The 52,537-nt window shown below is 33.3% G+C and overlaps 1 long non-coding RNA gene across 1 annotated transcript; it reads left to right on the top strand.

Annotated features, from left to right (window-relative positions):
- The first annotated feature begins 20,390 nt into the window (after positions 1–20,390).
- On the top strand, positions 20,391–21,207 carry LOC128285211 (uncharacterized). Its single transcript, XR_008275658.1, has 2 exons — positions 20,391–20,531; positions 20,720–21,207. It is a non-coding gene; the product is annotated as an uncharacterized LOC128285211 (long non-coding RNA).
- The last annotated feature ends 31,330 nt before the right edge of the window (positions 21,208–52,537 follow it).

Here is a 52,537-nt window from a genome sequence, read left to right as displayed (position 1 = left end):
TTTGTTTAACCATGACCAAAATTGAAATGGTATGGTGTTTTGATGCATTCGGCCATGGTAGGAAGTAGATGTGAAATGGTAGTAAGGTGAAGTGCAAAATGTTAGTGTTTGATTTACTAGTGTGTATATGTGTATTAGCCGAGTTTTGAATTTGAAACAAAATGGTATGTAGTCAATACAAGTAACCATATTTGTAGGAAGTATTAAGCATATATTGGCCTCAACATAGACATGCATATTCGGCCACATGAGATAGATTGGTGTTGCATGTATTCGGTTAGGGGCAAGCATATCGATGCTTTTATCTTGATTTAGATAATCGGCTCAAGGAGAATTTGTTAGGTTCTTAGTTAAGTGATATTAGGTTAATAATATGTGTATCCGGTCATAAAGGTGTACATGAGGAAATGTTAGATTAATTGTGTTAAATTGCTAATGTGATTAAAAATGCGTATGACTATTTTGTATTTGAGCTAAAGGTGGCCATATGACCTATCAAATTCATTGTCATATTCGGCCATAAGCTAGCTTAATGAGACTTTAATAAGTTAAATTTGTTTGAATTAGCTCAAGAGCTTAGAGGATCAAAGTCAGATAGGGGAAAAGAGAAAGTAAACGAATAGCCGTGGATATCTAATCGTCGACCACTTTCGAGGTAAGTTTTAAGTGATTAAACATTGAGTAAATTCAATCATAATAGGACATAATGAGTTGATTTAATAAGATATAATGTGGTCATGATATGTCTTAAACTCAAATGGTAAGTTCATAAGTGTTTGGACTTGGAAATTTAAGAGCAAATGGTAATAATTTGCTTTGGACAGCAGCAGTAACGTGATTTTAGAAAATCACTATAAATTGTTGGTGTGGAATTATAGGCTGAATAAAATATGTAATCGAAGCTTAGTTAGTCTAGTTTCTTATAAAATTGACTGTGTAAGCAAAGAAATTTCCTATAAAGAGATATTTAAAGTTGTGTGGGACAGTGTCAGAATGACTCCGAAATCCCCTGTTCTGTTTTTAGAAAATCATTATAATTTGTAAAAAAATGGTTATAAGATAAAATTTATATGCTTAGACTCCTTAATGAGTCTAGTTTCAAATGAAATAAAATAGAACACATTTTGAATTCTGTACAATGAAAAATTTGATTCGTAGTGAAGAGTTGTCAGATTAGTCAAACTGTGAAACAGGGGAAATTTTAAGAAAAATCTGGTATTGATTGGCCAAACCTAAAATTCTGGAAACTTTATGGATGGAAGATATACGAGTCTATATTCAGGGAAAATTAACGGCAAGTGATTTGGAGTTTTGTAGCTCCAGTTATAAATAATTTAGTGACTATTGCTCAGGAAAACAGCTCGTAGTGAATATGTGATTTTGTTGTAAACATGGATAAAACTTGTTTTAGTTGCTCATAAGCTATTGATTAAACCCATACGTGAATTCTAAATCGTGATATTGTAAAACGATATATGAGTGTTAGACGGATCTTTGATATTAAAATTTGTGAAATTGTAAGTTTATGAGTATTCGATTATGAAATGATAGTATGGCGTGAAATTGAATTATTCACTGGAAAATGATTGATGTAGATTTGGCCAAGATAAAGTGTATACATGATAGTATATGTGGTATGTGAAGTATATTTGGATAATTGTGATGTGAATACATGAAAATTTATATTTTGATTTAGGATTTTATGTGATGAATGTGAATGTGTATATATGAGATAAGGCCGAATGGCCAATGTGATGAATGTGAACATGCATATATGTGATAAGGCCGAATGGCCAATGTGATGAATGTGAGCATGCATATGTGTGATAAGGCCGAATGGCCAATGTGGTGAATATGAACATGCATATATGTGGTAAAGCCGAATGGCTAATATGAAATATGTATGAGAAATGTATATGTGGTAAAGCCGAATGGCTAATGTGAAATATGTATGAGAAATGTATATGTGGTAAAGCCGAATGGCTAATGTGAAATATGTATGAGATATGCATATGTGGTAAAGCTGAATGGTCAATGTGAAATATATATATGAGATATGTATATGTGGTAAAGCCGAATGGCTAGTGTGAAATATGTAGGCGATGTGCGATATTGTGGCGAACGACCAATGTGAAAGGTGTGTATTATTAGATATTTGATGAGGCAAATGAATTACAAATATGACAATCGATGTGAATGTTGCAACATGTGATTAAATGTACATGAAACTTGAAATATATTCCGGTAAGACCCGATGACTACGTGTGGAGATTATGTCCGGTAAGACCCGATGACTACGTGTGGAGATTATGTCCGGTGAGACCCGATGACTACGTGTGGAGATTTTGTCCGGTAAGACCCGATAACGTGTGGAGATTTCGTCTGAGCTAAAGGTCTCGCCGATAATCCGAGTAGAGGTTAAAGCTATAAGACTTCGTAATAAGAATTGCTTATAAATATATTCAATGCGAAAGGTTAAACAGGTATGTACTCCAAGTTTATATGTGAGCTTGATTTGAACTAAATCATAAGGTAGTTATGTGATGCATACGAGAGCAATCTATGAGACTATTCCTATGATTATGTGACATCGGATCAGTGTGAGAGGTTATGTGAAATCATACAATATATCTATGTCACATGAGCTCACTTTTAAGATAAAGTTTATCTGCCTATTGTATATGATGAGATGTGCATATTCGGTAAAAGGGATGGTATGCCCGAAGGAAGAGTGAAATAAAAATATGAACAACTATGTTATAATTTGATTGTTATCTGTTGACGCTGCTTAAAACTTACTAAGCATTGTAATGCTTACTCCGTTTACTTTGTTTTCTCTGTTTTATAGATCTCATTGTGAAGCTACAGGCTCGGGGATCGTCAGCAACTAGTCACACTATCACTATCCACTACTTGTTACTGTTATGTTTAGAATTATTTTATGGCATGTATAGAATAGACTAGTGGCGGAAGAATATTTTTGGTTAATGTATATAAGCCATGCGAAAATGGCATCTTTTGAATGTTTACTTAGAAAAGTTTAAATTTTATCCCTGGCTGTGCTAGTACTTATTTAAATGAATGATCTTTATTTCAAGAAAAAGTTCAAAATTTTACTATTCTGACATGAGTTACAAGTCCGGTAATGCCCCTTACCTATTCCGGCAACGGTTACGGGATAGGGGTGTTACATATAGCCCTCCCGAAAAATATGTGGAAAATGGATTTAGCCCGGACGGGTAATCCGAATTAGGGTCTGAATTTAGCCTGGACCGGTAATTCAGATCCAAGCTCATTAGAGTAATTGTCGTTGCGAGGATTTAGCTCGGACCGGTAATCCCGACAATACTCTATGAGTTTATATTATGGAATTTAGCTCGGACCGGTAATCCCACCTGTAAGGATAAGGTTCAGGGAGTGTGCTCTCGATATGAAATGTGTAAGACCATGGTTGAAAGATACCATGGCAACCTGATATGAAATGTGTAAGACCATGGTTAAAAGATACCATGGCAACCTGATATGAAATGAATAAGACCATGGTTGAAAGATACCATGGCAACATGACAGGAAATGATTAAGACCATGGTTGAAAGATACCATGGCAACCTGATATGAAATGAATAAGACCATGGCTGAAAGATACCATGGCAACATGACAGAAAATGAGTAAGACCATAGTTGAAAGACACTATGGCATCATGTCAAAGATAAATAAGACCGTGGATGGGAGACGCGATGACATCTATTGAACAATTGATATTCAGGTAATATGCATTAGATGACGAATGGTTATATAAAATGGTTGTGTGAAATGTTTACAAGAACTGGTCATATGGAAATATATGTAGAAAATAGTTGTATGAAATAATTATAAAGATAGATAAACGAAATAAGAATAAGTACATGGAATATAATTTATGTTAAGTTTGATATAAACTTTACCGTAATAAATATACATAAAATATATGGAAATGATGGAGCATGAAATATTGATATAATGAAATGGGTTGATATATACTTATGAAGAAACGGTAAAAGAATGATATGTTTCATGACATGTACATATATGATTATCTTTGATAAGTTGATACAAGGAAATTATGTAAGTAAAAACAATTATTAAACTCAAGTGTGACATGTCGAGAAAATAAGTATATCGATGTTGAATTGATGTGAAATATGTGCAAGTATACTAACAATGATGTGGTTTGACGCTTAGACAAGTGTCAAGCTATTGATTAAATGATAACATGTTTAATTATAAGAAGCATTGAAATGGTAAGTACTTAGATGAAAATAAAATTTAAGATTTTACGAAAATTTTTTTTATGATCCCAATTTAATTTCGGTTGGTTTTTAATGTATGTTTAGGGTTTCGAAGGCCCAATAAAGAGACGTTTTGATTATTTTTAAAATATAAATAATAAATGACTCAGAATTATTTGAAAATGTTCAGTAAACTTCGGTAATGCCTCGTACCTATTCCGGCAATGGATACGGGTAGGGGGTGTTACAATCAGACCCTTCATCACCATCTTCTATGGTGGCCAACACCTCTGGATGGATCTCTGGACGAGTACACGACTTTGGGATGTTATATGAACATCCACCAGTGTTTGGATTTTTGGGAGTTAGCATTGACCATCCAAAACCTGACTGATATTCCCATGAGATGTTAAGATCAAAATCAATTCTAGAGTGTTAATTATGTAATACCTTGAAAATTTTTACAGTAAGATAATATCCTTGATATAGTAAAATAAGGAAAGAAAGTGACATAAAGGGAAATTTTGAGTTATGTCAATATTGAGAAGTATATTATGATATATTAATTCAAGAAAGGACTAAATTGTAAAAGTGAGAAAAGTTTTGTTGTACAAGAGTAAATACTCAAAATTTAAAGGGTTAAAGTGTAAATATGAAAAAGTTGAAGGACCAATAGTGTAAATATTTTAAGAGTGGAATGATCTAGAAACTAAGAAAAATGGATGAATTAGGACCAAATTGAATAGGTGAAGAACTGTGAGGGACTAAATTGCAATTTTACCAAATTAAATGATGACTCAAGGATGGAATTTTAAAAGATAATAAAGGGCAAAATGGTCAATTGGAAGAGAGAGAAATCTAGATATTTTATTATTTTATTATTATTTTATTAATAATTATTTAGTATAAAAGGAAGGAAATATGAAGAATTTTCATCATCTTTCCATGCATGCAACCAACGTTAGAAGAGTAGGAAAAGAAAGAAATTTTCTTTTCTTTACAATTTGGTCCTTCCACCAAAAATTTACCATTTTCACCTAGAAATCAAAAGAATTTCCATAGCTACTAAGAGAGAGAAATGTTAAGGATACCATGGAGAGTTAGAATATCAAGTTGGATTCAAGAAATAGAAGCTGGAGGAGAGAGAAAATCAAGTTAAAGATTAATATCAATAGAACAAGGTAAGTATATCAAGATTTCAATATGTTTTTAAGTTTGTTATTATTGATAAAGCATGGAAATAATGTTATAGTAGAGTTTTCTTACATAAGGTCCTATGTTCTTGATATGTTAGTGAAGAGAAAATAAGAGAAAGTGATGAGAAATGGTGTAGAAAAAGAAAATAACGGTGTTATAACATGGTAATTAATATCTTGTACTAAAATAGTTTTGGACAGTAGCAGTAGTATAACTTTGAAAAATCATAAAAAAATTGTATAAATCTAATTCTAGGATGAATAAAATATGAAATTAAAACTTATTAAGTCTAGTTTCTTATAGAAGAAATGATGTAAGCAATGGAATTGTAAATCATGAGATATGATGAATTTTGTGAGATAGGGTCAGAATGATTTCGGGTTCCCCTGTTCTGAATTTTTAAAATCATAAAAAATTGGATAAAAATAATTATGGGATTAAATTTATATTTTTAGAATCCTGAATGAGTCTATTTCAAAAGAAACAAACATGAACATCATTCAAATTCTGTACGAGGAGAAAATTAATTTTTAGTGAAGAAGGGTCAGAACTGTCAAACAGCATAACAGGGGTAACTTTAAAGAATAAACTGTATTTATTGGATAAACTAAAAATTCTGAAAATTTTATGGTAAGAATATATATGAGTCTAGTTTCAGGAAAAATTATCGGATCGTAATTTGGAGTTCTATAGCTTCAGATATAAATAATTTAGTGACTATGACGCAGATAGACAACTTGAATATTCATAAAAGTAAATAATAAAAATTATGTATAATGTTACTTACAAGTGTGTTATCTACATTAACTATGTGGAATGGAGAGGAGGAGAAGGAAAAATATAAATGATTATTCATCTAGAATGGCTAATTTGCATATTTTAGGCTCAGGGACTAAATTGAATAAAAGTAAAACTTTATGGGCAATTTTGTAAAAATGTCAGAAATGACCAAATTTCATGAAATGGATATTTTATTATTTAAATTACAAAATTGAATGAAATTATTAATTTAGTTCAAGATCGGAGGAAAACATGTTTTAGGGATTAAATTGAAAAGTGTTGAAATTATGAAAAATTATGATAGTTTACAGAATTCGTGGACTGTTATCAATATATATGAGAATAATAGCTGGAAATAAGGATTAAATTGTAAGAATTTTATTTTCGTGACCTTAAGGACGAAATCATCATTAATTAAAAGTTTCGGGGCAAAATGGTAATTTTGCCTAGAGCATTAATTAAATGCATTAGAATATGAAATGAATGAAAATGATGATCAAATTTATTTATAAAGATCCGGAAGACTCAAATATGAGACTTGATCGTGGAAAAGAAAAGATATCGGATTAATGAAATTATAAACACAAACAAGCAATGAGGTAAGTTTGTGTAACTTGAATTGTATTTTAAATACTTGAAATATATGGTTATGTGATGAAAATATGATTTGAATGTTCAATTCATGATATTTGATGAAATATTGATAATACTCGATATAAATTGGAAATAAATCCCGGTTGAATGAAAGGAAAATTCGATAGATCTCTGAAAAGGAATTGATGGTAAAAAGGATCTAGCCCGGACGGGTGATCCTATCCTGATATAGCCCTCCCGAAGAATATGTGTAAAATGGATTTAGCCTGACGGGTAATCCAATTAGGGTCTCAATTTAGCTCGACTGTAATTCAGATCCAAGCTCATTAGAGTAATTGTCGTTGCAGGGGATTTAGCCTGGACTAGTAATCCCGACAATACTCTATGAGTTTATATTACAGGGGATTTAGCCTGGACTGGTAATCCCACTGTAAGGATGAGGTTCGCGGGAGTGTGCTCTCTGATATGAAATGTGTAAGACCATGGTTGAAAGATACCATGGCAGCCTGATATGAAATGTGTAAGACCATAGTTGAAAGATACCATGACAGCCTGATATGAAATGTGTAAAACCATGGTTGAAAGATACCATGGCAACCTGATATGAAATGTGTAAGACCATGGTTGAAAGATACCATGGCAACGTGATATGAAATGAACAAGACCATGGTTGAAAGATACCATGGCAGCATGACAGAAAATGAGTAAGACCATAGTTGAAAGACACTATGACATCATGTCAAAGATAAATAAGACCATGGATGGGAGATGCTATGACATCTGTTGAACAATTGATATTCAGGTAATATGTATCAGATAACGAATAGTTATATGAAATAATTATGAAGATAGATAAACGAAATAAGTGTAAGTACATGGAATATAATTTATGTTAAGTTTGATATAAGCTATTACCGGAATAAATATACACAAAATATATGGAAATGATGGAGCATGAAATATTGATATAATGAAATGAATGATATATGCTTATGAAGAAACGGTAAGAGCATGATATGTTTCATGACATGTACATATATGATTATCTTTGATATGTTGATACAAGGAAATTATGTAAGTTGAGACTATTATTAAACTCAAGTGCGATATGTTGAGAAAATAGATATATCAATGTTGAATTTATATGAGATATGTGCAAGTATACTAACAATGTTGCTGTTTGATGCTTATACAAGTGTCAAACTGTTGATTGAATGGTAATATATTTATTTATATGATGCATTGAATTGGTAAGTATTTAAATTTTTTTTTAGTGATCTATAAATGGTAGTAATGCTCTGAAACCCTGTTTTGGCAGTGGATACGGGTTAGGGGTGTTACAGTTAACTTGCTGGAATTACAACTTGAATGGAATCTGGTTTAGCTATCTCCGTGAACAACTCAACCGGGTTGGGATTTTCTAACTCAGAAGGGCAATAAATTGCTACCATTGTTACTAGATCATCATCATCTTCAAGCTCCAATTCTGAGAACTTGATCAGATCTGTTGAAACCGAAAATTTGTAAAAGAGTCTCAACATTTGCTTTCCGCAACGGGTTGCTATTTTTGTACTTATTTTTTGTTTTAAATCAGCCAGCGAAACACGTTTGTTGAATCTTATTTCTATTTTTTTTCCAACTTTGAAATACACAGCCTTCTTCAGTTGTATTTACCATTTCTCCATCGAAATGAACATAAACAAACAAAATTTGGGAATCCATCTTAAAAAAATTTTGCTTCTTTCTTAACAAAGAAAAAAAACAAAATTTTTAATCTCGATTTTCAACTAATAAAGCAAACAAAAAAGCAAACAAAAACTCAAATAGAAGACAACACCTATATATATCTGATAAATTTGGAAGACAATTTTTTTTAAATGACACTGGTGTCGGCCATCAGTGTCCTAAAGTAAAAAAAAAATGCATTGGGAGCTGAAAATTGTACTTGGTGCCGGCCATATACTGGCCATCACAAATTTTTTTTTATTAAATGTACTTGGTGTCGACCATTACATGGTCCGCACCTAATTTTTTTTTAAATACACTGGTATCGGCCATCAGTGTTCCAAAAAAAATGCATTGGGAGTCGAATTGTACTTGGTGTCGGCCATTACATGGCCAGCACCCAAATTTTTTTTAAATACATTGGTGCCGGTAATCAGTGTTCCAAAAAAATTGTATTGGGAGCCAAAGTTGTAAATTTTTTTTTTAAAATACACTGATGTCGGCCATCAGTGTGCCAAAGTAAAAAAAAAAAAGTCTTGGGAAGCGAAAATTGTACCTGGTCAATCCATCTATTGGCCAGCACCAATTTTTTTTTAAATACTGGTATATTTGTATACCAGTATGATACAATTTTAAAAAAAAATACCCTGGTGTCGGCCATTGGATTCCCAAACTCAAAAAAATAAATTTTTTAAAGCCTAATACAATCATCATGCAATCATGGGGCCAAAACACTAGGTAGTGCCGGCCATTGAGTTCCCCAAACCCAAATCTACTGTTCATTTCATGTCATTTTGGTGAATGTTTTTTAACCAGGGTCATTTTTGTAAATATTACTTTTTTGGGTTAGATGGGTAAAATAGCCTAAAATCTTTGTTCGATTACTCATTTTTATTTTTCATATTTAAAAATTTAGATCTAATTTTAAATGATTAAATCAAATAAAAAATTATTGTGCCAAGCACATATGGTTTTAGGTCAAGATATGGTTATTGTCTCAACACTATGTTGATATTTAGGATAGTTTCTATACTTTAATTTTGACATAATTTGGTTCATGTATTTTTATAATATCATTAATTGGTTCAAATAGTTGACACTCTTAATTATTTCTATTAAATTGCAAAGATTAATTTTCTTAATACACATTTCAATTTATCATGTTGAAATAGATTTTCATTTTGTTAAGAAGGTACTTTAAAAAAAATCAAGTTAGCGTTTTAATAAAAATTAAAAATATTAACAATTTGGACTAATTAATGTTATTGTAAAAAAATTTACCAAAAATTATAATTTAAAAATAAATAACCAAATAATGTCAAATTAAAATATAAAAATAAATGTCAAATATGAGCATAAATAAAAGATTAAAATTATAATTTGACCATTAATTTATAAAGGCTAAAATTAGAAATAAAAGAGTTATATACCTGTCATGGAAAAACGCCCTCAGGCATTTCTTTACATAGATAAATAATTTTTCTTAAATACATTTTAAAAAAAAATCTATCTCTACATAATAAGTTAGAATGCGTATTTTAAAAGAATTTTTTTCATTTTAACATTTTAACTGTAATAATTGAGGATATTAATTATTTGACCGGACTAATGTATAAAAATAGAGAAATAAATTATATCAAATTAAAATAAAAATAAATTTCAAATATGATTATAATAAGGGACTAGAATTAAAATTTGATTGATATCAAATATATCCAAAGAAGAAAAATAGCACTACTTGTGTCAAGTAGTAAGGCCCTATATTATAAAAATAAACTATCACATTATATCAAATTTACTTAAATTATGATTCGCAAGTTTTTTATAATATTATATATTTTAATTATTTTTAATAATAATTATTTGTATTAACTACATAAAAATTTTATTAAATAAAAAATGTATATATTCACGTGTAATGGACATGTTGCACATGAACAAAAAATTTAATATATTCGAAAATATTCGTTCATAAAAACTAAATCAACTTATGTACTTTCTTAATTAATTGTAGGATTAAAAGTTAGATTATTGAATTTTGCAATATAATCATACTCAATTTACATATAATATAATGTCTCCTAACCCCATACCGTCGCTGTAATCAGGTTACGAGACATTACCAATCAATCTGATCTAATTCTGGTCATTAATTAAAATAAATATTCACACTCATCCTAGTTTTAAGATGTCGTTCCTTTAATGGGCCCTTGCGGTCCAATATGAACAGTAAATTCAATTCGAGACTAATTTAGAATCACTACGAATTTTTAGTAAATTTCAAAATTCATATTATATACCGTTGCCAACCATAATTTACTCATTTCATCAATACTTCTACAACCTAAATGACTCTCATAAAACATCCTAGGTATATGCCATTACCAATACTCAACATACTTTACCTCATTGAATTCGAGATCGGCTTGGGATGCTGATTCAACGGTCTAGCCTTAACTTAACCTGCGCACGAAAATAAACGTGACACTGAGTATACACTCGATGGTATTTCTATAATCTGAACACTTAAACAATTATAAAACATATTAATTTATATATATTGAACTATTCAAACTCAATGAGAATTCAAACATTCACTTTCCAACCAATGTTTTGGTCTACTTTAAATTTCAAATCATTTATTATTTTTCAATAGCAATTAATCAATTAGTAATGTTCATTAACACTCAGAATAATTATTTATTCAATAACGATCGATTATTCAAGAATGATCAATTATTCAATAATAACCATTATTCAAGATCGATCAATTGATCGGTTATCCAAGAATGATCAATTATTCAGTAAAATCAGATATTCAGTAACAATTAAGTTATTCAGTAGTAGTCATTCATTCAAGTGACAATCGTTATTTAGTAATGATCAATTATTCAGTAATATTCAGTTATTCAAGAATCTAAATCCGAAGAATGATCAATTATCCAGAATATCAATTATTCAAGAATAATCGTTATTTTATACCTTTATTTACCCCTATTAACATGACTCGAACTCAGACGGATACACGGATACACGGATCCAACCAACACACCAGTACGGCACATGGTGCCTCATCGGCCAAGCCGAACGATAAGAATAAGAATAAAGAGCGAAGACGGTACGAGTACCTCATCGAACAAATTCGAACAAGAATAAGATAAAGATTCAACACACAAAGTGTTGAATCGGTAATGGTAATAAGATAACAATATTCGACACACAAAGTGTCGAATCGGTATGATAATAAGATAACAATATTCGACACACAAAGTGCCGAATCGGTAATGATATAATAATAATATTCGACACACAAAGTGCGAATCGATAATGATAGCGATAGCAAGATAAAGAACTAGCACATAAGTGCCTAAAATACGGCACATAAAGTGCCCGATCGGTAAAGTCGATAAATCCGTACTCTTCCAATCCTATGGCATGCTAATTATATCCGACTAGCCCGACAAGTTAATAGGAAATTTAATTCTTATTCCAATTTTACTTAATATTCATATTTACCCTATTAACAAGACTGGACTTTGGCGGATATACTGATTCCAACCAAACACACCAAGATGGCATTCAAGGCTGAACACTTCCAAATCCTATGGCATGCCAACTATATCCGACTCATCCGACTAGTTAATAGGGTATTCAAATCATTTTTCTATTTCAAATTTGCTTTTAATTTAATCACAATTTCTCATATTTCAATATCCAACCAATACACATTTCAATTAATCATAATTCCATTCCATTCAATTCAATTCAATTCAATTCAATTCAATTCAAATTCACTTTTCCACTTTCTAATCAAGATACAATTCAATACCAATACATATTTCAGATATTCACATATAATCATACTTGGTTCAATTCCAACCACTTTTCAATCAATACACAATTCACATATTTACACATATTCATAATTTATTTTATTTTTATTCAATTCATATTTTTATTTATTTATTGTCCAATCAAATTTAAAATCACTAATTTCTTTTCAATCAATATACATTTCAAATAATCACATTCAATTCAATTTGGTTCAATTCCATATCATTCAATCAAAGCCATTCCAATATTAACTTCTCATGTATTTTATTTGTCTCACTTTTCCAATCAATTTACATTTTAATTTCAATTTCAATTTCAATTCAATAACAATTCACATATATTCATAAACCAATTAAATATAATCAATATTCAATCCAATTCATATAATCATCTCAAAACACCTACTACATATATATATTAAATAATAAATCCAACAATTTAAGTATTAAGTTCGGATTATAGAAATACAAACCGTAATTTCTGAGCTAACTCCCGTTGACTTTGTCTTGACCTTTCTTAGCTGAGATTTCCGGTACCACATTGACTACGAAATTAATACAATTTATAATCATTAATACAATACTAATTTATATCTTGAGTTGCAGAATTCTAAATTAAGATCCGCTAATTTCTCCTGAAACTAGACTCACAAATCTTCTTACCATAAAATTTTCAGAATTTTTCGTTTAGCCATTAAATACAGTTTATTCTTTAAATTCACCCCTATTCTGCTGTCTGACAGTTTCGACCCTTCTTTACTAAAAATTAATTATCTCACAGTACAGAACTTGGATAATATTCCTGTTGATTCCAAATGAAAATAGACACATTAGGGACTCTAAACATATAACTTTAAGCCTCTAATTATTTTTCTTCAATTTTTGGTGATTTTTCAAAGTCAGAACAGGGGAACCTGAATTCATTCTAACCTTGTCTAACAAAACTCATTATATCTCATAATTTATAATTCAATTGCTTACACCGTTTCTTCTATAAGAAATTAGACTCAATAATATTTAATTCCATATTTTATTCATCCTCTAATTAAATTTATACAATTTTTGGTGATTTTTCAAACTTAAACTACTGCTGCTGTCCCAAACAGTCATAATGCGAAATGTTGATTTTCTACTTTAATTTCAATTTAATCCTAACTAAATTCATTTACTTTTTATCTTAATTCATACTTTATTTCTACTCAATTTTTAACCAAAATTAGACATAATTATCTATTTTCATCATAAAACTATAATTTCAAAATTCTTTCAATTTAGTCCTTAAAGCATAAAACTTATGAATCACTTTACAATTCAATCCTTATTTCATTTCTAATTTGAATTTCTATCAATTTAGCCCTTAATTCATCTTTTTGTTCAACTTAATCAACACATAAAAATTCATTAACTTCCTAACTTTTGATATAATTCATGTAGTACTCTTCTCTTGAATTCCATAAACATCAAAATTGCAAGAAAAGGGATCAAATTGACTTACCTAATAAAGCTTAAGGCTTCAAAAACCCCAATTTTCTTTTTATTTTTCTTTCCTTCTTTTCTTTCCCTTGTTTCGTCTCCTTCTCTGTTTCTTTATCTTTCTTTTTCTTTTGTTTTACTTTATATATATATAATAATAATAATAATAATAATAATAATAATAATAATAATAATAATAATGACTTTATTAAATATCTACTTAATATCAAATATTTATTTTACACTTGGACACACATATATTATTACATTTGTATTTCATCCTCATCATACACTTGTCATTTTACATTTATTTATCATATAAATATATTATAATATAATTATTTATTTAATAAATATCTTTCATTAAATAATAAATATCCATTTAATATCAAATACATATATTACAAATGTATGTATTTTTTTATTAATACATTTGTACCAAATCATTACCATACACTTATCTTTATTTAATCTATTCATCATGTAATATCAATTTAATAATAATAAATACATTAATTATTTACTTAAATAATAAGTAAATATATACATGTATTACAAATGTATGTATAATACTTATTACACATGTATTTTATTTTTGCCATACACTTGTCACTCCTTTGGCTTATTTACTTATTTAGTTCTTTCAATTTCTTTATCCTATAATTAAACTTTCACATTTCATTCAAGTTAATCCTTTTATCTAATTATCCTTTATTTAAGCTAATTTGCTTCATTAAACTTTAATTAATCACTCTCTTAATTTCGTAAATATTTTTAATAAATATTTACAAATTTATTTTCAGAAACCGAAACCGAAAATATACTTTTTCGATAACTGTAAAAATTGAATCATTGCATATAAAATTTCAAAACCATTTAAATTTATATTCATGAAATATTGACAAGGTTGAATAATGATCACACAAAAATCCTCGTGGTGTAAATCATGATACTGATTTATAGTTAGGATAATGTACAGTCAAACTTATATATATATATATATATATATATATATATATATATCTCCTACGGATAAATCATATTATACCATGATAAGACAACCCAAACTAGATTATTAATATAAAGCTCAAATAAAATTTAATAAGAAGAGTAGAAATAGACCCTACCAAAACAACTCACACGACAATTTTGCAACATATCGTGGGACCAATTAGCTTATCTTTTAGATTAGTGAAGATGTGTATGCAAAAATTTATTCCTCATGGTATATATGAATCTAATCCCCATTGTCGAAACTATTTTTGAAAACGAGGATCGACTTTATATTTTGAAAAGAAAACGAAAATTGGGAGTCGCCACCGATTTTTATTAAGTGTTATCGGATCACCTTTGTTTTAATAAAATATTTGAGTCTACTAAAACGACATTTTTGGTCTACGAAATTTGAGAGAACGGGTTCGAGAGTCGGTTACGTGCGAGGAAGGGTTAGCACCCTCGTCACGCCCAAAATTGGTACCTAATAGATTAATTAACGTCTTAAAGTCAAAAGTTGAAAAGATTTTAAAATAAATTTTAAAATACGATCCATTTTTATGAATGTTTGGATAACTTGAAGTGGATATTAAAATTCTCTTGTTTCGAAGAAATAAAATATCACATCCAACACGTAGGACACAATATTTCGAACCTTCGATACCAAAATCATCTCATAATTTCCAAAACTTATGCATTGAAATTTTAAAAGGATATTCGGTCGTTCGGTCAAACGATAGATCGAAACCCAACACGTAGGGCACAATTTCTCAAAATTTCCAAACACGAAATATTACCTTTTTTTTTTTGAAGAAAAATGCAAACGGAATTTTAAAGGGATGTTTGATTATTTATATAAACAGAAAATCGAAACCCAGCACATTAGGACACGATTTTCCGAATTCTCAAACATCAATCATCGCTTTTGTTTTAAAGCTTAGAAAACGCGGATGAAATTTAAAAGGGAAATCTGATTATTTAGACAAATAAAAGATCGAAACCCAACACATTAGGGCACGATCCCTCGAATTTCTAAACATCAAACATTGCCTTTGTTTTAATGGTTTAGAAAACGCAGATCAAATTTTAAAGGGAAATTTGACTATTTAGACAAACGAAAGACCGAAACCCAACACATTAGGGTACAATCCCTCGAATTTCTAAACATCAAACATCACTTTCGTTTTATAAAGTCGACTCAAAATACATTAATTTGACTTGAAATAAAGTGGAATCATTAATTGGATTAATAAGTTGAAAACTACAATGCGACAATTGCGAATGAAAGGCGAATAAACATGAAAAAATATACATGGATAGCGAACTCTATTAATGAATGAAAATAGTATAAAAATAAAATAAAATAAAACAGATTAACATACGCACAATAGTAATGAGCTCACATCCAAACAATAATAATCAAAATAATGAAAACTAAAAAACATAGCTAATTAAAGAAACAAATCAGAATAAAACTGTAACAAGTTGTCAAACATAGATAAATAAAATTAAGGTAGCAACACAAAAGACTAATGGATAATATGAAATAATATGAAAACAAAAAAAACACATATAACAACATCATTTAAATATCAACACAAATAATCAAAGACCAATGAATTAAATAAATTAAAAATAATAATAATATGGAACAAATCAGAATAAATAAATGTAAAACGATTTTGAAATGATAATAATGAGTTTTAAAATAAATAATGTAAAAGAGTTTTAAAGTCCATAATATACCAAACAAAGATTTTTCTTTAAAAAATGTATATATATGTAAGTATAGGATAAATAATATGAAAGAAAGATATTAAAATGGGTAATAAATAAAATATTTTAAAATAAATAAATAGAGTTTATATATATATATATATATATATAACAATTTAAAATAGATAGTTTAAAATATATAATATATAATATATAAAAGGAAATTTGAAGTAAAACAGTGTATATATAAAAGGTTTACATATAAATATTATATATATAAAAACATTTAAAGTAGACAATATAATATATACATGTAAAACTTTAAAATAATCATATACAAGAAACTTACAACAGATAATAAAATTTTAAAAATATTTAAAACAAATAATGGATATAAAACTATTCAAAATAAGAGACATAAAACAGTTTAATATAAAGTTTAAAATAAATCATATAGTTTTAAATAAATAGAAAAGTTCAAATTTACACGAATAAGGGCTTGATTGAAAATAAAATAAAATTTTAAGGTCCAAATTCGAAAAAGATAAATGCAAGTATATAAAAAAAGGACTAAATCAAAAGTGAAATAAAATTAAAGAGACGAATTTAAAGAAAATAAAAAGAAAATAGGACTGGATTAAAACAAAACAGAAAAGCGGAAGGGCTCGAAGCATAAATAACCCAAAAGCCAAAGAAACGTGCGGATCCTTCATCGATCGGGTCGGGTCGCATGGGCATGGACTAAAACGGCGTCGTTTTGGCGCCTAAAGCTAAGGCCCAAAACGGGGCCGTTTTGCATCATTATATAAACCAATTTTTTTTTAAACAAATTCATTTTTCTCACTTCTTCAAAAAAAAAAAAAACAGATTCTCTCAAATGCTCTCCTCTCTCCCTTTGTCTGCGAGCTCCGGCGAGAACTCCGATGCCGGTACCTGCTGTCCACCGTCACGCCGGCCGCCATGTCGCCAAATCTTCCCCTTTTTTCTCGGCGGTCTAAAAAAGGGTAAGTCCTCTTCTTCTTTCTTATTTTTATTATATATATGAGGAAACCGATTCGAAAATAAGGAAAAATAAAAGAAAAAATAAGAACCTTAACTCCCTTTTTTATTTTTTGGCTTTTTGATTCTGAAAATGCGGGTGATAGAATATTTTTTGTATTCTCCAAAATCCCCCCTATTACAAATGATTTCTTTTCGGCTTTATAGCCGATTACAACATTAGAAAAATATTATTTTTCTTTGTCTCTGCTACTGTTTGCGTCTGTTGCTCCTTTTCTGCTTTGCGTGTTTCTTTTCCATTTTGCAGGTAGAGTCGGAGCTGGTGGTACGGGCTTTGGGACGGAGCTTATGTCTCGAGCGTTGTGCACGATGAGGCCAGCACATGAAGGAGCGACGCAAGATACTGGTATAGGAACCCTAGGGTTTCTTCTTTTTCTAATAAATTTGGACTAGGGGTTGGGCTTGTAAAATTGGATAGTGCCTTGGGCCAAGCATACTTTACATTTGGGCCGCTCTTGTAATTGGACTGTTTCTTTGTCTTGGACTTTATTTATTTTTTTATTATTGTAATGGACCCGAGTAAATTTGGGCATTTACACCCATTTTGTGAAAAAAAGAAGAGGGAAATGGGTTGCTATTTGTCATAATGAGAACGGAAGATGAGCCTTCATCACATTTTGTTCCTTTAATCCCCATTACTTTTACATACATATGAATCTAAAGCTGTGTTTCTTTCAATTTAAAGCAACCTTCCTAACCCATTATTGGTAAAAGTATACTGCAGGCTACCATGAATGTATTTTATCCATTTTATTTAATAAATAAATAAATTAGACTTTATATATTATATTGAAAAGTAAAATATTTTTTCTATTAAAATTTTTATTAATTTATATTGTTAAAATTGGTGTAAATGACATAATAATCAATAACATGTGACATACCATGTTCCTTAATGGTTGTGTACAAGAACTTATTTTAAACTGTAAAAATAAATGAAACTTTTAACAGAAAAACTAATTTATTTCTTAATCTAAAGTATAAAGATTAATTTATTAAAATTTTAAATTAAAAAATAAAATACAAATTGATTTTTAGTACATTATTCATAGCATTATAAAATGATATTTTATAAAGTAATTTAATTGAGCCGGAACTGAAAATGTGACTATTTCAATATCTTTAACATTGATTTTTGCTATTAATACTTGAGTGTCGGTTCTTGGGAATAAATAGAAAAGTAAAAATGTTTTTAACAAAATAATTTCAATGTTTAGACAATTTAAGAAGGTAAGATAGATATAGATTGTATGCGTGTAATAAATATTCATGTGGAATACTTCATGTTCTTCAACTCTTCTACAGTCCTTCGGGATACGGTCAGTCTTACAAATAGAATTATAGGTATCCAATGAATTGAGAGAGAGAGGGGGAGAAGTCAAACCCTTCACATGTTTTACATTAAAGAAGTACGCTTTCCTGCTTATTTCCAATGAAATTTTGGGATTTTCTTATTCACTATAAATATGGGGTTCGCTAAAAAAATAACCTAATATATTAAAAAATACTTTAATAAATAACACACTTTTACTATAATTAATAATTAGATATTAATTAATATTCTTTTATTTTATTGATTGGTTAGTAATTTACATCTTTCTACTATAATGATTAAGAATTAATTATTACCTTTCCACTCATTTTTTATCTCATTTAATTGTTAAACATATTTTTATTATTGTATTATTATTAAATATTATAAGTATTATTATTGTATGATTGTTAAATATTATTATTATTATTAAAGTTATAAGTATTATTATTCAACATATTTTTTTATTATAGGATTATTGTTAAACATATATATGAATACATAAATACAAAAATATGAGCAAAATGCTAAAATATAATAAATTAATATTATTCAACAATAATCCTCTATAGTTATAACAGGTGTTTTTTAAGAAGATATTTGGAAAATGTACTAATTTACAACAAAATTAAATTTTCCGCTTTTTAAGATGTTGACTCTAATTTTTGGACTAAATTAATTACACTAATTAATTTAAGATGTTGAAAATGAAGATATTTGGAAAATGTACTAATTAATTTTTTGGATCACATTAATTTCTTTGGACCACATTAATTTAAGATCTTGACTCTAATTATTGTATTAACAAAAAGACTCATTGGGAAAGACACTCATCCAATAAAATAAGAAATGCTGTAATCAATCACACGAAAAATGAGAATTAGGATGTTTTTTTAGTATGTTGGGGTTTTTTTTTAGCCAATCCCTATAAATATAAATTATTTTATTATATTGTGAGCAAAGCGCACAAATGTTTGTTTTCCTTTCATATTAAAAATTGAGAGGTAATTATAAGAAATCAAAATCGCATTAAAGGAGAGATGTAATTTCAAATTTTGTTAATAATATTATTAAGAAAAATAATCATAATTCTCAAATATGAATCTTAAAAATAATTATATATAGAAAAATCAAAGTAGACTTTAATTTAATTGGTAACAAAAATAGAAAACCTTAAAACTCAATTATGTACAAAACTAATGCTGACTTATCTTTGGTGGCATTAATTATATTCAACAACCTCCATTACTTTCAAGTGAGGTTTCAACATCATACTTAAAAGGATGATTTCCTCAATGAAAATAGACAACAGTATTTCCTTATTATAGATAATATATATTAAAATATCTTAATGAAGGTGTATTACCAAGATTATTACTAATTGGATTAAGGTGTGTCTGCCTGATATAATCACCAGCAATAAGAGTGCTTTTATTGAAGGGAGGAATTTGGTTTATGACGTGTTACTTGCTTAAGAAATTGTATTTGGTTATGAGTGAAAGCATTTATCTTTTAGGTGTGCCTTAAAGATTGATCTTAGGAAGGTTTTCGATTCTCTCGATTGGAACTTCATTTTGCAGGTATTGCAAGTGTTTGGCTTTCCTCACTTATTCTGTGGTTGGATTAAAAGTTATATCACTGGGCCCAAATTTTTAGTTTCTATTAATGGAGGGCTTGAAGGTTATTTTCCAGGTTCCAAGGTGTTAGATAAGGGGATAAGCTATTCATATTGGGGATGAATGCCTTATCTGTTTTTTGAATTGTGCAGGTAAACATGGTGTCTTCAAATTTCATCCTAAATGCAAACGAATTCAGTTAACTCAATTGTGTTTTGTTGATGACCTTTTGATCTTTACCAAAGGGACAGTGGAATCAATTGTTGCTATAAAAGAAATTCTTGATTATTTCTACTATGTTTTTGGTTTGCAAGTTAATAGATCCAAGAGTGAGATGTTCAATCAGGGATGAGTCAACTTGATCTTCAACGAATTATGGAGCTAATTAGTTACAAGCTCAGATCCTTACGGGTTACATATTTCGGGGTTCCCTTACTGGCTAGAAATTTGAAAGAAAATGACTGCAAAATTCTCATTGATAAGATTACTATTAGAATGCAAAGTTGGACTTCAAAATATCTTTCTTTTGCAGGGAGGTTGCTGTTGGATCTAGTGCCTTAAATGTAATATTTTCGTTAATATATACTTGTAATTTTTTCGAATAGATTGGTTAATAAAACAAATTCATTGATTACATTAATATACTTTGTATAGTTTTCCTCATATGGTTTTTACACTCAAAGCAAAATGGAAGCAAATATTACTCATTGGTTGTCTAAATGTTTAACAAATACCAAGCGGTATTACGTGGCCAGATTGTAGTATGAAAATATAGCTTGTATTAATATACGAATCTAAACATATCCTTAGTCTAATAAAAAATGAGCAAATTGATTAAAAGACTAATATGTCGTCTATCAAGTCTAATTGGGGAAATGTCTTGTCTTGGGCATTAAAGTGGATGACTCCTAGAAGATAGAGATATAGATGTGACTGACTGGACTGATAGGACATCAGACAAGACCTAAGCATAATAAATCCTGAATTCGTTTATTGATTTATTCACTTGTGGCATTCATAATTGTGGACTATATATGTATGACTCGTACACCTTGATATAAGTAAAAGCCTGAGTTCAAATAGATAAGGAATCAAAAGCTGGTGTGTTGGGTGTACGACTTCTGTAGTATGTAGTTTCATTTGTAACAGCTCGTTTTCAGTTAAATTGGAATTGTGGTTTTCGGACCACAAATCTGAAGTCAGAATAAAATTTATTTTAATATTATTTTTTGGTCTACTATATGATATAAATATCGTATGAAAATTTTGTTAAGAAATTTTACCGTTTGCATACCTAGCTTGATAAAAGGACTAAATTGCATAAAGTGCAAAAGTTGAATTCTAATAGCTAAAGGTATCAAATAGCTATGAAATTTAATTTGAGGTCATTATATGACAAATAGACCATTTAGAGGAGTTAGTAGATAAGGATGATTATTCATCATTTGAAATTGAAGAAAATATTAAGGTTAATTTTGAAAAGATGATAAAATAATAATGATAAATGAAATAAATAATTAAATTAATATCATTTTCATCATCTTTCCTAAAATGAAAATAGGTAAACCCAAGCCATGGAAGTTGAGTTCTAGCAAACTTATTTGGCTTAATTAGGTATGCATTCTTGTCTTGTTTTTAATGATTTTTATGTTTATGAGATCGTAATAACTTAATCTAGCTATCTCGGGGATTAATTTGCAAAAATATTAAAGTATTATAGTTTTCCCATGGATGAGTATAGTTGAATTTTGAAGTTTTATGGTAGAAAATGAAAGGTCGTTGTTAGATAAACAACTTTTGTAAAGAGAATTTTGATGAAATTATGATTTACGGACTAAATTGAAAAGATGATAAATTCACGGAAAAATTCTAAATTTTATGAAATTCATGGGTTGCTATTGATATATATGAAAATCGGCTAGGCTTGAAATAAGGATTAAATTGTATGAATTTCATTTTTCGAGCTTAGGGACAAAATCGTAATTAATTAAAAGTATAAGGGAAAAATAGAAATTTTTCCAAAAGATGTGTGTTGGATTGAATTGAATAAGAATTATATTAAATTGAGTTAAATTCATTCATATAAATCCAGATAGACCTTGTCGAAACAATTTTTTTGAAAACGGTCTACTTATTTAAAAAAACGAAAATGGAGTCACCACCAATCCTTTTTATGAGGTGTGATCGGATCACCTCGTAATTTGATCATTTTAATAAAATGTTTGATTTATTAAAACAACGATTTTTGGTCTACGAAGTTTAGAGAAATGGGTTCGGGAGTCGGTTACGCACGAGGAAGGGTTAGCACCCTCGTAACGCCCAAAATTGGTACCTAATTGATTAATTCGTGTCCTAATATCGAAAGTTGAAAGTTTGAAAATTTAAAATACGATCCTTTTTTATTTGATTTAAAAAATGCTTGAATAAATCGAAACGAATGTTAAAGACCTTCTCGTGTCAAAGTAGCAAAATGCCATATCCCGTAAGTTAGGGCACGATACCTTGAACCTTTGAGAATAAGCTTGTCTTTATTTTCTTATTTTTGAAATCTTACGTGTTTTAATTTAGAAGAATATTCGGTTATTTTGATTTAACGAGAAAAATCGAAACTCTGTAAGTTAGGGCACGACTTTCTCGAGTTTTTAAATACGGAATATTACCTTTATTTTTATTTAAAATTCATGTATTTTGAAATTTGAAGGGATACTTGACTATTTAGGTTTAAAAAGAAAATCGAAACCCCGTAAGTTAGGGTACGATTTCTCGAATCTCCAAAATGCGAAATATTACCTATTTTTAAAAGTTTTCTTTTTGACTTTGGATGAAAATTAATGCAATTTTAAAAAATGGTATGTGAATAAAATATTATTTTATAGCATTAATAATAAAATAAATAAAATAATTTAGGATAAAAAATGAAAGGAAATATGACTAATATCAAATTAAATATTTAGGAAGTAAAATTATAATAAATGAATAGACAAAACAAATAACATTAAATTTAAATAAGTAAAAAAAAAAATAAAACGAGTAGATAATATTAATTTTAAACATTTAAAAAGTAAAAGAATAATAAATGTATAAATAAAATAAATATACGTAACATTAATATTTAAATAATTAAAAAGGTAAATGAGCAAATAAATAAACAAACGATTTAAAGTAAACCAACAACAAATAATTAAAGGAGTATTAAAATTACAACAGTTTAATAATAATAATAATAATAATGACAATAATAATAATAAAATGATTAATTTGAAAGCTAAACAGATTTGAGGGTAAAAATATAAATAAAATAAAGCAAAAGGATCGAATTGTAATACGCTATTAAAGGGAGGGACCATCGGGAAAATTATTCCCCCATCCCAAAACGCACAGCTTCACGGAGGATTAAATTGAAAACAAAATAAAATTTCATGGTATAAATTAAAAACGAAAAAATAGATTTAAAAACCAAAAAAAAATACAGGAGGGCTAAACCCGCAAATATCTCATTAAAAAAACCCTCAATGAAACGGCGCCATTTCACACCTACTATTTAAATCAATTTTTTTACTTCAAAATTCATTTTAACCTTCTTCTTGAAAAAAACAACAAAACTCTCTCAAAACTCTCTCCCCCGTTTCGGAATCTGACTAAACTCCAATCGCAGGACCACAGTGGCGGCCACTGGTCACCGGCGACGGCGCCGCCATCCACGATGGTCGAAAAATTGAAAGAAGATTATTTTTTTGGTCCTTTCAATTCCCGAGACTAATAGGCGTTAATTTTCATCAAAATCGACGAACCTCGGCCACCTATGGTAGCGTGTATAAGAAAAAGGTAAGATTCAACTTCCTTCCTTTATTTTATACTCATTTCTTTTTTTAAAAAAATGAATAAAAAGAAGAACAAAGAATGAAAATAAAAGACCTCCTTTAATTTTTCTTCTGTTGAATACTGTGATTTTTTGTATTTCAATTTTTTCTGTCTCAAAATACATTTGTGTTTTGTGGCTCTTATAACTGAGAAAAATAATACAATGGTTTTTTGCTTGGTTTTTTTTCTTGCTACTGCCTATCTGCTGCTGTCTCTATCTGTCCCTTTTTTGTCTGTTTTGTAGGTACGGGCGAAAGCTGGAGTGGCATGCTAGCATGCGGTGGTGGTAGAGGAAGGTACGGAGTGCTGACGTGGGAGGAGCGGCGGTAGCCAACAGCTAGGGTTTTGTTTGTTTGTTTATTTTTGTTTTAGGGTTTAGTTTGGGTTAGGTTTTCTTTGGGCTGGAATTTTGGGCTGTATTAGGCATTGTAATAAAACTGGACTGTTAATTGTGGACTTTTATTTTTGTTTATTTGGTTTTATTTATTTTTGGTTTCTGCATGGGCCCGGGCAAATTGGGCTAATTACAAACCTAATATGGAGATCGAGGCAAAGAAAAAGTATCGGATTAGTAGCCTTCCTATCTACTAAAACTTATCGAGGTAAATTCGTATAACTAAATTGTACATTTATTTATTTTGAATTGAATATTATTATATGTGATTTGTATAATTTCCATGTATAATTATTAATCACATACCTTGTAACGCCTTAAAAATTGCATATTTTTGTTGTTGCTAAAATATGACAAATATCTGTCAATTTTAGTGGTTATGTATTCTTAGTGTGTTTGGGAGGTCCTAAGTTCAAACCATGAATTGGGAAAATTTTGGTGTTTTGAAGAGTAAAACCCTATCCATGGTTAATAGGCTTTTAAGTAATAGTTGGTAAGTTTATGACTGAATGGGCCTGCTGGTCTGGTGGTTAAGTGGTGTGTTGGTGTGCTAAAGGTCTTGTGTTTGAGTCAAAGTAGGAGCTTTATTTTTGTTACTTGCACCGTATGGGAGTTTGAAAGGGGGTAAAATACTGTAATGGTTGAGTGAAGTTTGAATTTGGTTGTTGAGGGATAGTGGGAGTGTGTTGGATAGTTTTTTAGAGAAAAATAAGGGATTAAGGGTGGTTATCGTATATTCTGTAAGTCTTTTCTTTTTCCCAAAAATCTACACGTTTTTCCCTTCCATTCTCCCTATCGAAATTCTCCTCTCTACTTCACTATCATTACCGTTTGTTTTATTTTTATTTTTATTCATTCTTTCTGCAAGCAAGTGTCCAAGGATCATAGTTTTCGCGCTTTTGAGCTTTGTTGGTAAATTATTTAAGTGCATTTCGTATTGGTAACGAATATTCTATTAATAGGGGGCTGATTTTTGGTATTTAGGTGGAAGATAAGAGGCAGTGGTCAGTCAATCAGGGCTTGAGTGTTGCAAAATTACCGCTACTTGCTTGAGGTAAGGACTTCGATAGATTAAAGGGAGTGTTCCTTCTGATGGTAGCTTTTAGAATCGTGAATTAAGTGATTAATTGAATAGTATTTTGGTTGAATATAGGTTCTAGAGTGTTCGGGGTTTATTTCAACATCAAACTGTAATAGGTGTGTACCCAAAAACGTAGAAAACAGGATTTGAAGAAAGCCAAAAAAGCATACTACCGTTGCCACACAAGTGTGTGGTCGTCCGTATGGTAGGCCGTGCGGGGGAAGACACAGCTGTGCAATTGACGAGTCCAACCGTGCGCACACGACACTATCGTGTGATGGGCAGATGAGGCCGTGTGCGACACACGAGCTCGACCTTTTGGGCCGTGTGGGCCACACGGTCGTGTGAGCCCACACGAGTAGTCCATACAAATGTGTGGGATTCTGGGTCAGGCCGTGTGATCCACACGGTCAAGGCCAATTTGGGCCGTGTGGGTCACATGGGTGTGTGGGCCCACACGGGCAGGCCACATGGGCGTGTGAGCCCATTTTTCTGAAATATTTTGTAAGGTTGCACGGGTCGTCCACGTTGACTGTAGACCTACTATAGGGTCGGTGAGCTTTACTTAGACGCTAATTATGTGATCTGATTGTATGGTGTTTGACTAAGCATGATATCTGTACTGAATTGAATGTATGTTCTGTTATTAGCATATTTGCATGTCATTTATGTTATGTTGCATTGCATCGGGGTGGGTTGATGATATTTGAAAGAAGTATCAAAAAGGCTCTTAAGCTTGTTATCTGGCAGCTCAGCTACAATCTTCTGATTATGTGCCGCATTTTGGTACAGCATGGTGTGTAGGGATGGGTAAGTTGATTAAATCCCCACATGGTGTGTAGGTGTAATAGCCCGGTTTTAGCTAAATTGTAACAGTGGTTTTGGAACCACAAATCTGAGGTCATAAAATTATTTTATTATTATTTTTGGTGTTTACAGTATGTGAATATGGATGTGTGAAAATTTTGTGAGCTAATTTTATCGTTTAATAGCTCAATTTGAGAAAAAGGACCAAATCGCGTAAAATGAAAAAGTTGCATTCTATATGGTAAATGTGTCTATTTGCCATGGCTTATTACATGGGAGGTTCTAATGTTGTAATTAGACCATGAATAGTGGGAATGGACATAAATGGGCATCCAATAAGTTGTTTTTAAATGATTTAATTAAGGGTAAATTTGTAAAATGGTTATAAATGATAATAAAAGAAAACAAAACAATTTCATTTTAATTTTCATCTTCCTCAACCGATTATAAGAAAGAAAATAGGGTTTTGAAAGCTTTGGATAGTTCGACCATTGATGTTTAAGCATATAAGTCTATTTTTTATGATATTTATGTTTTTGTGATCGTTGCTTTGAGTACTAGCTAGCCCATACCTTAATTTTTGAGTTTTTTAATAATTTTGAAAGTTTCCATTGATGAATTCATGTGTTTTATGATGTTTTATGATGAATTATGAAAGCTTGGTGCTTGATATACATGTTTTGTAAAGTGATTTTGAATAAAAATGCATATTAGGGATTAAATTGAGAAAAGTGTAAATTTAAGGGTTAAATTATAAAATAAATGAAAAATATGGGCTGCAGGGGGCACTATAGTAACTCGGTACACATGGGTTTGTAATGAATTGGTGTAATTTTATATATTTGTGAGATAGGGATTAAATTGTCAAAATGTGAAAGTGTAGGGGCTAAAGTGAAAAAATGCCCAAATGTATATTTTTGGATGAAATTGAATGAATAGGAGATTAAATGCGTTAATTTTGAATTTATATAGATCGAGAAAGAAAGAACTCGGATTTAGGTAGGGGAAAATTGAAGGTTATCTAATAATTGATCTGATTCGTCAATTCTGAGTACGAGGTAAGTTCGTATGTGATAAATGAAGTTACAATTATGTTTTTATTGCTTTAATAATGCATAAATTTTATATATGTGATTACGATTGCGTATGACGATAAATCGACTATGTTTGGCACTTAGTGTGCGTTTCAAAATAGCTTCGGCTATAAATAGCACTTAATGTGCAAATTGGAATACCTTCGGCTATATGAGTAGGGGTGTGCAAAATTCGGGTAAAATCGAAAAAATTCGGTTAACCGATCGAATTCTGTTAATCGGTCAGTTAACCGAATTAATTCGATCGAAATTGATTAATAATTTTTAAGTTTTGGTTAACGGTTAATTCGGTTCAAATCTGGTAGGTTAACCTAATTTTTTTACTAAATGAAAAAATTAATAAATAAAATTATAATATATAAATAGCCCACTATTGATTAAACCCAATCCAACTTAAACTCAAATACCCAATCTAATATATATTAACCCAATCATAAAAATTACAAATAATTTAATAAATAAAAATAAAAATCTAAATCTAAAACTAAAAATAAAATTAAAAACATATAATTTTATACAAATAATTTGGTTAATTCGGTTAATTTGGGTAATTCGGGTATTTCGGGTAATTTGGTTAATTCGATTAATTCGGTTAATTCGGTTAATTTTATACTTATTTTAACCAAAAATTAAAAAATATATAATTTTCGGTTAATTCGGTTAACCAACTGAATTAACCGAAAAATTTTCGGTTCGGTTGCTTTTTTAAAAAAATTCTGGTTCGGTTAACGATTAAAAATTTTGAAAGGTTGGTTAATTCGGTTAATGTTATTTCGGGTCGGTTAACCGGTCAGTTAACCGATTGAACACCCCTATATATGAGGCACTAAGTGTGCGATATCGAGATAGCTACGGTTTAATGTGATGGCACTAAGTGTGCGAGATCATTATAGCTTCAGCTAATCATTGATGTACTAAATGTACGAATTCTTAGAACATTGAAAGACTTCTGAATGAATTAAAGTATTTAACAAAGAGGTGAGAATGAAATAAATAAATACGAAAAAGTTCAGGTATGTAGGATACCTATGTGGTAGTTGATACTATGTGTATGAGGCTTGATGAATTTGCATATACATGTTAAATGGTGGTGGACTGGATTTGAATGATGATATAAGAACTAATAAGTGTTTATTAATTGATGTTTTGTATTATATGTGTTGTAGGCCAATTTTAACCCATTTACATCAAAACCCAATTTAGCCTTACCTAACCCACCAAAATTAAACCCAAAACCCAAAATCTTAACTACCCAAAGTCCAATTTACATCAAAACCCCAATGGCCCAAACCCTAAGCCCAAATCAAAATAAAAAACCCTAGCCCACAACCTAAACTTTTCTCAACTAAATCTTAGCCTTTGCCACCACCAACTCCACTAGCCACACTTGCTCCACTACCTACTCCACTAGCCACACTTGCTCCACCACCACTTGTACCTACAAATGAAGACATAAACAATAAAAAATATTTTGTAAATGGCTATATAAGCCTTCTCATATTTTGTATTTAGGAAAAAATGGGGAGTTTTTTTTTTGGGAGAAAGATTGTAAAAGATTTTTGGAGAGGTTTTTTTGAGAGTAATCAAGGAGAACAGTTTGTGGAGAGGAGAGAATTTTTGGAGAGGAGAGAATTTTTGGAGAGGCTAAGTTTTGAAGAGATTAATCAAAGATCAAAGCAAAAAAGGCTTCTTTGTCTATCCTCGTTTTAAGTTCTTTGTTTGTTTATTGTTTTCCTTTCAGTTTTATTTTGTTTTTTATACAAATGTAAAAATAAAAGTAAGAAGCTTACCCATATTTTCATTACCGAAAAAGTTTTTTTGAGGTCCGACCATTGATGTACGGTGGCACCGATGATAGCCATGGTTGTCCCAATGATCGAAGCAAGGCCGGACCGATGGCCGGATTTAGAAGGGAGGAGGAGAGTGTTATTTTAATATTATTATTATTATTATATATTATTATTATTACTTACACACTTTCATCATCCTCATATATATATTATTTTCTATTTTACCATTAATATTATTATTAACGTATTATTTTTTTATTAATGTATTATTATTATTTGCACTATTAATTATGTTATTTTATTATCATTTCTTTTGATTGTCTATGTTAGTTTTAAAATTGGTCATCTTGTAGTTTCCAGTAAATTATTTTTTTAGTATTTGTGTTTTGTAATTTATTAGCGCGACATTTTATTGTTTAAAATAAAAAAGCTTTTCATTTAATTGTTTCTTTTTATTTGAAAGTTTTTTTTTTTAAATAAAGCAATCCTCATATTTGGGAGCTTCGAGAAAATTGTGCCCTAACTTACTGGGTTTCGATTTTCCTCGTTGAATCTAAGTAATCGAGTACCCTTCCTTAAATAAAAAAAAAAGTTTCAAATAAAAGTTTATTCTCGGGAATTCAAGATGTTGTGTCCTAACTTATTGGATATGACACTTTGTTTTCTCGATGTAAGGATTTCTAAAAAAAATAAAGGCAATATTCTGTATTTAAAATTTTGAGAAATTGTACCCTAACTTACTGGGTTCCTATTTTTCATTTGACTCAAATAACCGAACAATTTTTTACTTAAATGCATGGCTTTTGAAAATTAAAAGACAAACTTATTTTCGAGGATTTGAAATGTTGTATCCTAACTTACTAGGTGTGACATTTTATTTTTTTGAGATAAGAGGATCTTAGAATTCCATTTAATTTATTCAAGTGTTCTTTTTAAAAAATAAAAATAAAAGGAATTGTATTTTAAAACATTTTTCAAATTTTCAACATTAGGACATTAATTGATCAATACGGTACCAATTTTGGGCGTTGCGAGGGTGCTAATCCTTCCTCGTGCGTAACTGACTCCCGAATCCGTTTTCTAGTTTTTTTCGTGGGCCAAAAATGTTGTTTTAATAAACTGAAATGCTTTATTAAAATAAACGATCACAAGGTGACCCGATCACACCTAAACAAAAAGGATTGATGGCGACTCCATTTTCGTTTTAAAGTCGATCTCCGTTTTTCGAAATTAAAAATGGTTTCAACAATATGAACTGTTGAGTATAATTGGTACGAACTTACTAAGCCATGAAGCTTACTGTGTGATATTTTTCTATGTTTTACAGAGTATCAAAGATATCTCGGACATCGAGGATCATCGGGAACTATCATCACGCTATCGAAACAACTCGTTGGTACTTTTGAAGCTTTGTATATATAGTATATGGCATGTATTGGCTAGTGAGTTGATAATATGTTTTAAAATGATATTGCCATGAGATTTGGCTTGCTTTTGTTGAAAACGTTGGTATGTATTTGGCCATTTAATTTAGCTTAAATTATGTGTTTGGTATAGTTACTTGTTGGCTATTTTGGATAGTTGTAAGTTGTTGTATTGATGCTTAAAGTATGGAACTTTGAGGTTTGATTTTGAAATGATAGTATGGTGTGGTTTGTGATATGAAATAAATGTGAATTTGGTATGTTTTGTATGTGGAATTAAGTAGTTGAATTGGTTGATGATAGATGGCATGACATGAGTATGAATTGGCATATTTTTTTATTTCTTAAAGATGTACTGAAATGGTGCTATTTTGGTTGCTTTTTGTACTTGAGAGTATGGTGGTAAATTGGCTTTACAATAGCCTATTTTTGTCCACACGGGTAGAGACACAAGGGTGTGTCTTAGCCGTGTGCGACACATGGTCATGTTACACGGCCGTGTGTCTCCTAGGATAGCCCTACGAATTTAAGTCAGTCTTGAGCACGGCCTAGACATACGGGCGTGTGATTGGCCGTGTGACTGAAGTCAGTAACCTCTCCAGTTTTCTCACAGTCAAGGCATACGGACTTGTTTCCGACCGTGTGGTGTAAGTCAGTATGTATGCTCTGTTTTCACACAGTCTAGGACACGGGCGTGTCCAGTAGCCATGTGAGGCACACGGCCTACTTACACGGGCGTGTGACCTATGAATGTAAAATTTTTCTAAGTGTTTAAAATTTTTTATATGTGATCGGTTTAGTCCCGAACCACTCTTAAGCATGTTTTAAGTTTTCGTAGAACCTTATAAGGGACAATGTGAATGTTTGTGAATGGATTTTGATAATGAATGTATAAATGTATGTGAATGGGATGTGTTATTCAGTAATGCCTCGTTACCGTATTCTGGCTTCGGATATGGGTTAGGGGTGTTACAGTAGGGCTGGACGGAGATGGTGTGTAGAGGCTGGTGGGTAGGATTCTGATTTACTGTATCTACATTCTGTACCTGATATGGGCCAAAGCCTTAATATAATTCCGAGATTGTATCTAAATAGGCTAAGGCCCAAATTGATTCTATAATAGGCTTAGGCCCGAACTATAAATGACTATATTCTGATGTATATTTGTATACATAACTTTTTGTGGGGATTACACATTGAGTTTACGAAAACTCACCTATTTCTATTTAATCTGTTCAGGTAATCCGTAGACTTGACGAATTGGTGTAGCAGAGGACTCGGCGGTGGCCACACGTAAATTTTAGACCACTTCCCATTAACTTTTAGGTTTTATTACTTATTTGGGGTTTTGATGTAATTTATGGATTGTTGGTTTAATTTGAGGTTTTATATTGTTTTATGGACGATTAAACTGGATAAACGGTTTTCTTAAAAAGTAAAGTTTTCCTAAACATAAACAGATTTCTTAAAATAAATGGATATTAAAGCTTCCGCTAAAAATGATACGTTTTAAGGCAACTTAACTAGTTAGCGTTCTTCCAAGTTAAACAGAAGCTGATAAACTGAAGGGATTTTAACTTGACAATTCATTATCAAATCCCACTCCATGTGACATCGCCAGATTCGGCCATAATGTCTAGGCCGGGCTTGGGGTGTTACATTTAGTGGTATTAGAGATAGGTTGCAAAACTCGACTGTGGATTTGAGTTTTAAAACTTGGTTTTAAAGAAATGTTCTTTTAAAATGGTTTGAAATATTTTTGACTGAGTATGTGGTACATCAAGTCTCTGGCACCGATGCTGTAAGTGTTCTGAAAACTCTGATAAGTTTTGAAAATACAATTAATATATTCTGAAACTACTGTAGGTAGTATACTGTACTAAACACATTGTAGATAGTGTATACTGTAAACAATAGCAAAACTGAAAACTGTAGTAAGACTGTGATTCGTGATAACAAACTTTAAACTTCTGATACTATTTTTCATAAAATATCTGCTAATAAATATCAAAACTGTAATTGATTCATAAAACTATTAATGTAGATAAACTTCAAATCTACGAGGAGTGCACGAGGTATCCGTGGATGAGGTGCTAGAGGCCATGAAAGAGGCCGTAGAGGGGCTCGAGCTGAGTCCTTTTCATCTGGCAACATGCCTAATTTAGATACGAGTGAGACGCCGGTGACACCTGCTACGGAGACTGGGTCTCATGATCGCACGGTCAGGGACGACGCATTTTCCCAGGATATGTTAAGGATTTTGGAGAGGGTCGCTGTGCCCAATGTTGGATCTAGGGCCGAGGGTCGGTTACGGAACAACTCTAGTCCAACAGGGTTGAGCAATTCAGGGGTGTCACTGGAGTCGCCCTTAATGTGTTCGAGTACTGGATAGAGGCCACGGAAAGAATTATGGATGATCTAGACTTTACCCCTGAACAGAAATTGAAAGGGGCCATTTCCTTACTTCGCGGTGAAGCATACCAATGGTGGCTGACCGTTAAGGAGGGCACTCAACCTGAATGATTGACATGGGATTTTTATAAGTCTGTTTTCCAAGGTAAGTATGTGGGGGCAAGCTACATCGACGCTAAGAGACGTGAGTTTCTGAATCTCATGTAAGGGGATCGCTCAGTGGCCGAGTATGAGGCCAAGTTTCTGAGATTAAGCCACTATGTGCGAGGCATGGTAGCGACTGAATATGAGTGTTGTGTCCACTTCGAGGATGGACTCAGGGTCAGCTTAAGAGTTCTGATAGCTCAGTAGAGGGAGCATGATTTTCTCGCATTCGTAGAGAAGGTAATGATCATCGAAGAGGTAAAACACACTGAGCGCCAAAATAGAGATAGAGAGAGGGGTAAGAACAAGAGGGATTCAGAGCCCTCGAGTTCTATGTTGAGGCCTAGAAAAAAGGCCAGATCTAATGGGCCAATTAGAGTTGGGCCCCCTGTTGCACCTACTTGGATTTTGCCTTGTGGGTGTTATGGTAGACGCCATTCGGGCGAATGTTGGATGACAACTGGGGCATGTTTGAGATGTGGGTCTACTGAGCACCGCGTTCGAGAGTGTCCGCTGAGGGCCAATCAAATGCAAGCTTTGGGTTCTAGTACTGCACAACCACCAAGGGTAGTTCAGCAGCCACCTAGGGGCTGTGGTGGTAACGGTATGGGCCATGGATAGAGAGCACTGAGCAGAGGTGCTGGACATACTAAGGCGAGGCAGCCCGCTCTTGTTTATCCTGCTTATCGACGAGAGGACAAAGATGCTCCAGTTGAGAGTACTATGTCTGAAACTTTGGGGACTCCAATTGAGAGTACTGATAGTAAGGTAACTTTATTGAGTCCTTTAAGGCAATCAGTCTGGGTTAGTAGACTGTATAGAGACATCCCATTAGAGCTTCAAGGGATAGTATTTCTGGCTGATCTGATGGAGCTTCTGTTTGGGGAGTTCGACTTGATTCTGAGGATAGACTAGTTGGTCAAACATCGAGTAAGTCTGGACTGTGCGACTAAGAGGGCCCTTTTGTGGAAGACAACAAGGTAATTGTGATTGGGGAACGTCAGAATTTTTTGACTAATGTGATTTCTGCCTTAGTGGTAGAAAAGTTGGTTCGGGAAGGGTGTGAGGCATTCTTGGTCTACATAAGTGTTTCGAATTCTAGAAGCTCTTCGGTTAAGGACACCAGAATTGTGAGGGATTTTCTGGATGTCTTTCCTGAGGAACTACCGGGTTTGCCTCCGAGTCGAAAAGTGAAATTTAGGATCAAACTTCTTCCGGGTACAGCGTCAGTGTCTATCGCCCCCTACTGAATGGCATCGAATGAGCTTACGGAGCTTAAAGCTTAGATTTAGGAGTTGATGGATTGTGGGTTCATTCGTCCGAGTGTGTTTTCATGTGAAGCACCTGTGTTGTTTGTGAAAAAGAAAGATGAAACAATGAGGATGTGTATCGACTACCGATAGCGGAACCAATTTACAATTCAAAATAAGTACCCACTTCTGAGAATTGATGATTTATTTGACCAGTTCAGGGGGCTTCTGTGTTGTCCAAGATTGATCTACGTTCGGGTTATCATCAATTGAGGGTTAAGGAGACTAATGTGTATAAGATGGCATTTAAGACTTATCGTGGTCGCTACAAGTTTCTAGTGATGCCTTTTGGTTTGACAAATGCACTAACGACATTTGTGGACTTGATGAACTGAGTGTTTCAGCCCTACCTAGATCGGTTTTTGGTGGTGTTCATCGATGATATCTTGGTCTATTCTAAGATTGAAAACGAGCATGATAAGCATCTTAGAGTGGTAATACAGATACTTCGTGAGAAATAACTATATGCGAAGTTCAGTAAGTATGAGTTCTGACTCTGGAAAGTAACATTTTTGGGACATGTAGTTTTTGTTGAGGGGATACAAGTTGATCCTCGTAAGATTGATGCAGTGCTGGATTGGAAACGGCTGAAAAATATGTTTGAGATCCTTAGCTTTCTAGGGTTGGTGGGCTACTATTAGCATTTTGTAGAAGGGTTCTCCTTGACCACAGCTCCGTTAACTAAGCTTTTGCGTAAGGGAGTTCCTTTCGTGTGGCCTGATGCTCAGTAAGAGAGCTTTAAGAATCTCAAGATTGTACTGACTAGGGCTCCTATTTTGATACAGCCGGAGTCTGGGAAGAAGTTCACCATTTATAGTGATGCGTCACACGTTGGTTTAGAATGTGTGTTGATGTAGGATGGAAAGGTGGTTACATATGTGTCTCGTTAGCTTAAGAATCATGAGGCGAATTACCTGACGCATGACTTGGAGTTGGCTACCATGGTATTTGCACTAAAAATTTAGAGGCATTATTTGTATGGTGTGAAGTGTGTCATCTACACTGATCACAAGAGCCTTAAATATCTCCTCACCCAGAAGGAGCTGAATCTTAAGCAGCATAGATAGATCAAACTACTTAAGGATTACGACTGCACTATTGAGTAGAATCCTGGCAAGGCCAATGTAGTGGCCGATGCATTGAGCCGTAGAGCTATGACTAATTTGAGGGTGATGTTTGCTTGCCTAAGCTTATTTGATGATGGTAGTTTATTAGTCGAGGTTCAGGTTAAGCCAACATGAATTGAGCAGATTAAGAGTAAAAAATTGGAGGATGAGTCTTTCGGTCTTCGATTTTGACAGATTGAGAGTAGTAGCACTACAGATTTTGGGTTGAACTCTGAGGGTGTGTTGTGTTTCCTAGGTTGGATATGTGTGCCGAACGATCTTGATCTGAGACAGTCTATACTGAGAGAGGCACATAATAGCCCTTATGCTATGCATCCTGGTAAGAGTAAGATATATCGAGTTGTATTAGTGGCTAGGATTGAGACGAGAGGTTACCGATTTTATGGCTAGATGTCTAACATGTCAGCAGGTTAAGGCTGAGCATCAGTTACCTTTGGGTTTGCTGTAGCTGGTTTAGATTTTTTTGTGGAAATGAGAGCGAGTAACAATGGATTTTGTTAGTGGGTTGCCTCTATCACCCACTAAGAAGGATTCTGTCTAAGTCATCGTAGATCGATTGACCAAGTCTGCTCACTTAATCCCGATTGGGACAGACTTTTCTCTTTAGAAATTAGCTAAGCTCTACATATCAGAAATAGTGAGATTGCATGGGTAAGCATCTTGATCATTTCTGATAGGGATCCTCGCTTCATGTCTCGATTCTGAAAAAAGCTACATGAAGCTCTGGGTTCAAGGTTAGATTTAAGTACTGCTTTCTATCCTTGGACAGATGGCCAATCTGAGAGGGTGATTCATATATTGGAAAATATGTTGAGGAGCTGTGTGATTGGTTCCTGAGGCAGTTGGCAGGAGTACTTGTTGTTGGCAGAGTTCACATCTAATAACAGTTTTCATTCTAGCATCCAGAGGGCACCTTACGAGGCACTATATGGTCGTAAGTGTCGCACTTCTTTATGGTAGATGGAGTTAGGCGAGTGACGTATTCTGGGTCCTGAGTTAGTTTCTGAGATAGAGGATAAGGTTAGACTAATTTGGGATCGTCTAAAAGCGGCTTTTGACAGGTAGAAGTCCTACGCAAATCTGAAGAGAAAGAATATCGAGTATTATCAGGGGGACTTAGTTTTTCTCAAGGTCTAGCCATAGAAGAAGGTTTTGAGATTCGGTCGCAAAGGCAAGCTGAACCTTTAGTTTATTGGGCCTTACTGAATTCTAAAATGAGTGGGACTGGTAGCTTATCAGTTGGAGCTACCTTCAGAGTTAGACCGTATAAATAATGTGTTCTATGTTTCGATGTTCAGGCGCTACCGCTTTGATCCCACGCATATTGTTCCGGTTGAGGGGATTGTGGTTAGACCAGACTTGACCTTCGAGGAGGAGCCGGTTCAGATTCTAGAATAGGACGCTAAGGCTCTGAGAAGGAAATCCATTCCTTTAGTGAAGGAGCTGTGTCAGAATCATAATACTGAAGAGGCTACGTGGGAGCCTGAGGATGCGATGCGCCAGCAGTATCCTCATCTGTTCTGATCAAGTAAATTTTTGAGGCCAAAATTTTCTTTTAGGAGGGTAGAGTTGTAACGCCCCAAAAAATTGCATATTTTTGTTGTTGTTAAAATATGGAAAATATCTGTCTATTTCAGTGGTTATGTGTTCTGGGTGTGTTTGGGAGGTCTCAAGTTCAAGCTATGAATTGGGAATTTTTTGGTGTTTTGAAGAGTAAAGCGTTATCCATGGTTAATAGGCTTTTAAGTAATGGTTGGCAAGCTTATGACAGAATAGGCCTGTTGGTCTGGTGGTCAAGTGGTGTGTTGGTGTGCTAAAGGTCTTGTGTTCGAGTCTGGGTAGGAGCTTTATTTTTGTTACTTGTGTCGTGTAGGAGTTTGAAGGGGGTAAAATACTGTAGTAGTTGAGTGAAGTTTGAATTTGGTTGTTGAGGGATAGTGGGAGTGTGTTGGACGGTTTTTAGAATGAAAATAAGGGATTAATGGTGGTTATCGTATATTCTGTCAGTCTTTTCTTTTTCCCAAAAATTTGTACATTTTTCCCTTTTATTCTCCCTGCCGAAATTCTCCTCTCTACTTTACTATTATTACCGTTTCTTTTATTTTTATTTTTATTCATTCTTTCTGCAAGCAAGTGTCCAAGGATCATAGTTTTCGTGCTTTTGAGCTTTGTTGGTAAGTTGTTTAAGTGCGTTTCGTATTGGTAATAAACATTCTGTTAATAGGGGCTGATTTTTGGTATTTAGGTAGAATATAAGAGGCGGTGGTTAGCTAATCAGGGCTTGAGTATTGCGAAATTACCGCTACTTGCTCAAGGTAAGGACTTCGATAGATTAAAGGGAGTGTTCCTTCTGATGGTAGCTTTTAGAATCACGAATTAAGTGATTAATTGAATGGTATTTGGTCGAATATAGGTTCTAGAGTGTTCGGGGTTTATTTCAGTATCAAACTGTAACAGGTGTGTACCCGAAAACGCAGAAAATAGGATTCAATGAAAGCCAAAAAAGTATACTGTCACTGCCACACGGGCGTGTGGTCGTCCGTGTGGTAGGTCGTGCGGGGGAAGACACAGTCGTGCGATTGACGAGTCCGACCGTGCGCGTACGACACGACTGTGTGATGGGCAGATGAGGCCGTGTGCGACACATGGGCTCGACCAATTAAGCCGTGTGGGCGCCAAGGCCAATTTGGGCCATGTGGCTCATACTGGTGTGTGGGCCCACACGGGCAGGCCACATAGATGTGTGAGGCCATTTTTCTGAAATATTCTGTAAGGTTGCACAGGTCGTCTAAGTTGGCTTTTGACCTACTATAAGGTCGGTGAGCTTTACTTAGACCGCTAATTATGTGATCTGATTGTGTGGTGTCTGACTGAGCAAGATAACTGTACTGAACTGAATGTATGTTCCATTATTAGCATATTTGCATGTCATTTATGGTATGTTGCATTGCATCGGGGTGGGTTGATAATATTTGGAGGAAATATCTGAAAGGTTCTTAAGGTTGTTATCTGGCAGCTCAGCTACAATATTCTGATTATGTGTCAAATTTCGATACAGCATTGTATGTAGGGATGGGTGGGTTGATTAAATCCCCACATGGTGTGTAGGGCTAGACGGAGACGATGTGTAGAGGCTGGTGGGTAGGATTCTGATTTACTGTATTTGCATTCTGTACCTGATATGGGCCAACACCCTAATATAATTCTGAGATTGTATTTGAATGAGTTAAGGCCCAAATGGATCCTGTAATGGGTTTAGGCCCGAATTGTAAATGACTGTATTCTTATGTATATTTGTATCCATGACTTTTTGTGGGGATTACACACTGAGTTTGCGAAAACTCACCCATTTCTGTTTAATTTGTTCAGGTAATCCCCAAAATTGACGAATCAGTGCAGTAGAGGGCTCGACGGTGGCCACACGTAAATTTTAAACCACTTTCATTAACTTTTTGTTTTATTACTTATTTTGGGTTTTGATGTAATTTATAGACTGTTGGTTTAATTTGAAGTTTTATACTGTTTTATGGATGATTAAACTGCAAAACCTAACCAAATATGGTTTTTCTAAAAACTAAGGTTTTTCTAAACATGAACGGTTTTCTTAAAATAAATGGATATTAAAGCTTTCGCTAAAAATGATATGTTTTAAGGGAACTTAACTAGTAAGCGTTTTTCCAAGTTAAATAGAAGCTGATAAACTGAAGCAATTTTAACTTAACAATTCGTTTTCGAATCCCACTCCATGTGACATCACCAGATTCGGCCATAACGTCTAGGCCGGGTTTGGGATGTTACATATCTGACAAGTTATAAGTCTTGTTTGAACATTAAAAATTCAAAGGATACAAATGGCATGCCATTAGGGTTCCTGATTTGGTTGTGATCCTGCATGTGTTGCGGACCCACCATGATTCTCACGAGTTTCTCATTATTTAGCTCTTATGAGCATCTCGATATTTAGCTTTCACGAGCTTCCCGATTAATGGCTCTCTTAAGCTTCCCGATGTTTGGCTCGTATGAGCTTCCCGTTATATGGCTCAGAAGAAGGTCCCGTTAACATGCTCGTATGAGCACATATATGTATATGAATTAACGGATTACAGATTTGTACACTTCATGTGTACTACCCGTGTATCCAACGATATTTTAAATGGTTTTTGATATAAAACAATATGAGTTCGAAATGAACAATTACGAGTATATACTTGAGTTACATGGAAAATAATATTACATGATATGTTGAAATATGATATGGATGATACATGTATATGAATCTTACCTAGTGATTATGTACAACCATGTTTATTGGTTATGGAAAGTGTTACATGGCTAACACGTTGAGGGTATGTGTTTAGGCTTTTGGCCAAAATACTTACCTTAAATGTGAGTCAATGGTAAGTTAATTTCTTTTTTATACGAATTTACTAAGCTTAAATGCTTATTTTGTGTTATTTTCCATGTTCTATAGTACTTCATAAGCTCATTTTTGTTGGAAGCTTGTCGAAACAACTTCACACTATCTAGAAGCCTTTTCGGTATAATTAGTAAATTAATTTTGGTTATAATGACATGTATAGGTTAATTTTGCCAATGATGGCATATAAATGTTTTGCTGGAACTATCCATTTAAATGGCTTGTGATGGATAAATTTTGATGTGTATATAAATGGCCCTATCATGTTTGATGTGTGTCTGAAGTGGTTGAATGATGGAAATCTTATAGGTATATTGATGATTGGGTTGAATAGGTATATTAGGTAAATTATGCATACATGTATTTGATTATGTAGGTGAAATTAGTTATTAGATTGATATAAGTTATGTTGTCATTTAAAGAGCCTAAGGGCATATTGTTGGTATGTGATAGTATTACATGTTTAAGTATTGATTTTAGCTTGATTTGATTGCCTTGTTATGGCTTGTTGATGTCTAAAATGTTGATTCAAGTTGATAACAAATTAGGTGAGAAATATGGCTAGAAAAATTGTAACGCCCCGATTTTTGGGCTTGGAAGTATTGGGCCTTGAGTTTGGGATCGGGTAGAAGACGGTCCGAATAATTTGGATATTATTATTAGAAAAATATTACTGTATACATGTTTAAAATTTTTTATGAAAATTATTATTACTATAATTATTATTATTAGATAGGAAAAATATATATTTATTTATTTATTTTTGCCTCATAGAGGAATCTAGGCATAAGGCTTATAAAATAAATTGGGCAAGACTGGGCATGAAGAAGCGTGCTGCCCAGAGGTTAGCATGCTAGGTAGGGGGAAGGAGAGCTTGGGTTCGACTCCCAAAGCATGTGCAAAAGTGTTTTATTTTTCTTTATATCAGGGAACGACGCAGGGAAGCCTTATATATAGTTGGGGTTAAAAGGAAACACAAAGGGATGCTCGGTCCAGTGGCAAAGGCGCTGGGAGTGTGGTATAGTGCCTAGGTTCGAAGGTTGGCGCACGCAAAAGCTTGTTTTTATTTTAGAAGCCAGGTTGCACTAAAGTAGGGTTTAAGAATAGTTATGACCGAGTTATGCCACAAGGAACACCTGTGGCGCAGTGGCAGCAACGTGCTGTGTAACACCCCTTACCCGTATCCGAGGCCGGGCTAAGGTACGAGGCGTTACCAGACAAACATACAAACATTAAACTAAAATACGAGCCATAAAATTTTATTCATATTTCAAAGCGTTCATTCTCTTACACATAGTCCCTTATTTGAGTCTACGGAGCCCAAAACATACTTTAGAAAGGGTTTGGGACTAAACCGAGAACTTACGAAAATCTTGGAAATTTCATGCTTTAAGGCTCCACACGCCGTGTCCCAAAGTCAGTGTTCCATACACTACTGAGACACATGGTCGTGTCTCTGCACTGTGTGGAATATACCTAGGCTATTTTCCAAGCTTTGATCAACCTTGATCTCTTACACACTTATACAAAATCAAAAGCATATAACATGGTATTCATTTAATGATTATACATCCTCAATTAAACCACAAACATAGCATTTGTATGTCATCATACATGTGTCTCTCATACTCATTTTACCTTGTTTATTATAGTACCACTTATACATTTATACCAAGATTATCATCTTACCAAATATCTTCAGCTTAATCATCAAGCATCCATTTTTAAAGCTAGATCATATCTTTATAAAATACCACGATTCAGATCATGAGAATAACATGTTTGCTGAAACATTTCAATTCAATTCCATACCAAACAAGCATTACATTGAGACTAGTCATATATATATATATATATATATATATATACATGTCATGATACATAACATTCTCTTTTGTTTTCTTATAAACACATATCATTTATTTCATTATATCAATATTTCATATACCATAGTTTCCATGTATTCCAGATATATTTATTTTCCTCCTCCTCCTCTCCATTCCACATCCTTAATGTATATAGCATTCTTGTAAGTACGATTTCACAATTTACTAATAAATGATCACATCAAACTGTCCACACGAGTCATAGTCACTTAATTATTTATAATTTGAGTTACAGAGCTCCAAATTAAGATCCGTAAATTTTCCCTAAAACTAGACTCACATATTGTTCCATAATAAAATTTTTATAATTTTTGGTTTAGCCAATTAGTACAGTTTATTCATTAAAATTTCCCCTGTTTCACTTTCTGACAGTTCTGACCTCTCTTCACTAAAAAATAATTATCTCATAGTACAGAACTCGGATAATGATCTTGTTCATTTATCTTGAAAATAGACTCATTATGGATTTTAAAAATATAATTTTTAGCCTCTAATTATTTTTCTCCAAATTTTTGTGATTTTACAAAGTCAAAACAGGGGATCACGTAATCATTCTGAATCAGTCTCACGAAAACATAAATATCTCAAAATATAGAACTCCTTTGCTTTCTATGTTTCTTTTATATGAAAATAGACTCATTAAGCTTTAATTTTATATCTAATTCAGTCTCTGATTCAATTTATACTATTTTTGGTGATTTTTCAAAATCACGTCACTGCTACTGTCCAAAACAGTTTTATTGCTAATTCACTCTTTCACACTTTCTTTGTATTAACCTCATTTTAACATACATATCACAAATCATTTTCACCACATTTCATACATCACAAGTATAGGCCCATGAACACAAGGTCACCATAAAATCATCCTCATGTATAACTTACTTGTTTATAACCTTACCACATCCTGGTCACTTAATGAACACATCATTCACATAACAAAGTTCCTGCACATATTCATCACAAAACTCACAAAGCAATACATAGAGAGTCTCCCGTTGAACACTTCGGATCAATCCTCGATACTTGGTGGTTTCAGCACATAGCTCCACCCATCATATAGTTCGGCTCTCTTGTACACATGGTGAACACTTAGTACCACCCATGTGACCTAGCAAGTTTATCTCGTAGCTCTCTTGTCTACATGGTGTCCTTCACTTGGAACCACGCATGCGACCTAGCTACATATATCCCGTAGCTCTCTTGTCTACATGGTGTACACATAGTATCACCCATGCGACCTAGCTACATCATAATGTCTTGTAGCTCTCTTGTACACATGATGTGCACTCAGCACTATACATGTGACCTAGCTACATACCATCTGTATCATCCAATCTTTCCGAAGGTTCAACCGGGGAACCACGCATGCGACCTAGCTACATATATCCCGTAGCTCTCTTGTCTACATGGTGTACACATAGTATCACCCATGCGACCTAGCTACATCATAATGTCTTGTAGCTCTCTTGTACACATGATGTGCACTCAAGACTATACATGTGACCTAGCTACATACCATCTGTATCATCCAATCTTTCCAGAAGGTTCAACCGGATTTCTCTCTTTTCCAACAATTTCACCAATCAAGTAATTATCCACAAACATATTTCCAATATTTTATAAAATATCATAATACAAGTAATAGTGATGTATTACTTACATATAAACTTACATCTCATTTAATATCAACGCAATAACATTAAATTACACATTGTCTTATTAAAAATCATATGAACTTACAATTTCCCATAATATCCATAATCATAGAAATCACATTTATGTATGATAATTCAATGCACTTCATGTACCATAGACATATTTTTAAATCAATTCATAAACTTGGCACCATAATCATTTAATTTAACATAATTCAATTAATTCACTAAATTTAACTTTCAAATATAAATTACTGACATTATTGTTGTATTATTATCATACCAACTTACATACTTTCAACACCTCGGAGATCATAGTAAATATATCAATTTTTACATTGAAACATGCATAAATTAATGCTTATTATACATATGAACTTACCTTGATATTAAAACGGCCATTTTACCAACTTTCCCAATTTTCGATTTTTCTCTCATTCTAGGTTCAAATCTCGTTTTCCGGGATCTAAAACATCATATTTTACTTATTTAATTAATGTACTATTCAAAACAGTCATTAACTCAAACTTTGGAAAAATTAAAATTTTGCCCCTAAACTTTTGCATATTTACACTTTTGCCCCTAGGCTCGGGAATTAAACTTCATCCCTTATTCTTATATTTTATGACATGATGATCACTTTTCCCTTCTATGGAAACATCAAATTCTCACTATAACATATACTTATGACTATTAGGTATTTTTACCGATTAAGCCCTTTTGCTCGTTTTCACTTAAAACCGAGTAGCACAAGTTGTCTAACATAATTTAAAACCTCATATTGTATCATAAAACACCAGAATACACAAATTTTACCTATGAGTATTTTTCCAAATATGAACCCTAGGTTGAATTATTGCTAGCATAAGCTAAATCAAGTTACCGGGACTCAAAAAACGTAAAGAACTTGAAAAATGGGGTTAGAACGGACTTACAATTGAGCTTGGGAAGCTTGAAAACCCTAGCCATGGAGTCTCCCTTGGTATACACGTCCATGGTGAAGAAGATGAGCAAAATTGGCTTTTAATTTTGTATTTTAATTCATTTACCCTAAATGACCAAAATACCCTTACTACTAAACTTTCCAAAATTCCATCCATGTCCAATTTTTGTCCATAATTTAGAAATTGGTCAAATTTCTATTTAAGACCTCCTAATTAATATTTCAAATCAATTTCATACTAGAAACTTCTAGAATGCAAGTTTTGCAACTTATTCAATTTAGTCCCTAACTTCGAATTAAGCACTTTATGCATAGAATTTCTTCACAAAATTTTCACACAATCATGAAATCATATCATAGACCTCAAAATAATCATAAAATAATTATTTATATCTCAGATTTTGTGGTCCCGAAACCTCTGTTCCAACTAGACCCAATTTTGGGCTATTACATGCTAGGCATACGGAGAGGGCACAGGTTCGAGTCCTGGCGCGAGCGAATTTCATTTTATTTTTAAAGCGGGCCAGAACTGAAGTAGGTAAGGTTTATAATTAGAAGAAACCATATATTAGTAAAGGAGAAAGCGTGGTGCAGTGGCCAGCAGCTCGGGCAAAGGCGCAAGGGGGCAAGGCGGATGGAGATCGGGGGTTCGAGTCTCATCTCGCGCACGCAAGGTTGGGATTTTTGCTGCATGCGTGGGGAAGGAGTTGGGGTCTGATCAGGATTCTTGGCAGCATGCTGAGGAGGTGCAAATGGTGGGCTGATCGGTCAAGAGTTTGAATGGAATTCAAACATTAAATGTGGCCAAAAATCAAGGACCAATTCGGGGAATTAGAATTTAGGAAGAATTCCTATGTCGAAATACAGTCACTCGGCCATAGCTAATAAGTGCTGTATATTTTGGCCTTTAGGATTCAGTTTTTTTTCTTCTTCTATTTTTTTCTTTTCTTTTCTCCTCTCTTCTTCTTCTTTTCCTCTATAGTCGAATCTTTCTATATTTTACTTATCACCACTTTCTTATCATTTGCTCCTAAGCCTTATGCACAAAAGCCAAAATCCCGAAAGCCTATATTTCTTTTGTGCCGATTCTTCTAGCCAAACCCTCTGATTCTTCTCCATCTTATGGCCGATTCATTCTTCTTCTAAACCCTATAGTTCTTTCGACAAAGCCAGTACAAAACTCTCATATCTCATCTTCTTCACTGTTTCAAAAAGCTGAAAACCCCATAGTTTTAGAAGCATAGCCGAATCTTTAGACCAAAAAAGGGCCGACTTCTGCTAGGGTTTGAGGGTTAGATCTACATCAGAATCGAATAACAACTAAAGTGAAATCGTTGGCTGAAGGAACCGGTGGTAAGTTTTTGAAACTATTTCTTTATTTCGGGAATTAAGAAAAGCCGAAACCCTTATGGGTGGCTAACGTTTTGGACTAAGGGTTTTGTGCCTCTTTCTGTTTGGTTGTGTAAGTGTTAGCGTGAGCAAGGGGACGTACAAAAAAGGGCTTGAAGACTAATTCGGTTGGCTCTTTAAATCTAACCCATATTTCGGCAAAAGGTGAAAAACCCTGGGATCTAAGGCTATATTGGCCGAATATGGTAAGGGGTTAAATACGTAATTTTTTTTTGATATTTAGATTGACGTGGTAGTAATCCAATTGTAGGCAGTTTGTGTGTGTGGATCTTGCCAACGTACCGTTCTAAATTAGGTGTGTAAATGACACTCACTCATAGACTAGATCGGCAAAAGCCGAAAAGTCGAAAAGTCGAAAAGTCGACATTTGTGAACTTGCGAGCGCTTGTGAGGTGGTTTGGTTGTTAATTTTGGTAATCGCAAGCAGTATGATTGCAGAGTGCGCATTTTCGTGCACTTCGGTATATTTGGGCTTAATGGGCAGAAAACGGGTTAGTGGGCCAACGGGCCCAATTCAGTAAAAACGCTCGATAAGTGCTTCTGTTAATGTGTTAATGGTTAGAATACGTATGTAAACTCTAGAATAGTAAATTTTATTAAAATACCCCTAAGTATAAGAATTATTGTTTTACCCCTAAGTGCAAAATGACCGTTATACCTCTAGGGTTAATTTTGACTGAAATGCATGATATTCTGATTATGTTTGATATATGCCATGACATGTATATCTGTTGCATGGGGTCTGGGTTATGTTATGGAGGAAGAACCCGTTCTGGTGGCTGTGCCACATATTCTGATATAAGCAGCTTTGGTGCGGATTATAGTTAGTGCTGCAACCGGTGCTAACACTGTAAGTGTAGGGATGGCGTGGGTGATTTATTCCCCACAGGAAGTGTAGGGATGGACAGAGGCAAGTGCAGGGTTGGATGGGTTTATCATGCATTAATCGTATAAGACTGTATTGAAATGGGCTTAATTGTGTTAATATGGGCTAGGCCCAATATACTCTGGTACTATAAGGGGCTACGGCCCAGATTAATATTGAAATGGGCTAAGGCCCAGTTAACACTGATTTCTGAATAGGGCTTAGGCCCAGAAAAGCTTGAACTGTTTTGGGCTCTGGTTGGGATACTTTACACACTGAGTTTTCCAAACTCACCCCCTTTCTCTTCCATCCTTGCAGGTGAGCCCTAGTTGGTAGACTTGGAGTTGGGCGGGATTCAGAGTGGCCACGAAGATTAAATTTATGGTTTTTAAATAAGTTTCAATTATCTTCCTTTTAAATTTCGCATTTATTTTTTATTATTTCTATTTTGGTTAAAGTACTAATAATGCCGCTCTATTATTTTTATTTTGGGTTTTTAAATTACTTAAATCGTTTTCAACTTGATATTCACATCACTTAAATTGATTCCTTAAAATTGGTTCGCTCTAGGGCGCGTTTTATAAAAGTTACTTATTTTCAAAATATCACGATAAACGAGCAAAGCTTCCACAACGTAAATGTTTTCAAAGGAAATAAATATTTTAAATAGACTTAAACTTAATTTGTTCGTGGACAAGTAATAAGCTTAAAGTGTGGCAATGGATGTGTGCATGTCTAGGATTGGATCATGGAAGAGTTAGGTACTTAAGCAGTGTAATTGACTCACCTCCTCTTTTCTTGAATCCTACTTGGTGCGTAGTATCCATTCACTTTAAGCCATAACAAAGAAGGTTTGATTTTTCGATACTTATCTATTTTTAAAATCACATGTTTCTGCCACTACAAAGGTTTACAAGTTTTCAAAGTTTCCCATAAGATTTTACAAGGTTGTTAACAATGTTTTGATTATTACAATAAATCACGTTTTGGAAAAAAAATAAGGCTAAGGTTTTATACAAGTTTAAACGGTAAAAGTTTCTAAACATCAAGAAGGGTTTTCAATGAAAACATGGTTTTCGAAAAACACTTCAATGTGACACGCCGGATTCGGTCATAACGTCTGGGCCGAGTTTGGGGTGTTACATTTATTGGTATCAGAGCCTAGGTTGCAACAACTCGGCTGTGGATCGGGTCCAAAAAGGCTTTCGAAAATTTTTAAACCCAATAAGGGTATTTTTAGAAAAAAATCCAAAATTTTTTGAGATTTTTTTTCAAACTTGTCTTCTTCAAAATACACTTGTTTTGAGAATTTGATTTTAAAGAGGTTAGATTCTTTTAAGTTTTCTGAAATCTAATGTGGCACACTGAATCCCCGGCATCAAGTCTGTAAGTACTTTTGCCTTAAATACTGTACTAAAACCTTACTGTAGATAGGATTGAGACTTTACTATGATACTGTAGCTAGGTTGATACTGAAACCATAGAGACTGAGATAGTAGGTACTAAAAACCCAAAAAGATTGAGACGGTAGCTAGGCTATGATTCTGTAAAGAACAAAAACTCTAAAATACTATCTCTGTATAAGACAAATGAATAAATAGTAAAATTTTTGATATCTTTGTAGTTATTTGATATGTGTACTGGTAATGTAGAGTATTGATATGGATTCTGAGGGTAAGCAAAGTCTGCCAACTTCGGGTAGCGGTAACTCAGAGCTTGGTACTGAGGCACTGGCCGAGTTAGTAAGGAAAGTGGTAGAGGAAGTATTGGATACCAAAATTAAGGAAATTAGGGAAACGCTTCAAGTAGGGTGCTTAGAGTGTAAGAAAAGGAAGGATCTTAGTTCTCAGAAGACTAAGCCTCGTTCTATGAAACATGTGAAGACACGACCAAACTTTCCAACCTGCAAGAACTGCAACGGGCGTCATCCGGGTGAATGCCATAGGAAGACAGGAGCATGCTTTAGATGTGGGTCCAAGGAGTATCGAGCTCGGGATTGCCAAGTTTATTTTATTTAAATATGTGTTACGAGTTGTATGCATGCTTGATAAACGTTTCTTTACTTTGGTAATGAGATATTCTGGAAGAATTATTTTTAATTAGAGTGCGCAGCAGAAGCATAGTGGTTTGACTTGAGTAATACGATTAGTTGATAGTTTGAAATTTCAAGGACGAAATTTCTTTAAAGGAAGTAGAGTTGTAACGCCCCAATTTTTAGGCTTGGAAGTATTGGGCTTGAGTCTGGGATCGGGTAGAAGACAGCCCAAATAATTTGGATATTATTATTATTAGAAAAATATTACTGTATGTATGTTTGAAAATTTTTATGAAAATTATTATTACTATAATTATTATTATTAGATAGGAAATATATATATATATTTGCCTCATAGAGGGAATCTGGGCATAAGGCTTATAAAATAAATTGGGCATGACTGGGCATGAAGAAGCGTACCTGGCCCAGTGGTTAGCATGCAAGGTAGGGGGAAGGAGAGCTGGGGTTCGACTCCCAGCATGTGCAAAAGTGTTTTATTTTTCTTTATATCAGGGAACGATGCAGGGAAGACTTATATATAGTTGGGGTTAAAAGGTAACATAAAGGGAAGCTCGGTCCAGTGGCAGAGGCACTGGAGTGTGGTATAGTGCCTAAGTTCGAGGGTTGGCGCACGTAAAGGCTTGTTTTTATAGAAGCCAGGTCGCACTAAAGTAGGGTTTAAGAATAATTGCGACCGAGTTATGCCACAAGGAGTGCCTATGGTGCAGTGGCAGCAGCGTGATGGGCATGCGGAGAGGGTGCAGGTTTGAGTCCTGGCGCGGGTGAATTCCGTTTTATTTTTAAAGCGGGCCAGAACTGAAGCAGGTAAGGTTTATAATTAATTGTAACCATATTTTAGTAAATGAGAAAGCATGGTGCAGTGGCCAATAGCTCGGGCGAAGGCGCAAGGGGGCAAGGCGGATGGAGGTCTGGGGTTCGAGCCTCATCTCGCGCACGCAAGGTTGGGATTTTTGCTGCATGCGTGGAGAAAGAGTTGGGGTCTGATCAGGACTCTTGGCAGCATGCTGAGGCGGTGCAAACGATGGGCTGATTGGTCAAGAGTTTGAATGGAATTCAAACATTGAATATGACCAAAAATCAAGGAGCAATTCGGGGAATTAGAATTTAGGAAGAATTCCTATGCCGAAATACACTCACTCGGCCATAGCTAATAAGTGCTGTATATTTTGGCCTTTAGGATTCAATTTTTTTTCTTCGTCTATTTTCTTTTCTTTTCTTTTCTCCTCTCTTCATTGCTTCCTTTCTTCTTCTTCTTTTCCTCTATAGTCGAATCTTTCTACTATTTTACTCATCACCACTTTCTTATCATTTGCTCCTAAGCCTTATGCACAAAAGCCGAAATCCTGAAAGCCTATATTTTTTCTGTGCCGATTTCTTCTAGCCAAACCCTCTGATTCTTCTCCATCTTGTGGCCGATTCTTTCTTCTTCTAAACCCTAAAGTTCTATCGACAAAGCCAGTACAAAACTCTCATATCTCATCTTCTTCACTATTTCAAAAAGCTGAAAACCCCATAGTTTTAGAGGCATAGCCGAATCTTTAGACCAAAAAACGGTCATTCTGCTAGTGTTTGAGGGTTAGATCTACATTAGAATTGAATAAAAACTAAAGTGAAATCGTTGGCTGAAGGAACCGTTGGTAAGTTTTTGAAACTATTTCTTTATTTCGGGAATTAAGAAAAGTCGAAACCCTTATGGGTGGCTAGCGTTTTGGACTAAGGGTTTTGTGCCTCTTTCTGTTTGGTTGTGTAAGTGTTAGCGTGAGCAAGGGGACATACAATAAAGGGCTTGAAGACTAATTTGGTTGGCTCTTCAGATCTAACCCATATTTCGGCAAAAGGTAAAGAACTCTGGGATCTAAGGCTATGTTGGCTGAATATGGTAAGGGGTTAAATACATAGTTTGTTTTTGATATTTAGATTGACCTGGTAGTAATCCAATTGTAGGCAGTTCGTGTGTGTGGATCTTTCCAACGTACCGTTCTAAATCAGGTGTGTAAACGACACCCACTCATAGCCTAGATCGGCAAAAACCGAAAAGCAAAAAAGCTGAAAAGCCAGCATTTGTGAACTTGCGAGCGTGCGAGCGCTGGTGAGGTGGTTTGGTTATTTTTTGGTAATCGCAAGTAGTATGATTGTAGAGTGCGCAATTTCGTGCACTTCGGTATATTTTGGCTTAATGGGCCGAAAACGGGTTAGTGGGCCAACGGGCCTAATTCGGTAAAAATGCTCGGTAAGTGCTTCTATTAATGTGTTAATGGTTAGAATATGTATGTAAACTCTGGAATAGTAAATTTTATTAAAATACCCCTAAGTATGAGAATTATCGTTTTACCCCTAGGTGTAAAATGACCGTTATACCCTTAGGGTTAATTTTGACTGAAATGCATGATATTATGATTATGTTTGTTGTATGCCATGACATGTATATCTGTTGCATGGGATCTGGGTTATGTTATGGAGGAAGAACCCGTTCTGGTGGCTGTGCCACATATTACGATATAAGCGACTTTGGTGCGGATTATAGTTAGTGCAAGAATCCGTGCTAACATCGTAAGTGTAGGGATGGCGTGGGTGATTTATTCCCCACAGGAAGTGTAGGGATGGACGGAGGCAAGTGTAGGGTTGGATGGGTTTATCATGCATTAATCATATAAGACTGTATTGAAATGGGCTTAACTGTGTTAATATGGGCTAGGCTCAATATACTCTGGTACTATAAGGGACTACGGCCAGATTAATATTGATATGGGCTAAGGCCCAGTTAACACTGATTTCTGAATAGGGCTTAGGCCCAGAAAAGCTTGAACTGTTTTGGGCTCTGGTTGGGATACTTTACACACTGAGTTTTCCAAACTCACCCCCTTTCTCTTCCATTAGTTGGTAGACTTGGAGCTGAGCGGGATTCAGAGTGGTTACGAAGATTAAATTTATGGTTTTTAAATAAGTTTCAATTATCTTCCTTTTAAATTTCGCATTTATTTTTTATTATTTCTATTTTGGTTAAAGTACTAATAAGGCCGCTCTATTATTTTTATTTTGGGTTTTTAAATTATTTAAATCATTTTCAACTTGAGATTCACATCACTTAAATTGATTCCTTAAAATTGGTTAGCTCTAGGGCGCGTTTTATAAAAGTTACTTATTTTCAAAATGTCACGATAACCGAGCAAAGCTTCCGCAACGTAAATGTTTTCAAAGGAAATAAATATTTTAAATAGACTTAAACTTAATTTGTTCGTGGACAAGTAATAAGCTTAAAGTGTGGCAATGGATGTGTGCATGTCTAGGATT

Source organism: Gossypium arboreum, chromosome 12 (genome assembly GCF_025698485.1).
Source record: "Gossypium arboreum isolate Shixiya-1 chromosome 12, ASM2569848v2, whole genome shotgun sequence".
NCBI classification, from domain to species: Eukaryota; Viridiplantae; Streptophyta; class Magnoliopsida; order Malvales; family Malvaceae; genus Gossypium; species Gossypium arboreum.
Note: the sequence above shows the minus strand (reverse complement) of the source record. Positions and strands in the feature narration are given on the sequence as shown.